This window comes from Apium graveolens, chromosome 9 (assembly GCF_009905375.1).
Source record: "Apium graveolens cultivar Ventura chromosome 9, ASM990537v1, whole genome shotgun sequence".
NCBI classification, from domain to species: Eukaryota; Viridiplantae; Streptophyta; class Magnoliopsida; order Apiales; family Apiaceae; genus Apium; species Apium graveolens.
The window spans coordinates 44,471,524-44,543,612 of NC_133655.1; the positions used below are offsets into that span (position 1 = coordinate 44,471,524).

The 72,089-nt window shown below is 38.1% G+C and overlaps 1 protein-coding gene and 2 non-coding genes across 3 annotated transcripts; 1 reads left to right on the forward strand and 2 right to left on the reverse strand.

The window, feature by feature from the left end:
- Positions 1-7,815: 7,815 nt before the first annotated feature.
- Positions 7,816-7,922, reverse strand: LOC141688363 (small nucleolar RNA R71). The gene has a single exon (XR_012561809.1). It is a non-coding gene; the product is annotated as a small nucleolar RNA R71 (small nucleolar RNA).
- Positions 7,923-13,816: 5,894 nt separating this feature from the next.
- LOC141687678 (small nucleolar RNA R71) lies at positions 13,817-13,923 on the forward strand. Its single transcript, XR_012561166.1, has one exon. It is a non-coding gene; the product is annotated as a small nucleolar RNA R71 (small nucleolar RNA).
- An 8,001-nt stretch (positions 13,924-21,924) lies between these two features.
- LOC141685234 (uncharacterized) lies at positions 21,925-23,404 on the reverse strand. The gene is made up of 3 exons (XM_074490347.1): positions 23,002-23,404; positions 22,851-22,926; positions 21,925-22,195 (listed from the first exon to the last, which is right to left on the reverse strand). The coding sequence occupies exons 1-3, from the start codon at positions 23,402-23,404 to the stop codon at positions 21,925-21,927; spliced, it is 750 nt and encodes a 249-aa protein (XP_074346448.1).
- Between the last annotated feature and the right edge of the window lie 48,685 nt (positions 23,405-72,089).

Here is a 72,089-nt window from a genome sequence, read left to right on the forward strand (position 1 = left end):
TCTAGTAAAGACTGATCATATAACCCATTTGAGGGAAGCTTTTGAGGTCCTGAGGTACCACAAGATGATGTTGAATCCTACAAAGGGTGCTTTCGGAGTAGGATATGGAAAATTTTTAGGATTGATGGTCTCCAAGAGAGGGATAGAGGCTAACCCTGATAAAATAAAGGCAATCCTGGACATGGAACCACCAAAAACTGTCAAGGATGTTCAGAAGCTCACAGGAAGGGTTGCTGCGCTGGGACAATTCATCTCTAAGTCAGGAGACAAGTGCTTATCATTTTTCATGTCACTAAAGAATATTAAGGACTTTGTATGGAATGAGGAAAACCATAAGGCATTCGAAGAGTTAAAGAAGTATATGGCCCAGGCCCCATTGTTGGCCAAGCCAGCTTTGAATGAAGTTTTATTCTTGTACTTAGCCGTTTCAGAAAGTGCTTTGAGCGCTGTGTTGGTTAAGGAGGAATTGAAAATCTAGAAACCCTATACTATGTCAGCAAAATTCTGCATGGTGCTGAGTTGAACTATTCAACTATTGAGAAATTTGCTCTAGCCTTGATGATGGCTTCGAGAAAGTTACGTCCCTACTTTCAGGCTCATCAAATTGAGGTGCTAACAAATCAGCCCCTGAGAAATATCATTCACAGTCCCAAGGCTAGTGGGAGGTTGATGAAGTGGGCAATAGAGCTGGGAGAATTCGACATTAAGTACAAGCCACAGACAGCAATAAAAGCCCATGCATTAGTTGTCTTCGTGGTGGAATGTACCATAGCCAACCAAGAAGTCGGGGGGCAGGAAGATACCATACCTCAAGACAAAGAAGTCAATAATAGGGACAAAGAGAAGGATGATAAGGAGAAAGAATATTAGGTTCTCTATTTTGATGGAGCATCAAAAACAAACTCCAGTGGAGAAGGATTGGTTTTACAAAGCCCTAATGGGTTCTTGATTGAGTATGCCATGAAATTAGACTTCCCAACCACAAACAACGAGGCAGAATATGAAGCCCTGATAGTTGGCCTTGGCCTAGTTGGGACACTTAGAGTCAAAAACTTAAAGGTCTGTGGAGACTCGAAGCTGATCATATCCCAGAGAATTTGAGGCAAGGGATGATACAATGGCTAAGTATGTCCCCCTAGTAAGGGCTGTGATGACCCAATTTAATGAATGCCATGTTGAGCACATTCCGAGGAAGAAAAATGCTTAGGCAGATGCGTTATCAAAGTTTGCTTCATCCGAGATAGAAGAAAGTTCAGGAAGTGTGTACTTCCGTGTTTTGAAGACACGAAGCATAGATGTTAAGCTTGTAGCTCCTATAGGCCTGGGGACGTCATGGAAAGATCCCATTAAGGCCCACATTCAAACCGGTTGGTTGCCAAACGATGCAACTGAAGCACGGAAGTTAGCTGTTTGGGCACTAAGGTACTCTTTGATAGATGGGATTCTATACAAAAGATCTTTCGTGGTTCCTTACTTAAGGTGTCTCAGGCCCGATGAGGCACACATGGCTCTTGAAGAAGTGCATGAAGGTATTTGTGGGCAACACTTGGGGGGAAGGGCCTTGGCTCATAAGATAACCCGTTTAAGCTTCTATTGGCCAGAAATGATGGCTGATGCCAAAGAATATGTGAAGAAGTGTGATCGCTGTCAAAAGCATGCACCTGTTGTTAGCAACCCCCCGAGATGCTAACCTCTATCAACTTGCCCATTCCCTTTTCTATGTGGGGAATGGATATTCTGGGGCCTTTCCCCATGGCCACGGCACAAAGGAAGTTTCTGATTGTAGCCATTGATTATTTCACCAAGTGGATTGAAGCCAAACCCTTCGCCAAGATCACAACTAAGCAGGTTGCACAATTCTTGTGGGAAAATATTATGTACCGGTATGGAATTCCCCGTATCCTGGTCAACGACAATGGAACACAATTCAACAACGAGGAATTCAAGAAGTACTGTGAAGAAAATGAAATTGAGTTACGGTTCACCTCTGTGGCTCACCCGCAAGCCAATGGGCAAGCGGAGGTAGCAAATCGAATAATCCTGAATGGACTAAAGAAGAGGATCGAGAAATCAAGAAATAATTGGGTGGATGAGATACTTCCAATATTATGGGCCTATAGGACTACCTGTAGAGTCACGACTGGAGCAACTCCCTTCATGTTGGCATATGGGGCAGAAGTGGTTGTTCCCGTGGAGATATCACATTCCTCTCCCAGGATTCAAGCTTTTAGTGCTGAGGAAAATGAGGAAGGACAAAGGTTGGCTCTGGACTTAATTGATGAAGTGCGAGATGAGGCACATGCAAAGATAGTAGAATATCAGAAAAATGCTTCATTCTACTAGAATCTAAGGGTTAAAGAAAGGTTTTTCAAATAAGGTGACCTAGTCTTGAGGAAGATAGAAGCTTCTGGTGTAGGAAAGAAAGGGAAGCTTGCCCGGAATTGGGAAGGGCCATACAAAGTCATGAGTGTTCAAGGTAGAGGAACCTACAAGCTGGAGACTATAGATGGTTTTGAAGTCCCAAGAACTTGGTATGCACAAAACCTGAAGGTTTACTATATGTAGGGCAACTGAATACGATTCTCACTTGTCAAGATGACGAGTAGGTTGAAAAGCACCTTGAAGCTTTGCTTCCTTAGGATTTATATGTTCTAGTTTTATTTTGAAGTTTATTAAGACTTGTGTAAGGGACGAATCCCAAACAATTTATGAAAATTCATAAAGTTTTCGAAATTTGTTTAAATGTCTATGGCCAGGCAAGTTAAACCAAATACATGAAATGCAAGCATAAAATCCGATAAATAAAGTAGATCAAATAAATATTACAAGAGTTTGATAAATAAAGTCTCGAAAATAAGATGAAGAAAAAAAGCCACGCGGGGATGGAAAAGCTCTAAGGAGCTGAGGTGCCCTCAGCATCCATATCATCATCCCCTCCGCTCTCGCTAGATGTCTCTGTGTTCTCGGAGGAGGAGGAAGAGCTGTCGTCCTCAGCAGGCCTGGAAGAAGACTCGGGAGGAGGAAGGAGAGGGTCCTGAGGAACGTGATCCGAGACAACTACTCGGGTATGAAACCTCTGTAGCAAAGCCTCGTCATCAGGGCAGACATAGTCCGTCGGGTTAATATCAGGACAAGCCTCGTTCACGGTCCCAAGGGCCGTGTCCCAACCAGTCCTAAAAAACCCAGGAAAGACTGAGTCATCCCTAATCCTCATGGACTGGGAAAACTCCTCCGAGTCCAGATAGTTGTCTATATCTTTATCCTTCTGAGCCCGAAGTACCACCAGCTCGGCGTTAGATTCTCCGAGTTCTTCCTCCTTGCGCTTGAACTTCTTCTCTAGAGCAGCATACTTCTTCTGCTGCTTCCTGAGGGCATTGTCAGCCTTGTCAGGAGCCCGCTTCCATGACTCGGCTTGCCTCACAGCGCCTTGAAAATAGGCGTTGCACTGAAAAGAAACAATAAATAAAAAGTAAGGCAAGTGAATGCTAAAAGTAAGAAAGATAAGTCCAAAAAAAAGGGAGAGGGAGGCATACCGAAGCCAGAGATTGAGCTCCCATGAGCTTTATCCTCTCTAGGTCAGGGGTGGCAACCATGTCAGTGAAATCTTTGGGAGTCACGCCATGATAGGACCAATCCCAGGCATGTTTGGTGGATCCCACCACGGAGTCCCCTCGACGGAATCCCCAGAGAGGTTGGAAGGCGCCGGTAGCAGCAGCAGCAGGAGCAGCAGCAGTAATAGGAGCACTGTGGCCCTCAGCTCCCTTAGTTGAAGCCTCCCCCATGGGCTCCTTGTGTTTCCTCAAAAAGATAGGCTCCGTGGCCTTTCCTCGAGTGTCCAGGCCTGCAATGAGAGCTCTTTTCATCCTAGCAGTCTCTTCAACGAGAGGTACAGTGTCCTCGTCGATCCCTTTAGCAGCTGCAAAACAAGACAAAAAGACAAAATAAGTGGAGTTAATAATGCATGAAATGAAATAAAATTGAGAAGGAAAGAAAAATACCCTGCTGAGAAACAGAGGATAATCCCACATGAATGAGGGAGAACTCCTCTAAGAGAGTCCAGCTGGTAGTAGTGCCGTCATCCCGAGTAAGCTCATTATAAATAGTAGTTTCCTCGGAAGTTAAGTGAATGGATTTGAGGCTACCATCACTAACCTTCCCAAAGGAAGATCTGAAGAGTGTTCCCCAGTCGCCATTCTCCCAACATAACCCGATGAAACTATTCCTCCAATTTTTGTTGTTATCGGGAATGGAGGCGCTGTTAAAGATGTGCTTACATTTGGGCCTTTGCTTAACATAGACCCAACCACAAATACTGGAAGAGCTATTATAGCACTGAAAGACCTTCCTAAAAATAGCTACAGAAAGGGGAAAACCTTCCCTAAGGCAGCAGACCATAAAACATAAAATGTTCCTCCAAGCGTTTGGAGGAAGCTGACATGGGTTGATTTGTAAATCAGCTAGAAGATGAGGAATGAAGGGATGGAAAGGAAATCTAAGCCCAGCATTAAGGGCATCTGTATAATTAAAGAGAGTGTCCGGTTTCCAGGGGCAAGTACGGTCACCACCAAAAACTGGAACTAATCTAAGAGGAGGAAGAACGTTGTAACGTGCATTTAATTTATCGAAATCAATGTTGTGCCAAGTGTTATAATGATTAAAAGAATCGAGATGAGCAGTAGAGGGATATTCATCACCCTTAGTATTAATCATATCGATTAAAGACATGTATGAAGAATGGATCTCGATATCCTTACCTTGTTTTGAAGCCGAGGCTATCTTGGCCGCCCTCTAGGAATTCTTGTCAGCCATTAGTAAAGCTGGAAAAAGTCTGAAACCTCGAAAGGAGAGGCTGGAAAACTAAGGAGGGAAGTTGAGAAAGGAGAAGGTTAGAAAGCTTGAGAAATGATGGGGAGAAGTTTGTAGAATGAGTGGAGAAGAGAAATGAGAGGAGTGAGGGAATCACACTCTCATCCCACCTTTATATAGCCAAGGATGAGGGATAATGGGCCTTAAAAAGCCCATTTGGGCCCAAAATTAAGAAGGTTCTGGAATTGTCCAGAGAATTCCAGGAAAAATCAAAAGAAAAACTTAAGTTTTTAAAGATTCTGGAAGAATCTGGAAAAATCTTAGAGGACCCTTGGATTTGGGCTCAGAAAAAGGGCCCAATTCTAGAAAAACTCAAGCCCAGTTAAGGGCCCAAGTGTTTAAAAAGCCCAGCTTGATTCAATAATAAAGGAGAAAGCCCATTGAGAGAAGCCCAGAACCAAGGCATAAGCCCAGAAAAGGGCCCGACTGATTAAAGTTAAGGGCCCAAATACAAAAGCCCAGGTAAAGAGGCCCATGGCTAAGGCCCAGTATGTTGGAATAAAGTTAAAATAGGCCCTTGAACCAAAGCCCAGTTGAAAAGTTGGCCCAAGAGAATCCAGTTCATGGGCCCAAATCCAAGTATATGCAAAAAATATATTTATATTTCTGACCCAATTCGATCAGGACTTGCAATAGAATCCTAGTCGAATGGATTGAGGTCGAATTTCCTTCGACCAGGGCTGAAAAAAGGAGCTATTTCGGTCAAGAAAAGAATCCTGGCCAAAAATTCCTAGTCGAAAATGATTGTTTTATTCGACCAGAATGCCAGAATAGTTTCAGATATTTTTCTTGACCCTGTCGACCAGGAAGCAGGGTAAAATCCTGGTCGACTGGACCTTACCCGAATTTTTGTCGACCTGGGCAACCAAAAGGAGGTTAATTCGGTCAAAAATGGAAATCCTGAAAGAAACAGAAATTTCCTGCTCGAAAACATTCTGCTCGAAAATTCAAAAAATAATATAGGGAAAATCCTAGCCGAAATTCGACCAGGATTCTTGCTCGAACCCATCCTCCTCGAAACGCCTTCGACTAGGGCTGAATGAAGGATAATTCGACCAGGATCCTGGTCAAATGGGATTCCTGGTCGAAATCTGTAAAAAAAAAAGAGGAAAAAAGGTGGATAAATAAAAGAGGAAAATTTCTGGAAAATTACAGAAAATAAAGGAAATTCCTTAAAAAAAATTCTGAAAAATGTTAATATTTGTAGAAATTAAAGGAAAAATCCCAGAATTAAGGGAAAAATCCAGAAAATTAAGGCAAAATCCCAGAATTAAGGGGAAAGATCCAGAAAATTAAGGAAAAATCCCAGAATTAAGGGAAAAATCCAGAAAAATTAAGGAAAAATCCCAGAATTAAGGGAAAAGTTCATGGAAATTAATGAAAAATTCCTGAAAATTAAGATAATTCATGAATAAAAGGAATAAAAGTAAATCGTTGTAAATGTGTAGGTCGCTCCACACTTTACGCAAAAATGATACCCTGTATGGGAACAAATGAACTTAACTTCTGTGAAACCTAGTCTTTGTTTCCAAAAAGTTGGGGGGCAAATGATAAGGATAAATAAATCCTGGTTATGTAATTAAATATTACATTGATTATACAAGGTATGGGCTGCTAGGCCCAATAAGAAGATGTATGATATTCAGACCAGAAAGGTTAACATGTAAATCATGCCTGATGGAAAAAAGAAGGCCCAAAACCCTGATTATTTATTAATTTCGTAATTAATTAATAAGGGAGAAAAACTGTTATTAAGATAAGTCCTAATGGGGATATAAATCCTTGTAGATTGGCCTCCAAGGAACCTTATAGGATAGGGAATCAGTTTCCTACTTCCTAGGACTCCTAAGTCTATTCTAATTCAGAGACTTTACCACTAAGTCTCCTATACCAAGTCCAATTCAAGGACTCCCACATCTATATAAGGAACCTCACTCTACAGATCAGAACTACGTTTTTTGACTTGATCCTTGGCAATCAGCAAGGTAAGCAGGCATCTTGTTAAGGCAGATTGAGTCACGAAACACAAGAGCAGTCAAATCGAGCCTCGAAGCTCACGTTCCTTAGTAATAAGTACAACAATTATATATATTAGTTTTTAATCCATAACACTATTGTATGCTAAGGTTAGGAACAATGACTTTGAATAAAGTAGTAATAAAGTTAGAATCCCATGTTTGTCTCAAGTAAGTAAGTCAACCTCAATTCTCTTAGTTAATGTTATTTAGTATAATATCTTAGTTAATTAAAACCCAATTTGTTATTTGTCTTAGGATTGAAGAATAGCCATATCATTGTTGTATAAGTGCATAGATTGAAGTTAACCTAAACTAGTCTCTGTGGGAATGAACTAGAAACAATTCTAAATTACTTGCGAACGCGTATACTTGCGTGTAAATTTAGCGCGTGTTTTCGTTCTAACTAGTTTTTGGCGTCGCTGTCGGGGACTCGGTGTTAATTTTTAGTTTATGTGCTTAACATCAATGGTAGTTAAAGTTCATTGACTTGGATTACTTTACTTTTACGGTTTACTTGTTTGTGTTTCAGGCACTCATTACAATTGGAGATCCAGCAGCACTAACAAAAGCGTTGATGGATTTTTCTCAACCCAAGATCAATGACATTCAATCTAGCATTGTCAGGCCAGCTATCACAGCTAATACTTTTGAAATCAAGCCAGACATAATTCAGATGGTACAGAATTTAGCCCAATTTGGGGGTTCTCCAACAAAAGATCCCAATACGCATATTAGGGATTTCATAGAGATCTGCGACACCTTCAGGTTCAATGGTGTGTTTGAGGATGCGGTGAAACTGAGATTGTTCCCATTCTCTCTAAGGGATAAAGCTAAGTGCTGGTTACACTCTCTACCAGCTGGTTCTATCACTACTTGGGAGGATCTTGCTCAGAAGTTTCTTACTAAATTCTTCCCTATTGCGAAGACAGCTGCACTCAGGAATGCTCTTACTCAATTTTTGCAACAATCGAGAGAAACTATATGTGAAGCTTGGGAGCGTTACAAGGAGATTCCTAGGAAGTGTCCTCATCATGGCATGCCTGATTGGATGATCATCAGCTCCAAGGCCTCTAAATGCAGTCCCAAGTGCTTGGGTGAGCTCCTGCGCAAACCGACTCTGTGACTCATACATCGCATCCATCCTCCTAGAAAGCCTCATGTACTGGACATAAGCCAATCCCGAACTATCTCCTCCCTGGGCTCTCGAAGGACCTGCCTCTCCCCGAGCCTGACTGGGCCTAGCATGGTAGCACCAGCTGCTGGAACTCCTCCTGGAAGGTGATATCCCAAACCATGTGACCCGGGCTTTCCACCCATCCACTCCTGCATCACATTCAACGTCGATGAATCAATAGGAGCGGCCGGTCTCTGCAGCTGCTCATAAGATGGCCACTGGACTCCACATGCCCTGCAAAGTTTTGTGACAATAGAGGCATACGGGATAGAGTACTGCGATTTCCCCCTCAAAAACTTCAAAATCCCTTGGTAGATGTACTCTCCAAGGTCCACATAATATTCCTCATTCGTAATTCCCCATAACAACCTCGCCCTCTCCACTATAACCTCATGTGCATGCACAGAAGGAAGAATATTAGCACACATAAATGCATTTCAAGCACGAGCATACCTATTCATCGCGACAGCAGAGAAATTACGATACTCGTTGGTTCCCCTTTTGAACTTCCACACTATGCTCGGCTGACAGAGAGTAGCAATAAAAAAGTCCATATCAAAGTCCTCGGGGGACTTTTCATTCCAATTCTCCTCCTGTGGTTTCCTTTGTCGCTACCCAATTATCCGGTGAATCGCCTCGGGCTGATAATGAACAGTAAGCCCATGAACAACAGAAAACCCCTTCTTGTCGGCCTTGACGTTCGCATAGAACTCGCGAACGATACTCATCGGAACCGCCTCAGGTGACTCACAGAATATAATCCATCCATTCTCAACAATTATCGGTAACAAATCACCATCCCTCCCTGATGGCAAGAACCCCCTCTCCCTCATAATAGGATTAGTCAGAAGCTTGGTGTACTCTTCTTCAGCAGTCCCATCCAACAATCGAGGCCTCATAGCAGTGTTCCTCGAAGAATCAGCAGTCGGAATGGTGCTGCTGCTCCCTACAGTTCGTGATCTCTTTGGGGCCATTAGAACTGAAAATAGGGTTAGAGAGTTGTGTTTGGTGTGTAGGAGAGATTTCGTAAAGTTGAAAGTGTGTGGGATGTGTATGTAGAGGCTGTATGTATTTATAGGGCAAAATTAGGGTTAGAATTTGATTAGGAGTGGGGATTGTGGCTAAGTATGGGGGTAAAATCGTGGGTTAGTGGTGATATGCTGTTGTGGTTTTTGTTTTGTGTTTTTTTGTTTTTTTTTATATAGGCTGAAAATGAATTTTTTAAAATGCAGGGCCGCAGGAGGTCGCCTGGCACCAGCAGACGGGAGTCTGCTAGTGTGTGGTCGCCTGATCCTAGCAGATGGGCGCCTGCGAGTTCTCTGGAAAAAAAATTTCTTGCCAACATTTTTCTGATTTTTTTTGGGTTTTTGGATAAGGTACTAAATTTTAAGGTGTCCTATGGTCTCATATCTTGGGTTGCCTCCCAAGAAGCGCTTCTTTTATGTCATTAGCTTGAGGTAGAGTAATGCGATCCAGTTGACAATAAAATGACACTAACCACTTCATGGTTTGTCGTATCCCATTATAGTGCTTCAATATCTGACTAATTACTTTAAATGCTTGGCCCGGACTGTTCTCAAAAATCTCCACCGCTCCATGTGGAAACACAGTTTTGACGATAAATGGTCTAGACCACTTTGATCTCAACTTTCCAGGAAAAAGTCGGAGACGAGAGTTGAATAGAAGAACTTGTTGCCCCGGCACGAATGACTTAGGTGATAGCTTCCTGTCATGTCATCTTTTTACCTTTTCCTTGTACATTTTGTTGTTTTCGTACGCTTAAAGTCGAAATTCATCAAGTTCATTTAACTGAAGCATTCGCTTCTTCCCAGCTGCATCTAGATCAAGGTTTAACTTCTTCAATACCCAATAAGCCTTATGCTCAAGCTCCGCAGGTAAATGACATACCTTACCATAGACAAGTTGAAACGGGGACATCCCAAGTGGAGTCTTGTATGCTATTTTATAAGCCCAAACAGCTTCATCGAGCTTCAAAGACCAATCTTTCCTTGATGGACAAATGACTTTCTCTAGAATGCGCTTGATCTCTGTATTAGACACTTCAGCTTGACCATTAGTTTGCGGATGATAGGTAGTAGCAATACGATGATTTACATTATAGCGTTGCATCATAGAAGTGAACTTACGATTGCAGAAATGTGACCCTTATCACTTATGATAACTCGTGGCATTCCGAACCTTGTGAATATCTGCTTATGAAGAAAACTCAACACTACCTTTGCATCATTAGTCATTAGAGCTTTGACTTCTACCCATTTCGAGACATAATCGACTACCAGCAAGATGTACTGATTATTACGGGATGAGATAAATGGTCCCATAAAATTGATTCCCCAAACATCGAAGACCTCAACTTCAAGCATCACATTTAATGGCATCTCATCCTTTCTGGTAAGATTCCCAACTCTTTGGCAATGATTATACCTTAAAATGAACTGATGTACATCCTTAAACAATGTAGGCCATAAAAAACCTGCTTGAAGAATACGAGCTGCTGTCTTTTCACCACCATAATGTCCACCATAAACTGTGAAATGACAGTCTCGCAATATCCCCTCCGTCTCACAGAATGGGATACATCTCCTGATGATCTGGTCAGCTCCTTGTCTAAACAAATATGGTTCATCCCATATGTACCACTTCACCTCATGCAAAAACTTCTTCTTTTGAGCCGCATTCATATTAGGAAGCATTATATTTCTAACATGATAGTTCACAATGTCTGCGAACCACGGTTCTTCCTCTTAAATTACGAACAACTGCTCATCCGAAAAAGATTCGTTGATCAATGTCTTATCATGTGAAGTATAATCGGGATTCTCCAATCTAGAGAGATGGTCAGCTACTTGATTTTTAGTACCTTTTCAATCCTTGATCTCTAACTCGAATTCCTGTAGCAAGAGAACCCAACGAATAAGTCTAGGCTTCGAATCCTTCTTTGAGACCAGATAGCGGATGGTAGTGTGATCAGTGAACACTGTCACCTTTGTCCCAAGTAGATTAGGTAAAAAAATTTTGAAACCAAAAACTATAGCCAAGAGCTCCTTCTCAGTAGTGGTGTAGTTCAGTTGGGCTCCATTTAGCATTTTACTAGCATAATATACTACATGAAAGATATTATTCTTTCCCTGCCCAAGAACTGCTCCCACTGCATAATCACTTGCATCACACATTATCTCAAAAGGTTCTCTCCAATCAGGTGCCGTAATAACTAGTGCGGTGATTAAACTCTTCTTGAGAGTCTCAAATGCTGCCAACCATTCATCATCAAATTTGAAAGGCACATCTTTCTTGAACAAGTTGCACAACGGCTTAGATATCTTAGAGAAGTCCTTGATGAAACGCCGATAAAAACCCACATGACCAAGAAAGCTACGGATTCCCTTCACAAAAATAGGTGGCGGAAGATTTTCAATGATGCCCACCTTGGCTTTATCCACCTCTATACCTTTACTAGAGATATTGTGCCCAAGAATGATGCCTTGCTGCACCATGAAGTGACATTTTTCCCAATTGAGCAATAAATTGGTTTTTACACACCTTTTGAGCACCAAACGGAGATTATTCAAGCATTCGTCATACGAATGTCCAAAAACGGAGAAGTCATCCATGAACACTTCGACATTATTTCCAATCATATCAGAGAAAATCGCCATCATGCATCTCTGAAAAGTGGCAGGTGCACCACATAAGCCAAAAGAAACTATGCGAAAAGTAAATGTGCTAAATGGACAAGTGAAAGTATTCTTCTCTTGATCTTCAGGTGCAATGCAAATATGATTGTATCCCGAATAGCTGTCCAAAAGATAATAATACTCATGACCAGCCAACCTGTCAAACAGGCAAAGTAGATGCATCACCTAAAAAAACATACCTCAAGTGTTCAGGCAATGGTTTAAGCTCCAAAGTAGGTGCTTCCTCAATAGATGGTTTGAGCTTTCCCTCAGCATTTTTGAGATTAGTATTTCCCAGAGATTCAAATGGCATGTCTGGCTTTCGTTTCCAAGGAGAAGCATTTAGATATTATAGCTACTCATTGCCTTCATCATCTTCACTGTCAAAATCTCCCAATAAAGCTTTTTCTAAGACATCAGACCTTAGCATATGATCAAGTTCTGAAGTAACTGCAAAATCGACCAAAACCACCTTGAAGCACTCCTCATCTTCCGTAGGTAATTTCATCGCATTGAACATATTGAATGTCACATCTTGATCTTGCACCCTCATAGTGAGTTCACCTTTTTGCACATCTATCAAGGTGCGGCCTGTAGCCAAGAAAGGTCTTCCCAAGATTATGGGAATCTTCTTATCTTCCTCGAAATCCAGAATGACAAAATCTGCAGGAAAGATGAGCTTGTCCACCTTTACTAGCACGTCCTCCACGATGCCTCCTGGGTATGTAATCGAACGATCAGCCAATTGTAGAGACATGTAGGTGGGTTTTGGATCAGGCAAATTCAGCTTTTTGAAGATAGACAACGGCATCAGATTGATGCTTGCTCCCAAATCGCAAAGGCACTTGTCAAATGACAACTTGCAAATGGTGCAGGAATGGTGAAGCTACCTGGATCCTTCAGCTTTGGAGGTAACTTTTGCTGCAGCACGGCAATGCACTCTTCTGTCAGAATAACGATATCAAGATCATCCAGTTTCACCTTCTTTGAAAGACTACCTTTCATGAATTTCGCATACCTAGGCATTTGCTCCAGAGCCTCAGCGAAAGGTATATTGATGTGAAGTTTCTTGAACACCTCCAGAAACTTACCAAATTGCTTGTCAAGCTTTTGTTTTTGCAATTGTTTAGGAAAAGGTGGTGGAGGATAGAGCTGTTTCTCCCCTATTTTACCCTCAGGTAGAGTGTATTCAACAGTAGTCTTCCTTGGTTCCCCTTCTTTCTCCTTTTGCATTCCTTCTTTATCTACAACTTCAACTTCTACCTCTTTTGCTTTTTTAACATCAACAACTTTTCCAGACCTTAAGGTGACAGCTTTGACTTGCTCTTTAGCTTCTTTCCTGCCTGGCACTTCAGTATCACTGGGAAGTGTGCCAGGTTGACGATTGAGCAAGGTATTGGCTATTTGTCCAATTTGATTTTCTAAGGTCTTGATATAAACAACCTGGCTTTTGCACAACAACTTTAATGCTCAAAATCAGCACTAGAAGGTGGAGCAGCACCTCCTTGTTGAGGATATGATTGCCTTTGAGCAAATTGCTGAGGTTGCTGGAATCTAGGTGGATTAAACTATTTACTTGCAGCTTGCTGATATGGTTGCTGAACAGCATTCTGATTATTGCTCCAGCTGAAATTGGGATGATTTCTGTTTTAGGATGATAAGTAGCGGGCACAAGCTGTTGCGGTCTCTGAAAATTGTTCACATACTGAACAGATTCATTAACAAGAGAACACTGATCCGTAGCATGAGAGCCAGCACAAAGCTCACAGACACTAGCTATTTGATTTACTCCATAGTTGGCTAAAGATTTGACCTTCATAGACAGCGCCTGTAGCTGCGCTGCAATAGCTGTAGCTGCATCAACTTCCAGAATACCTGCTACCTTCCTAGGCATCATCCTTTGAGTTGGGTTTTGATACTCGTTTGAAGCCATAGTTTCAATGAGATTATAGGTCTGATTATAGCTTTTGGCCCACAAGGCGCCTCCAGAAGCTGCATCGAGCATGGGCCGAGATTGGGCCCCCAAACCATTATAGAAACCAGTGATCACCATCCAGTCAGGCATACCATGATGTGGACACTTTCTCAACATCTCCTTGTAGCGCTCCCAAGCTTCAGACATAGATTCTCCTTATTGCTGCACAAACTGAGTAAGAGCACTCCTCATAGCTGCAGTCTTGGCCATTGGATAGAAATTCACCAGAAACTTTTGCGCAAGATCTTCCCAAGTAGTGATGGACCAGCTGGTAAAGAATATAACCAGTCCTTAGCCTTGTCCCTCGGGGAGAATGGGAAAAACATCAGCTTGATAGCCTTATCAGTAACACCATTATATTTGAAAGTACTACAGATCTCGACAAAATTCCTGATATGCATGTTGGGATCTTCAGTCGCAGCACCTCTGAAAGAAATAGAATTCTGCACCATCTGAATAGTGCTCGGCTTGATTTCAAAAGTATTGGCCTGAATAGCCGGATGAATGATGCTTGACTGAATGTCATCAATTTTAGGCCGAGAAAAGTCCATAACAGCTGGATCAGCATGAACTATACGATCACCCATTATTTCAGGTTCTTTCTTTTCACTCTCTTTATCCGAATCTTCAAAAACTATCTTCCCCGGAATGTCAAGAGCTATATATGTCTCCTCACCTTTATCCAGATTCCTCTTGCGAGTGCGAGAACGTGTTTGCATAAATGCTCGCTAGAGTACCTGAAACACAACCGGAAGCAGTAATTAATAAGTCTTAATCAATGAATCCCAATGACCACTGATGGCAAGTACATAAACTAAACAAATTAACATCGAGTCCCCGGCAGCGGCGCCAAAAACTTGTTAGGCACAAAATATGCGCTAATTAAATCACGAAAGTATACGTGTTCGGAAGTAATATAGAATGATTTCTAGTTCGTTCCCACAGAGACTCTAATTAATTATATCTAATTAACACTTACTCACCAATGTATGATTATTCTTCAATGTCAAGACAATAACAATTAAGGTTGATTAACTAATAATAATTATAAGAATTAAACACTTGAATTAACAATCTTAAATACAAATGAGATCATACCTTCATTACTTCTTCATTCAATAGTCATTGTTATTACCCTTAGCATGTAATGGTGATGATATTAATCGAACAACACGAAACTGATAAATGCCAACTTTCATTGTACGAATACCATTCTACCAAGCATTCAAAATTAAGAGAGAAGTTGAATATGCATCAATTATATTGAGACCCTATATGTCTACAGAATTTGACAATATATCGATTTACGCGCAAGTTATTTATTATGATTACACAGGGCGAGTAAAACGGTTAGAGTTACCCACTAATCATGCATACAATACATGAACCTATGCTAGCATGGCAAGTTCTAAATCTCAAGATAAATTGTCGCTTCGCAAGAGATTAACAGGCTATATTACATGTTCGCGACGCACATAAGACGAATAAGCACAACCTATGCTAGATATCATACAATCACCACATACCAAGGTATTAAACAATTAACTAAAGACATCCATAGTAAATCTGCTATGATCCCACGATCATAATTAGCCCATAATAGAACTCATCGACACCATGGGTTTATATGAAAGCATGATAATAACACAACGATATAAACTAATAAAAATACTTAATAAATAATGAAGTACGTCACAAGAGTATTAAGGTTCAAAGCATAAAGAAAACTAGTATCCAGAGTTACAATGAATTAAAAGAATCACAAGATAAACGTATGCTTCCTCTTCTTCGTTGTTGCGTGCTAAAACGGTCTTCTCAATCTTCTTGCCTTCGCTCTCGATTACCTTCTCTTCAGAAAACGTCTTCCCAAAAGGTTTATATAATAACTCAAGAGAACCAGCGCTAACAGAAGCCCAATCATAATAAAATTATAAAACCCAGATTCTGAAAATCCGCACCCAGGAGGCCGCCTCCTTCTTCCAGGCGGGCGCCTGCTACCAGGCGGTCGCCTGCTCCCATCAGGCGGGCGCCTGCATCACTTCTGGAAAATTCCTATTTTTGCTTCTATTTTTGCTGAATTCTTCGCACATCAACCGAGACTGATTCCAAGCACCTCCTTAGGCTTTATTCGATGAAAACACCCTATCTAAGCAAGTTATACCCTGAAATGCAAATACACAAGAAAACGCGTCAAATACACAAAATACTCGAGTTCAAGACACCAATTCAAGCCGTTATGAGACGCTCTAAGTGGTATAAAATGCCACTTATCAGTGTTCAGGTAACTTCATATCAAAATACCTTTCGCTGAAGCTCTTGAATAGATGCCTAGCTATGCGAAGTTTATGAAAGGAATTCTCTCTCGAAAAGTGAAGCTCGATGACTTAGAGATCGTTGCTCTTACGAAGGAATGCAGTGCTGTGCTTCAACAGAATTTGCCTCCGAAGCTTAAAGATCATGAAAGCTTCACTATTCCTTGCACCATCAGAAACTTTTCTTTCAACAAGTGTTTATGTGACTTGGGAGCTAGCATCAATCTAATGCCCTCTTCTATTTTCAAGAAGCTTGGTCTGCCTGATCCGAAACCAGCATACATGTCATTGCAACTAGCTGACCGTTCCATCACTTATCCATGAGGTATAGTGGAGGATGTCTTGGTCAAGATGGATAAACTCATCTTCCCTGCTGATTTTGTAATTCTGGACTTCGAGGAAGATAAGAAGTTTCCCATCATCTTGGGAAGACCATTCTTGGCTATAGGCCAAACTATGATTGATGTGCAAAAAAGAGAGCTTATAATGAATGTTCAAGATTAGAAGTTCATTTTTAATATGTTAAAGGTAATAAAGTTATCCACAGATAAAGAGCAATGCTTTAAATTAAAGGGGTCGACTATGACGTGAATTCAGAGCTTGAGCCATTGCCAAAGTCAGATACTTTAGAGAGATCCTTAAGAGGGGTATCAGTTATTGAAGATGAAGAAGGAGCAAAGAAACTGCAAGTTTTGAATGCAGCTCTGTAGAAAAGGAAGTTGGATATACCATTCGATTCTTTTGGGTTAGCAGAGCTGAAAATTTCTCAAGGGCATCTCGAGCCGTCTATTGAAGAAGCTCCCACACTTGAGCTTAACCAACTATCAGATTACTTGAGTTATGCATTCTTAGGTGCACCCCCTGACAAGGGGTTGGAATATATTTATGATAATCTAAAGGGTGACCGTCCGGTTCCTCCCATGCTTATAGAGGGTTCCTCTCATGCACCACAGACAGTTGATAGGTTTGGTCTTGGTGATGCACAGTATAGAAGGTTGATTTGGCGTATTGAGGCTGTTAGTGTTAGTGCCCTAGAGACAACACTATGATGTTTTAGTTTAAGACATTAGGATTATTAATGTTTATGTTCTATCAATTACTCCCTTTATAATTTATTAATTCTAAATTTACTCCGATATAAATGTTAGATTAATAAATGTCCTTAGAATATGATATGTAATTCTATTTCTTTAAGTACGTGACTTAGAAATGAGATTATGAGAATAATATCAATATTCCTAAAGGTCCCTAGTCAAGTATTATTATTAAAGAATAATAATAATGCATTAAGACTGGTGTGTTTGTTGACTGATGATCACATCTCATTGATCATAGATATGATGATACTAAAATAAAAAACAAAGGTAGATGCATATGTACATGGTGCTAGACAGACCCAATGTGAGATTCTACATGTCTGTTGTGTCATAAGTAGTTCTAACAGTGATAATGACGTAATGGTCCTTCGACCTGAAGTCATTATATTTCTATACGATAATTAATATACATTGATTCCATTAAAAGTTATCCTTGACCGAGTAATGATAAAAGTGGGCATTGGGTATATTATAAATCATATGAGAAATATGAATGATCTATATGGGATTTAACCCTCCTATTTTAGGAGTGATATTATTGGCCTCTTGTTTGAGCTAGACTATAAAATGCGTGGCCACGCTCAAATGTTGATTTGATATGATAGTCTACTCATTGATCAAGGAAACTTGGATTAAACTATGATGAGGATGACACATTACATGCCTCTAGTTTAATCTATAATATTTTGTGACGGACTCAACCCCGGGGTCAGGAGTTAACATCACTAACAACAATAATAACAATCCTAATTATTGGTAATACATAACTACGACCCCTTTTACCAAGACCTTTTCCAAGTATAAGTATGATTTAGGTTACAACTATTACAAAATCGACTAACCGCAAACTATCATGACGCAACTAACTTAATACAGCAACACAATAGACCATCCTTGGTCCAACACAACTACCTCAAAGGAGCCTAACGTGGAAGGAACTGTAACTCTGCCCGACTACCACAGAAGAATCTCATAGGCATCTGCAACACATATATAAAACATTCTGCAAGGGTGAGCAATCAATTGCTCAGCAGTACCACTATATGAATAACAAGATAAGAACGATTTAAAGTAAAGCAGTTATAGGAACATAATTCATAATTTGCTAGAAAACAAGTAAAACATATATAAACATTCACAAACTGGATATTCAAAACTAGCATGCTCTGTAAAACAATAACATCAGTAGTGTGCTGTGTATAAATACCAGAGTTTGATTCTAGCATGCCATTTTCATTTCCAAATCAACTGTATAAATCACTGATTCCGTTACGGGAACCGAAAAGCCAAATCAGATACGTAGTGGATATGTAAAGATAGTGGATCAAGCTATCAACACCAGACGGCTCCCTCTGACATCCCATAAACCTGTTCCGGAACTCAGAGACTAGCTAGGTCTCTAACCTGCTAGACTAATCAATTATAAATTTGCGCGCAACTGAATTAACCTCTTACGCAACCTCAATAGGCCAACTCTAGCCCCTATGTATCCCATATCTGCTCGTTTTATCCAGTTTCAAAATCACTTGTACCTATCTCATTTCAAAACCATTCATTTTAATAGCACACATATAAAATCTAGTTCACAAATCATTTCATTCGAGATAGGTACCTTTCGAAGTTACTTTTCCCCAAAACAGGTTAAAACAGTGATTTCTAACTACAGGGAATACGTAACTTAAAACGTTTCTGTTCCTTTACAAGAATAAAACATTAGTCTATTCATATGTACTGAACCATAAAAGAATGGTCAGGGTACTTGCCTTGCAGAGCTTACAACTATCACTGACTGATTTTGGATCAACCTGGAAGCTCGTCTTTATCGCCTTACTATCATGCTATCTTCGATCCGACTTTGACACTCAGGTCCTTCGCTTGGAACCTCACTGTGCTTGTCGACTGATTACTAGACTATCTTTAGTCTGACGCCACTCTCGGGCCTTCCAACTATAACCTCTAAAGTCGAAACACCCTACGTTAGACGACCAGGTATGCTTGACATATCCTCGATATCAATCCTACCCAAACGATAACAATCCCGACTCGTAATTATTCGTATCACTATAATACACATAGCAGATCAGGTTCGCATTCACAACTTGGTTCAATAACCTTTTTCGATAATTATATACAACTATCGATTCAGAAGATAAGGTTGACGAACCTTTATAATACATTTATCACAACACGCAAGTACTATTATAAAATAGTTATATTTATAATTATATAGTTATGTACATTTGACTGACATTTCACCGATTATTATTATAATTTCCGGCACACAAATTAATTCATCTCACGAATACTACTCAGATATTTTCTGCGGAAAATAAATAAATAAAATTGCAATCAAGGTCACATAACCAATCGAACAAAGCAAAAGGGACAAATATATACACGCGCTGCACACCCTCGGTTGCCTTGCCGAAAAACACCGACGGCAAGCAAAAAGAAACAGGCGGCAAAAGAAATCAACCCGGACCAGGCAACCATCAACTACCGCAAACACATATATACTATACGTATATACGTATATATATATGTTAATCAACAAAACAGAACTGAGATCAGGAACCGTGGCCGGAAAGAAAAAAAAGAGACAGCCGGAACCTTACCCGAAGGAAACAGGAAGAATAAAGAGAGGGAAGAGAGGACAGTCGGGAAGGTAGAACACAGAGAGAGAGGAGTCACCGAGATCGAGCTCCCCCCTTTTCCTTTATGTTCTTCTCTCCACCTCTGCACTGTCTGTGTTTGTTTTTGTTTTTGTTTGCTTTTTTTAAAAAATCATAGCATGACACGTGGGGGAAATAAATGGAGTAACTGCCACGTACACAAACACAGCCAAACATAATCCTGAGAAGTAAACACGTGTCCTGCACGCCTGATTTTTCGATCCGCATTCGTAATTTTAACGAACTAAGTTGCACAAAAATAAACTCGGAAAATTATCAAAATAGTTTTAAAATTTTCTAAAAATCTCGAAACTAATAAAATAAAATTTTCATAATTTTTAAAGCATTTTTTAAACGCAACTCGTACCCGCATTTCATAATTAACGAACCGAGCTACACTTAAAACAAATTCAGAAAATCACGAAAATAGTCTTGAAATATTACAAATATCCCGAAGTTGATAAAAACATAAAATTCGTAATTTTAAAATATTTTCTGAAACACAATTTATACCGGCTTTTATCAATTAAACGAATCAACGAGCGGGTGAAATTTATCCCAAAAATTCCCAAAAAAATTTTAAAATTCACGGAAGATTCCAAACTTTAATAAATATAAGTTTCATAATTTTTAAAGGATTCTGGAATTAGACACGGATTCTACAAATAAATGCAATCAAAAAATCATACATGACTAAATAATTGATGAAATACTGATTTCTAAATTTTATAAAATCCCAAAAATAATTATTGTAATTACAAAACCATAGAAACAATTTTAGAGAAATTCCAAATATTTATGCAAATAAATTTGCACTAAATCCGCTTTTAAAAGCGGAACTGAACAATACCGCTCAATATTTAATTACACAAATAATCCTTATGCATCCATAGCCACACACAAAATAATAATACACAACACACTGCTGAAAATACCCACACATATATTTTATTTAATTATTATTTAATAACTATACATTTAAATAATACGAAAATACAAGAGTCGTTATATCCTCCCCCCTAAAAAGATTTTGTCCTCGGAATCTGAACTAATGAAACAAGTGAGGATATTTGTCAAGCATATCTGACTCTAACTCTCAAGTAGACTCTTCTACTGGAGGACTTATTCAAGCATATGTACTATAGATATAACTCATTCCTAAGGACTCGCTCTTAATGATCTAGGATTTCGATCGATCATTCCACGCAGAATAAATTCGAATGAAAGCCCATTGGCTCCCAATCAACGACTTGGTTTGAATCAAGAACATATCAGTTTAACATAGACACGTAGAACATACTATAAAATTTTCTGCAACTACGGCGACAATACTATGAGCAACTTTATCGATCTTCCTCGATACCTCGAACGAGTACATATATTTCGGACTCAACTTGTCCCTTCTAATCAAACCTAACCAATCTCTTTCCAGGTGAAACTTTTGTCAATACCCATGATCCTATTTCTATATCCATCCTCATTCGATGCAAATCTGCCTTCTTTCTTTATCTATCCCGAGCTGCTTCACTCTTTTTTTCCAAATCATCCTCACTACGTCTTTGGTGTGCTGAATTAATTCAGGACCTAACAATATTTCTACTCCCACTTTCTCTCAATAGCGTGGAAAACCACACTTATGTCCATACAAGGCTTTGCAAGGTATCATTCTCCTACTAGCATGATAACTATTAGCATAGGAAAACTTATTCAATGGTAGGTGATTACCTCAGTTTCCTTTTAAATTCACAATATATACTCTAAATGTATCTTATATTGTCTGGACCATCTTTTCACTTTGACCCTCTGTCTAAGGATGACGGGCGGTACTCATTTTCAATTTGGTTTCCAACATTTGAATGCCTCTTACTCATTTCCATCAGTTAAGGATGGAAAGTAAGCTCATATATTCACTTTTCAGGTATTCGAACTCGGACTTTCACTCTTTCTAATCCCTTTATTAATTCCTCAGTAATCTTAATCACATTCAATCCTTCTTTTCTACTCAAGACATCTGTCCCTAAATGGACTTTGCTTGGTTGGTAGTTACTCAAACAACCATGACTCATAATCAACTTTGACCAGAATTTCATATTTTTGAAGCTTAGTATACAATTGCTACTTTTCAACCCTTCGCAGACATCTCTTCAGGTGTTCAACTTGGCCTTCCTTAATCCCTGAATGGGAGAGGATGTTATCAATAAATAAAATTACACTATCAAAGTACTTCTTATACATTATGTTCATTAAACCTTTAAACGCGACTGGTGCATTTGCTAATCCAAATAACATTACCCGAAACTCGCAATGTTCCCATCCCGTTCTAAACAGGGTCTTTAGTATGACCTTGGACTTAACCTTCAACTGACGTAGCCTGCTCTGGGTCAACCTTTAAGAACCAACACATTCCTTTCATTGAGTTATATAAATAATCAATTCTATGCAGGGGTTACTTATTCCTATTTGTCAACTTTTCCAACTTCTGATATTCAGCACATAACTTCATACATCCATTCTTCTTTTCTATAAACCACATCAATCCACAACACATAATACACCTTGCTTCATTATTCTTTCATCTCACAATCTGAAGTTTCCTTAATTGATTACTTGATTCCTATTGGGTCATACGATACGGGCATTTGATACCAGCCCGACTCTGTATAGTAACCAATGAGAGATCCTACCTCATACTCCAAGGTAATCCTGGTAAGTCATCCGGTAAAACCTTTAGGACTTCACTCACTATCTGCATCTCTTCTAACTTAGGTGCTTCCTTCTTAACCACGACATGTGTTAGCTATGCATTACATTCTTGCTTATGCCCTCAGATACTTATCCTAATATCAGCTTCCGAAAATATTACTATTTGCTTCTTCTGGTAATCAATCAGTGCCCTGGTTCCTTGTCAGGGTCTTGAGCAGTTGACCCTTTACACATATTATAAGTCTTAAGCTTGGGTGTACTGGATGTCAGACCTTTTGATGCACTACCTCCCATGTTATCTCGGGAAACACTTTACAGTTCTTAGCAATATGCCCCACCTTACCACAGTTATAACAGGTGACTCTTGGGTTTTCCACCTTACATTCTGACGCATCGTGTCCTTTTTGTCCATACCTGAAACATTCAATATTTGCCTTACACACTCAACCATGCCTTTTACCCCATTGTTTACACTCCGTTATTGATAACCTGTTCGACTTAACTTGGTTAGAACTGATTGAGGTGTTACTAGGCCTATTTGAAGAAAAACTTTGCCCTTTAAGTCCTTTACTCTTATTCCTTCCATATCATCTATCTTTCGCTTCTTATCTTCTTTTTCTCTAACGACTAGCTTCTGATCAATCTCAATTACTAAGGCGTCCTGAACTATGGAAGGATACGTCTTGAGTTGCAATACCACAATTCCACTATGGATTTCAGGCTTTAATCCTTGTTGAAACCTTCTTGCTTTCTGAGCTTCAGAACGTACATAATCTGGTACAAGCCTAGCCAACTCTGTGAACTTAGCCTCATATTTAGCTACACTTCTATCGCCTTGCTTCAATTCTAGAAACCGAATCTCCATTTGACACCCACCAGTAATTCGTTTCATTTTTTTTAGGAAATAGGTTGCACAATCGGTCTTAAGATTGTCACTTACTTAAACGAGGTTGAAAGTTGTCTCCATTTCTTTTAACCATGCTCCAACAGCTACTGGATTAGGTTCTCCCTTAAATTCAGGAGGTTTAATATTCTAAAAGGATTTGAAATTAACACGTTGGTTCACTCCTCGCTATTGCTGCTGTAACAGTAGTTGTTGCTGCTGAACCTGTTGGATTAGCTACAACTGTTGTTGCTACTGCTGGCGCAACAAATCTAGAATTTCATTTATAGTTGGACCCTCCATAAAACTACTACTATTTTCTTTAGACTGGGTAGCTTTCTTGGGTGGCATCTTCCCGAAATATATATATGAGTTTATTCAAAACATAACAAAAATGTTTGACAGAAGCTATCACCGTTTAAACGGTGCACCTGTATCAGGAAAATGCTGCCCAATCATAATACCCATGGCTTTAATATCGGGGTCCATTTATAAAAGAGATCTAGATTAACAGCACGAGCAACAATAGCAATGATGACAGTAGCATAATCAATAACAGTACATGAAAACTGGATTATAAAAAAAACTAATCACCTTAGCATGGCTCCTTAATACAAGAACAAATGACTAACTTCCCGTCACTACTCAATTACCACATCAACACTAATCTGGTATACTACGAGAGTTTGCTGGCTATATCAACCACCAATTACATAGAATAAACGGGTAAATCAGGTCAACTTAAGGAATGCTGGACTCTTCTAGGCACCATAGTCCAAATTTCAACCAACAATTCTTTTAAGAATAATTTCTTATCACCCACAAGTGATTCATCAACCACTGAATTACTTTTCCCGAGGCTATGACTCCACCATTAGGTCCTGAACTCTCACTACTACCATTATTCTTAACTAATATCCTGATATAGGGCTTTCATTCTTCCTAACAGTGAACTTTCATTTACTCCCAATAATCAAGACTGTCTACTACAAAGATTACTGACGAAGTCATTGTCATGGAATTTCGAAATCAAGGAAACCGAATAAGAAGGAACAGTGAAGAAAATGTAGGTATGACTAAGACTAACCATACAAGTACATAAGATGGCCAGTCTTAGTACCGCATATCTCCCAACATATACTTCGATGGTGTCCCATCAGACCCTTTGTCATACAGACAAATAGTCAATCATATGCATTGTTTGCCCCAATCCACTGATAGGATCACCGAGGAAAAAACAATGTTTAGGTAGAAAATTCGCAGACAAGGAGGGAGAAAATCTGATTTATAATGGAATCAACAGAATCCTAAGTTGCTTACTCCGAGTTCTCAACTTTCTCACAAGAAAAGTAAATGACTTATGGGATAGGAAACAATTACTCTGGAAACAAAATACGTCTCAAGAAAGAAGTATAGGGGTTCGAGATATAAACCATAGTACTGATCTCCATTCACTATGAGACTTGGCTGTCATAGCAGCCATCAACTATTATCACTCCATCTAAACTCATCGAGGTCGCACACTTGGTCCAACAACATTCCTTAACATAAAAAATATGATATCTGGAAATAACGCTGGTGTCTCTTCAGCTGACACATCAAGGGTCTGCTCATACGCTGAATTCTCGCAATGAAACTTGTTCTCTTGAGAGAAAACTAGAAATCTCTATCGGAAGTTACTAATAATACCTATATGAAGGAAATATACTCTAGGCTAGGGCAGTTCCAGCCAATCCTTAACAGGCGTCATAGTTTTGCCTCAAAATCCCTTGACTGAACTCATAGACTCGCTCCTCTGATTGAGTTGCTGACTCACATCTATATGTACATAAACCTTCCTCCACTCTTTTGACTCTACTCCTAACCTAAATCAGGGACTCAAACTTGTAGCTCTGATACCAACTGTGACGGCCTCAACCCCGGGGTCAGGATTTGGCATCACTAACAACAGTAATAACAATCCTAATTATTGGTAATACATAACTAAGACCCCTTTTACCAAGACCTTTTCCAGGTTTAAGTATGATTTAGGTTACAACTATGACAAAACCGACTTACCGCAAACTATCCTGACGCAACTAACTTAATACAACAACTCAACAGATCAGGTTCGCATTCACAACTTGGTTCAATAACCTTTTCCGATAATTATATACAACTATCGATTCAGAAGATAGGGTTGACGAATCTTTACAATATATTTATCACAACATGCAAGTACTATTATAAAATAGTTATATTTAAAATTATATAGTTATGTACATTTGACTGACACTTCCGATATTTTACAAGATACATTCCTGAATTTTTGGAATTATTTTCCCGAAAATCGGGCAACGTTTGCTTTGTTTATCGGACTACCCGTCGAAACATAAATCGACGTCAATTCACAACAACAATCGGCAATTTTATATTCCCAACCACCGATACAACTCAACAATCATAATCGATTCAATTAACGATAGGACTTAAGAAGAAATAAATTAATTATTTTAAAATATTCCATGACTGTTATGTATGCAATTTTGTATGTTTTACATGTTATTAAGTTAATATATGCGTATGTATGTATATTTTTTGAATATATGATATTCATGAGAGTTGTATAATCATATGATGATTATATAATCTGTATATATACTGATATATACATGTTTTATGCTTGTTCTTATTATATAAATCTTATTTGATACGATTCTGAATCGGATGCAGCGGATTTACTGAAATCTGGGTCTGGTGTCCGATTTTGGTAAACGAATATGCCATTTCATATGGAATTGAGCATCTGAATGAAACTGATAGTTATAGCTATTATCGACTGATCTGTAAGGCATTTGACGTCATTAAGACCCTGTAATCAGCAAATTAATGTTTTCAGAATTTGATTCTGATTTTTCTAATTTTTCCATATTTTATTTTTATGATTAGATCATGATGGGTATGATATGTTAAGATCATATAATATATTTTAACATGTTATTATGTATTAATTGAGCATGGTGGATGGTTATGGATTATGACCTTAGGTTAATGGTTTTGTTTTTTTAAATACGGCTTGCATGTCGTTTACTCGAATGTAACTCGAGTTCTTCTTGTAAGTTCATTATATTAGTTTTTGTATTTCATTCTTGTAATGTACATGAAGACATGAAGATATGAAGATCAAGGGTAATCCCACATGGAGGCCATCCAAGGAAGCAATACAAGAAATAAGACATGTTATAGTTAGCTTGTATTTATTTTTCACCTTAGATTGACCTAGATCTTTGTCATTAGCTTGATGAAGATCACATAGGATAAAGCCATAATGAACCACATTTATTTATTGCACTTCACATATATATGCGCATATGATGAATGTATGTGTAGAGTAGTTTATTAAGATGCATGCTTAATTATATTAGGATGTATGTATTAGATACGACACTCATGTCATTCTTTCTAAACAAGTAAAATCTGTAACGACTCAAGATTTTAAAATATTAGGTCACAGAACACTATAGAAGGGGGTTGAACATAGTATTTATATAATCAAATCGATTATGAACACAAATATGTAACAATAATCAAGTTTATTCAATATAATAAACTCTGTTATAAAGTAGGTTAAACTACTCTCTCAATGATGTATGAATATCACTAAGAGCTTCTAGGGTTACAATGAATAATCTTTCTCGTGAATGATAACACTTATAGTGTAAACCCTAAGCTGTGTTTATATAGTACACAGATAAGAAATATATCTCTTCCTAAAATATATCAATCATATATTATCTTCTACAAGTCTTCTAGTCGTCCAACTTCTAAAGTATATCTTCCTTTGTTTTAGTCCAGATCCTCTCCTAGAAATCAACCGCACTTTACTTCTGAAGCATATCCTTCCTTATGTTCTGATATCACAAGTTCTGATAACTTAAGTTCTGATATCTTCATGTCTTCAGTAAATCCTGATTTCCAGTAAGTCCTGATAAGTCCTGATATTAAGTTCTGAAACAAAACAAATCAGATTAGACATGACATCACAAATATATCTAACAATCTCCCCCAACTTGTAAATTATGAAAAATATACAAGTTAATAGATTTGATGATGTCAAAAACATTTAAGTACAAATGCAATGAGAGTTTATTTAGACAACTAACTATAACTTACAGTCCTTGCAGCTTTTACCAATCTTACTGAATCAATCTGAATCCAAAATGATTCTTGATAAAGTTTGATATCAGCTTCTCTTCTGTATTTCTCAGGACTTGAGCTAATGTAGCCTTGACTTGCTTCAGTTCTTCTTCTTAACTTCCAATCTGGTAGATGGCAGTCCTAAGTGCTGAAATGTGATTTCTTTCCAATCCATCACCAAGTCTGATTACTCTTGGATGAGAGGAGTCTTCATTGTAGCATAGACAATTTTCTTTCAGAATAACTTCCATCATCTTCAACTATTTTTGGAATAAATTCTGTAACCCTTGATACAGAGATTCTGGCTTTATCCCTTATGGTCTTCATGATGAAATTTGACCATCTTCTAGTAACCTCAAACTTTATCTCCAAAAGATAATGAAAGAATTGAAGTTCTTTAAGAGATTTATTCAGCATATCTGATTCTGACATTCTGTATGTTCTTCCATCTTTAAGAAATAGAATCAGCTTTTCCTTGATTTTACTCTTATCATGAGTATCCAGTACCACTTGAACAGATTTAACCTTGTCAAGGTGTTTCTGTGTAACTTCCTCAAGTGGTTTATCAGTTAATAAAAATGTATCTTTGATAGTTACTTCAACTCCTATTTTGATCTTGGCTTCACTTGATCCTAACCCAGATCCGTCTCTTGCTTCTCTGACATTCAATCCAACAGTCAAGAAATCAGATAGTAGTTGACTTTTCTTAGGATCTGATGGTGTAACATTTTTCCATAGGAGTTTCTTCTTATCAGCAACTATCAGCTTGTTCAAATCAACTTGAGCTCTGTCAGATGTTGATGTCTTGATGACTTGTTCAGGATTTGCAGATTCTTCTGTAGCTCGCTGTTATGAAATATCTTCACTCTGAACAACTTGAGCTATGCCAGAGGTTGCCTTAGATTCTTCTATCATCTTTCTTCTTTTCAGAGTTTCAACAGTTTCATCTTTGTAACAACCCAAATCCGGGGTCAAGATTTGGTGTCACTAAATAATCATTACATAAAATAAAGAAATAAATAAATAACCCCTTGAATCCAGGTCGTTTACAGGTTTTGGTAAGAAACAAGAATCTAACCTTCTACAACTCACCACAACTAGAATACAAGTGTAAATACCTTTGAACTAATGCTCTTGTCACATTCTTCTAACACCTTCAACCTCTTGCAGCGGAAATTTCTCTAACTTCTGCTGTCTATCAAAGCTATTCACTTTTATCCTTATCTGTTTCTGGCAGAAATAAGAATTTACAAAGCAAGAGTGAGCCAAAAATGCCCAGCAAGTATATAATTTGAGTTTCAAGCATTAATATCAAAAGAAAACTTCCGGATAAAATCTTAAAACAATTTTAAACCATTCTATTCATTTGAGTGAGTTGAGCGAATAAATGTTGGCTGTCACCAGCCTTTAACTAAAATCCAAAAATGACAAGCGATTCCCCGATTCATCTCCTGAATGAGGGTTTTGTCCGGTTTTGGAATCATAAAACCATTCGAGAGAGAATGTCGTTTATGGCGATCAACAACAAATTAGAATGGACACTAGTTAACACTTATACTCTGCTGATCAGTCAAGATACAGTGCAGATCTATACCTACCTGTATAGATCCAGTCGGGTCCCCAGGCACTATGGCCCATCTCAAGGCACCAGTCATCCCGGTCCTCGGGATTAATACACACTTAATCCCCAAAACATCATCATTATCCAGCCCATGGAGTATTTTGATGTCAAATCATTTTGAATTCAAAACATCCCAATTCGAGGTTCGCAAATTACCTGAAAGAATGGGTATTTGCTCAAGAGAGCAATCGAATTACAAGAACAAGAATAAAAGAATCATCCATAGTCAGAGTAATTGCAGCGAAATGTAAAACATTTAACTATTCTGAACTTAGAATAGGAACGAATAAATATTTGCAGTAATTTAAAAGAAAATCTGGAATGCTTGCAGTATTTAAAAGAAAACCAAGAATACTTGCATCGATAAGCTTTAACCACTATTATCGGTTGACTTTTGAATTGCCTTGAACGTTTGGCTTTATCGTCCAACCACTATCCTATTCTGGCTACAATCCTATCATTCATGTCCTTCAATTGGAACTTCATTGATCTCAACGTCTAACTAGATCGTTCCTAGTCCGATGTCACGTCTCGGGTCTTCCGTTTAAAACCTACAGGGTTGAAATACCCTAATTTAGATATCTGCTTGAGCTTAACATCAACTCGCTATCCTATTCTAACCATACGATTTCATAACCGAATTCATATTTATATGTATTATCGAAATACACATAGCAATTATGGTTCACATCTTCGAAACTCGGTTCGGTATTTAATTTCGGAAAATACGTATATTTGTCATTTTGAAAAATAGGGTAATCGATTATCCACAAAATATCTTGTCATGTCACGTAAATAGGTTTCATAAAGTTCAATTATATCCTCGTTTGACATTTCCGACAATTACAGGTTACGTTCCCGTATTTTCGGAATTAATTTTTCCCGAAAATCGGGCAGCGTCTCCTTTGTTTATCGGCCTACCCGTCGAATCAGTTCGACATCAAATCACAACAACAATCCAATCACCGATACAACCCAATTATTATTACTATTATCCGTATCTTTATATTTTTATTTATATCTTCATTTCGCAATTCATTTTTATCAACAAATTTTATGTAATTATAATTTATATCAATTTAGGACTCGGAACATTTCATCACGGTCCACCGTCGACTCGCCGATGCTCATTGCCGACGGCGGTAAAATTCGCGGGTTCCCGATAATTCGGGTCTCCTACACAAATTCCACCGATTACTCATATTAATTTTCTGCATAAAAATGTTATTATTATTATTATTATTATTTTCATTATTCATTTATAATCAATTTATTACAGCATAAAATTAATGAAAAATTAATAAAACAAAATCCCACAAAACAGCCGAACCAAAGTAACCAAATACGGAACAGCACGCGTGTATGCGCAACACTAAACCACCGGCTGCCTCACTGGAGAAGTCCGGCGGCAACCGGAACAAAGAAAGAAAATGCAGGCAGCATAAACAGGGAACGAAACAGGGCACACACGCCGCGCGTGTACACCAACAAAGCCACCACCACCTCGCCGGAACCCGACGAAGGGCGGCGGCACCGAACACAAAATCATACACACACAAGCACACACTGAAACATGCACACACACACATATAGCACACACACACTCACACGTATATAATATATATACATATGTGATCAATCAGCAAAAATCAAGCCAGCGTTGCCGGAAATGAACCGGAAAAAGGGGCGGAACCGCAGCGGCGGTAATAGAAAACAGAAAAAGGAATAGAGACATGGAGGGGAGGAGGAAACGAGAGAGAGAGAGAGAGAGAGAGAGAGAGAGAGAGAGAGAGTGCAGAGAGAGAAGGGTGAGATCGAGAAGAGAGAGATGAGAGGCGGTCAAAAACGAGAGACGAGGGTGAGAGATAAAGATTTGGGGGAGATAAATGTTTATCTGATTTAATTATTTCCCGACAACCTGAATTCGCACCGAAATTTTAACGTTTTAACAAATAATTCACGGGGAAAGGAAATTCGAAAATTTACAAAAGTAATTTCAAGAATCTCGGAATTATTTAAAACTAATAATATAAAATTTTCAAAATTTTTAAATTGTTTTGGAACGCGCCACCGGTCCGTGTTTTGCAAATTTAAAGAGCAGATGTGCGGGTAAATAAAAGCCAAAAATTACCGGAATAATTTTAAAATTCTTGAAATATCCCAAACTTAATAAAATAAAATTTTCATGATTTTTGAAACATTCCGGAGTTAAATATTGATTTTACGATTAAATACAATCAGAAAATTATTTAGAGATAAATAATCAATAAAATATTAATTTCTAAATTTTATAAACTCCTAAAAATAATAAATACAATTATAAAACAACAAAAATAATTTTAGGAGCAATTTTAGCATTTATGGGAATAAATATTCAATAAATAATTTTAAAAAATGAATTAAGTTCATACAGCTCGATAATTAATCATAAGATTAACCTTTGCATCCAACAAATCACAAACAATTAATAATAAAACAACACATAGCTGACATAACTATCACATATTTTATTTTCTAAATAATTCGATAATTACAATTACATCCTGGATCCGAAAATAGGTTACTTAGCCACCAAGTAACAAAAAACGATACCATTTTAATACCAGAATTGGATAATTATCAAAACATAGCTTCCTATAAAATACTTTATATGAAATTAAGGTGATAATGTCTCGCCTTTTGAGAATATGAATTCTTATCGATATATAAAATGATTTGCGTATCGAAAATTTTATACCAAGACTCGTACAGGTCAAACCGTACCCCAGATCGAAAAAGTCAAAACACGGAAAGTCTTCAGAATTATCAGATTGGGTTAGGAAGGAGTTTTTGGAGGAGTTTCGGGTTGTAAAAACACAAAAATGATTGACGTGGGATGATTTCTGATTCTAAAAAAAGTAATTTTATAATCACGTAAAAATAATCGCTATTAATCCTATAAATTCTCATAAAATCATATAATAATCCAAAAATTACCAGAAAAATACCAAAATTATCTATATTTAATTCTGGATAATTAAAAATTAAAATATCCACATTTTCATCAGAAATAAACATCCAAATATTAATATCAATTAACAAATAATTCACCAAAATTCACATAATAATTATTTATTGATAAAAATAATTACACAAATTTCCCAGATGTTACAATCTTCAGCAGCAGTATCATCAAAGACTTGAACCATCTTGCACACAAGATTCATCAGAATTTGAGGAATCTTGATTTTTTGCTTCTTGACTGTCTCCCCAACTTTTCCTTTTCCCTTGTCTTTGGGATCAGTAGTAGTTTGAGATCTAGTCTTTGATGTAGGAATCTTTGTGGCAGATCTTTCTTTTATAACTAAACCTTTATCCTTAGGTCTAGGAGGCTTCTTTGCATTAGAAGCTTTAGATTTAGTATTTGTCTTCTCAGCAAATACTATTTGTCTAGGAGGCTTCTTTGCATTAGAGGCTTCTTTGCATTAAAAGATTTGTATAATCTTTTATCTTTAATATTTATACTATTTCCACTCAACGGCTCTTTTTGGAAGTAAAACCAACATTTTACACCTGGCAGCATGTAAACAGTCAAAACATTATTAGTGGGCACGGTAAACGTGCAGTAATTATTGCTCACATGCGGTTACCAAAACAAACACGCAACCCATTAACCAAATCATTATCACTATTTTTATCTCACTTAATTATTTTCTAGTGAAATATAATTGTTACAGTAAATACTTAAAATAAGTCAAGCAATTAAAATGTGACACGTAAGCATCAGAGTTTGCATCAGAACTTGACTATTATCAGAATTTAACGGTCATCAGAATATTGCTTCTCTACTCAGAAAAATGAATAACATTTTCTGTGATTCTTCACACAAATACTGACTGGTTTCGTCAGAGTTTAATCATCAGAACATAATCAGAACTTGTCCTCAGAATTTATGCAAATAATACTTAACTGTTTTTCCGAAACAACTTAATCACCACAGTAATTTTCATCATTCATATGAAGTGAGAGTGTGTGTATGTGCAAATGATCAGATAAAGATTAAAGTATGATAAACTTCAGTATATCTTAGAAATAAGGCATAACTAAGAAAAATGCTTAAAATCAGTCTTTAATTTTGAAGTCTACTATAGAATAAATTTATGCAAGAATCCAGCTCAACAATTTGTGCTCATTTTATGCATTTTTTGAAATTCTTTTGATAATGGCTTCTCAGTGTAAGTGAGTTACAACTGCCATCAGAATTTATGTTGTTATCAGAATATTTCTTAGTAATCAGAGAATGTGAAAAGTCACCAAGAAAAATTTATTTGCTTTTCTAATGCATATAACTTAATACCAGCAATGCACTTGGATCTTCCCTTTCACATATTTACTCTAGATCTCAAAGGAGTACCTGATTTCAATTTTCCTTTTCTTTTATTTTCTTTAGATAATTGAGGCTTATCAAGCATGTAGTTCATCTTTAAGATTTACTGACATCATAATTTGACAGATAAGAAGCAATAATCTAGTTGGTGACTTAGTAATAAGATACACAAAGTAAATTTGACTAAGATCAAAATCAGAATTTGCTTGTGCTATTGATTTCCACATAAATAAATAATTCAAACATGGGATACATAGTTTGTTAAAGACTACTAAGTCAGCATCTAACAAGATAATCCTCATTGGATTGAATAGTCACAGAACATTCAAAACACTTTCAGAGTTTATAGAATCACATCAGATAATAAGCACTGTGTATTATGTTACAATTTAAGCACATATTACATGGAGATAATAAAATCTATAAATACTGATCATAAAGTCTGATGCATGTGAACAAAAACTAAACAGATTTTGAGAAAGAATCTGAAACTATTCCAAGTTCATTTACCAGTCTTGTAAATGTAGCTTCACATAGTGGTTTTGTGAAGATAGCTGCTAGTTGTTGATCTGTTAGAACAAAATGCAATTCCACTATACCTTTTATTACATGTTCCCTTATGAAATGGTACCTAATGCTGATGTGCTTTGTCATTAAGTGTTGAACTGGATTTCCTGTCATAGCAATAACATTTTGATTATCACATTAAATAGGTATTTTAGAAAATTTTAACTCAGAGTCCAGTAACTGATTCTTCATCCCAAAAATCTATGCACAACTGTAACACCCCCAAATCCGGGGTCGGGGATCCGGGTTGTCACGAGTTCCATTTCCCTTAATAACACCCACTCTTAATAAATAATCAACTACTCTGTATTGTGACCCCACAATAAACACACACACCACAAGTTATAGTCTCAGAGATGAATATCCAAAAATAATCACAAGTCATTTTATTCCACAATTATATGCCAATACACCTTAAACAGGTTTCTGAATAAATTTACATTTCTTTGCCATTATTACAATTCATAAATATACATAATCTGATACATCAAAAGTTGAAAGCCTAGCCTATTGGTAGTTCCTACCTCAGCTACAGCGATATCAATGCCTATAGGAAGCTGCGGAACGTTTCCTATCCGCTTGCGAATTGGGAGCTTGGTCCTGTTCATCTTGTCTATCTGATGTTGTGTGATGAAAGAAGAAAGCAAAGGTGAGCAGCAAGCCCACCAAAATAATATGTATAATGATTAACAATATATGAGCCTTCTCATAGTACTCATGAAGGTCTTGGTCAAAAGAAATGAACCAAGATGATATCTTAATGCGATGAAGTCGCAAAATATTCAGTATATATATACATATATACTTTTCAAAATATTGGAAGTCCTCTTCCATGCGTAATACACACAGAGTTCCAGTGTATAACTGTATAAAAATATCGTTGCAAGGTGATCTCATATATCTAACCTTGTCTCAACATTTTTCTGAAAATCTTTGTCATGCATAAGATAATCATTTACTAGATATAAGTTTAAAAGATGAAGTTACAAGATACTCCAATATACTTATATCTTTTCCAAATACTACTTGAACTACCACCATTCAAGTTATAATTAGTTTCCAAAGTTCATCACATAGATGAGACTACAAGACCAGATTTGAATAGATTAAATCTTTAAAATATCATCAAAATAAAATGAAGTTACGAGATGCTTCATTTGATGCAAACATCATTTTGAAAACTTGACCCTGCCAACACTTAACAATCGCCCAACCGTAGCCTTTCTATCGAAGTGCTCTGGGTAGTGTTGCAGAAATATCCAATTGGATGATGAACTCATTACGGGAGTTTGCCGCGCCAGGAAGACCACTTACGATGATCAGTCGTAGTAGTGCAACCCCACCATTTTCTACATGTAGAGGAGAACCTGTCGGATTTACTTGTCAACCGAACACTGAACTCCTAAGGAATGGACCGCCTTAGCGGAACTTCCAGGCCATTTGGGCCAATATAATAAGGCTGGGCCGGCGCCACTCGACCACTTACGCCACTCCTAGTTCAGATGAAATCCATGACTCTGAAACGTAAAGCTCGTTCCCCCTTTCCCCAAGTAAAAACTTGTTGATACGGCTCCACCAAGAAGTCGTATCTAGTTGGAAAGGAGAACTCACCGATATTTCCCAGGCGATGCCTGTTAATGGATTAACTTGTTCCAAGAATTTTACTTCCCGAGTGTTGGGTAAGTAATCGATTCATTTAACAAAACAGCAACCTTGTTGCGAATATAAAACACACCACAGAGCCGGATCCCTCAGGTTTTGAGCGAGTATTTAAATCCCCTTCGAAAGGAGGATCTTAAATATAAAAATGAGTTTTGGGATCCGCTCTAACTTTTAAAAATCATTTTGAAGACTCGCAAAACATTTTTAAGAATGTTTGGAGTGATGCTGATTTAACAAAATAAATCAGTCCCAATATATTAGAAAATATCTGAATATTATTATTTAAATAATATTTCCATAAAGAATAATCTTTATAAAAATAATTGAAGTAGAAGTTTTGAAACTTATACTTGAAATGAATATTAAATATCCAAATATATACCTATACGAAAGTACTATCTTTATTTGAATAATCAAAAGTGAGTTTGATTATCGACACCTTATTCTTTAATAAAATAAAGAATATATCTCAGCAAATAATCGGAGTCATAGATCCTCAAATGAATATTCAAATAATATTCAATAAATAAATTAAGCTGAGTCATAAGCCCTCGAATGAATATTCGAAATAATCAATAAATAAATAAGCTTAGTCATAAGCCCTCGAATGAATATTCGAAATAATATTCATTAAATAATAAGCTGAGTCATAATACCTCGAATGAATATTATAAATAATATTCATTAAATAAAATAAAGGAGTCATACATCCTCAAATGAATATCCAAGTAATATTCAATAAATAATATAAAGGAGTCAAAAGTCCTGGAATGAATATTCGAAATAATATTCATTAAATAATAAGTTGAGTCATAATACCTCGAATGAATATTATAAATAATATTCATTAAATAAAATAAAGGAGTCATACATCCTCAAATGAATATCCAAGTAATATTCAATAAATAATATAAAGGAGTCAAAAGTCCTCGAATGAATATTCAAGATAATATTCATTAATAAAATAAAGTTATCGAATAAACCTTATTCGATTAATAGTTTTGAAAACTATAACCATATATATATATAAATATATATATATATAAAATCTACTCGGGATCCTCGACTCCCGGTTTTAGAAAATGTTTTCACGGGTATATGCAAATTACCGCTATTCTCTAGCATATGTATTATCAACTGAACCAACAGATATATATGGCAAGAATACGAAACAGGCATGCATATATATACCATATCAGCATGCTTCAATATATCGTAAAATTTGTTAATTAACCAACATGCATCTATCACAAGATAATGCATATACATATATACATCACAACAACAGTATAACGGATAGAAAACTTGCCTGAGCGACTTGGGGTGAAAAAAAAACTCGGAACGAGTCTGGTAACCTATAAACAACAAGTAAGTTGGAATTAAACCAAAGTCACTTGTAAATCTATACTTTAACTAACTTAGACTCTAACGCTTGTTTTGCGCTTACTGATTTGCTTAAGTCACTCGGGTACCCTCGGCTCCACCATTTTTAATGATTTAACCTTTACGAGTTTTAAGGCGATTCCTTCGCGAGTGTCTTACCAACTGCCTAACACACTTACCATAAATGTTTCATACATTAATTAACCCTTTTTTGTCTTTAACCTATGTTTCAAAGTAAAGCGAGGGGAAAAGTTTCGTTCGCGAAACGCCATTACTTGAAACGATCGTTTCTCCTAAACCGTACATCGGAATCAAACGAACTACATATCAAAACGAAGCTCGTAACATGAACTATCTAAACATGGCAATGGTCAAAACCTAGAAGGGTGTTCTCGGGTCCAAATGTTATGAACAAAAGCAGTCTAAAGTAAATCGGACATTACGACGGCTATGTTTACGCGATTACCAATGTTTAAACTACTCCAATTAACCACCAACCAACTCATAACCATCAATACAACAAAACTTTACCTAAACCATACCACATCAGTCCATAATCTCCAAGGTTTTCAACTCAAACAACCACAATCAAGACCTATGAACTATAATCAAGCTTCAATTACCAAAACACTTCCAAATCAAACCAAACTACTAATAATCACAATCCATGCTTCTCATTTCACAAAACCAACCATTAAGCTTACTAAAAAATAAAGTAAAGGCTAGGATTTGAAGTTTATACCTTCCTTGGGACGTGTTAAGTTGCTAGGAAGCCTTAGGGAGCCTCCTACAAGCTTGATCTTTCCAAAGAAATCAAGAACACAAAGTTAGGCTTTGAAGTTTCTAAAAGTCCGATTTAAAGAACTGTAAAAATGAGGGTCTTACCATGATTATTTGGACGAGACTTGTGAACAAGAGTTGTAGGCCATCTCAATACCTTTCCAATGAGCTATAGAACACAATATTTGAGTGAGAAATGAAGGAGATACAGCAGTTTTAGTGTGCTGGTTCTGTTTTGGCCGAGAGCAATGGAAATGGGGGAGGAAATGCTTTTGCTTTCTTGTGTTGGTGGAATAATGTGGTGGATAATGATGGGTTGTCTTGATATTTTGCTAGGTTAATAATAAACAAAGGAGTTAGTGGAATATGATCTCACCATTTGCCATGTGTTGGTGATTTGTGGTGAGATGAGATCATCCCTAGTTAACTATATAATTAACTAGCCATTCCTTCCTAACTATCACTTGGTTTCTTGTTTGATCAACCATCCACTTGCCTTGCCACTTGCAAAGGTATTTACAAGAGTCGTTATTCATTTCTTTGTCCGGTTATCACTCAATCTCGTTGATCGTTTGGTTAAATACCTTAATGGTTTTATTGATAAAATCTTCTTGGTATTTTTAATACCTAAATTAATTCTCCTTTATAATCCTTGAATTTAAAATCCTTCATCTTAATATTAATTCCTTAAATCCCTTAATGTCTGGTGGAAATCTCGGGGAAAAATAAAAGTGCTCGTTTTCAAAATCCGACAGCTTTTACATACACTTATTTTCTTTATGGAATACTAATACGATCTTAGAATTTCCATAACAGTACTCCTATATATCGTGGTCTGATAATTTTTCTCAATCAACATTGTCAGCAAAAGTTACTATTCATCCGGGTTTCAAAAATCTCCAAAAATTGGGGTTATTACAGTCTTCCCTCCTTAAAAGGATTCTGTCCCGGAATCAGATAGAAAACAGTTGGGGATGCTTTTCTAGCATTGCCTTCTAACTCTCTAGTCAATTTCCCACATTATGGTTCTACCACCAAACTCTGACTAGTTTGATAACCCTTCTCCTAAGCACTTGTCCCTTTTCGATCTATAACCCTTTCTGGTTGCTCCCTATAGGTTATGTCTGGTCGCATGCCTATGCGCTCATATGCCCCTATTTATCTGGCATCCGAATTACATTTTCTTAACATTGATACGTGAAACACATTATGAACTTGCTACATATTCGGGGGTAGGGCTAGCTCATATGCTATCTTCCCAATATGTCTTAATATATCCAAGGGTCCAACAATTCGTGGACTTAGCTTCCCTTTCTTTCCGAACCTCATCCTTCCTTTCCAAGGGAATACCTATAACAATACTAGGTCCCCCACTTCCTATTCCTTGTCCTTTCGTGTCAAATCAACATACTTCATGTTCCCATCTTGGGCTACTACCAGCCGTCCTCTGATTAAAATCTATTATATCCTTGATCCTTTGGACTACTGCGGGTTCGAACATCTTGCGCTCTACAACTTCATCCTAACATAAGGGAGATCGACATTGTCTTCCCTCAAGGATCTCATAAGGCGATATCTCAATACTGACATGTGATCTATTATCGTAAGAAAACTCAATCCGTGTTAAGTGATCATTCCAAATTCTTTCAAGTCTATTGCACAGACTCTCATTATAGCTTTTAACATTAGAGCTTTTGCTTCTCAATACCCATTCTTTTCCAGTTCGTAATCACTACTACCTTCCGTTCCTAATATTATACTGGTTATACTTTTGCTCGTTAGCGTTCTATAACGTTTTAATAACCATGCCAACCTTAGTATCACGAATGTGTTTCCATTCCGAATACTACCACAACTTTATTACTCCTTTTTCAGCTGTTTCTATTTTCGAAAGCTTAATCCTTCATATAGAAGTAAAAGAATTTATTGAGAGATCACTATGATCATGAATACTTGTAATATCGCATAGTTAGTACAGAAGGTGGCCAGCCTTTAGTACTTGACAAGCAATTAAATAATAGATGGTATCCTACTAGGCTTCTATCACACAGATAGATAGTCATTCGGCAATACCTCCCCTTTCTGGAAGGGTTGTTCTTCTCAGCTTACATGAAATGAAAAGAAGAGAAAAGAACGAATTGAAGAGAATTATATATATGAAAAATATACTGCCACAAAATATCTGGCTTGGAACCTACCTCTGAACTATAGAGGTTTGTCATAGGAGAACAAAACATATATGTATTTATATCAGCATCAAGTATTATAGCATCGTATTTCCCATGCCTAAATATTTCTATTCCGTCCATCATTCTATGGACCCATGCTCTTCCTCGAGCTTATACACAATCACCTTTGAAACTCCCTCGATATCGAAAATCGAATCTGGGATCTCATTCTAGACATCATCGTTACTAGAATTCTATGCTTGCACCGTAACCTTCCTCGTATAATAATATGACTCTCTATTGATAAGAAAGAATAAATATTCAATAGGTAGATACTCTACTTAATTAGTCTATCAATGTTCTATCAATGATAACTTATACACTACCATGACCCGATTAGTGGTACTCAATCTCAACACCCATTCCAATACAACTCTCACGGTTGTAATCAACTCATTACTCGCGGAATCATTACTGCATTACTATGGTCCACCACTGACCTACTGTCGTCATTCACCTTTCCATAAAATCTTAATATCTAACCATACGGAGTCCATACATGTCGTATCAAATCCTTCTAAGGAGGTAACATAATCACCATTCATGATTCATGAAGAACACTCCTGATCCTGACATACATACATGACATGAAGCAGATAAAAGTGCAGAAGAGTTTCAATCAAAGCAACGATAGCAGGTTAATACCATTCTTAATCATACGCCCTAAATAGAAGACTTAACTCAAAGGTTTGTTTAGTCCTTTTTTTTTTGAAACATGGTCCAGGCTCATTCTCAAGATAGTATCTCCTGAGATAGATAGCCCGCTCATGGCGATTACACGAATTAAACCTTTACCAACTACTATTACGGTTGGGTATTGCACAGTCATCAGAAGGAATGTCAATCTTCCAAACCATAATACAACCGTCATAGCTTTAACCATCATCACTGTATTCCTTTGGCACAAGCGCCTATAACTATCCTCTTACCTTTAAAGTGTCGGCCACCTCTTTGGCCTTTCCTGATAGTAAAATTTCCTTACAGTCAATGTCATTTTAACCACCTCCAAATAAATTTTCTACCTTATTTCAATCACAGCTTATGTGAAAATGCTTTTCTTTAATATCTGATGAGTAAATAAAAAAAAATATCACCATTTTTCCATAAGTTATTGCCTCAATCTTTAGAGGTTAATCACTGTCACGACTGACTCTCAATCATACTTAGAACATCTTTTATCTTAGGTCCTAATTGCCCTGAACAATTTCGACCTTTACTGGTTCGATCCATTCTTTCTCGTGGTTTAACACGTGCCCCACTTGGCAACATTATAATTATGTCATATTTCCTTTATCAACATTTTTATTCTTGAGAATTTCGAATATTTCCTTTCTCCTTGTAAAACCTCTAAGGTTATCCTTTAATCGTTCCTCCTGTATTCCCTATATACAGGGCATATCAAAATACCACTTACTAATACTAGAACCATTGTCTATATACTTCTGAAGAATTTCTCCACTGATCCTTAAAGGTTATTATTACCTTAATCCTTTCCAATTCATACTGTCAAAACTCATACTATCCCTATTAAGGGTGAAATTCCAACCTTTATGCATTCCCCGAGGATTCATTTTAAGTTACCGATGTTCAATCCTTAATTCCACCTTTAAAAGGTACATGCATCCTTCCATGGATAAATCAAGTCATATATCCCTGATAAGGGTATCTTATTCAATCATTCCCACCTCGATAGTATATGCTTAATTTCACAATAACATCTGTATTCAAAATGAGGTCAATCAATATGGCCTCCAAAAGATAAGAACGGTTATCCGCTTTTCTTGCCTGATTCAGTAATGATAATAGGGATGTTCTAGAAGATGTTTGTCGTGTTCAACGTGAACCTTTTAGTTCTAACTACTCATTTACCTCTTTTATTTATCTCAACAGTCATCTCAATGTTGGGATATCTTTCATACCCGGCGTCTCCCTTTCTGGGTATCAAGCCACCGGTCTTACACTTCACATTCTTGAAGGTCACTTCCTTCATCCAATTTTCCTAATTTCTTACTTCCTTGTCTCCTCAGTCTATCCGCGTCTCATTGTTTATCCTTCAAACTATCTCAATGTTTCCTCGAATCCTCCCAACTTAAAGGGGATAAAATATATGCATCTCTTATGCCTTCAACCGTCAACTTTAACTCATGGTGAATCACCCTCATCCTGACGATCATATACTTTTCTATTTCTATTAATATGAGTCTTTAGGGTTTCCTCATACCCAACTCCCTTATCATTCCTCAAACTCTGTTGCCTTTATATTCCTTTCCACTTCAATTCCTTTTTATTTTCCTTTCTCTTATCATTATTTCATGAACCAACACAACATAAGCATTGATTTCAAATATCCCGTCATTCTGGATTCGCGTCTTCAGAACGAATCTTAACAACTTTTACAGCTTAGATTCATAATTCATCATACTCGTCTGCCTTTGTTCTGGCTCTAAGGCTTTTACACTATCTCCATAACCTTGGGAAGTACTTTCCCGAAAATAATTGTCTGAACTTAAATCAGTTTATTATAATCTCTTGCGTCGTGCCTTCCTTGGCCTTTCACCAGCGGGTGGCCTCTCTCTTAGGAGGGTAAGTGACAAAAATAGTCTTTTGTGATTCGTCAATCATTTAGAATCTCAAATGATTCCTGTATTTCGTTTAGCCAGGCTCTTGCCTCGACTGGGTCAGCTTGTTCCTTGGAACTCTGAGAGCTTAGCGACTTAAAGGTCCTGAAAGAATTTCTCACCGTATTGTTTCCTCAGGGTGGTGGTTGGGGATAATAGTCTAAGTTCTGTCTAGACTGGTCCATAAATTGTCGTATAGGAGTACCATCTCGGGTCTCCTTTCATTACTCGACTTTCTGTTTCCTTAGTATGAAATGTTTCAACCTTCTCCCATAATTGGGGTTATCTTATACATTAAAAACCTTGTTTTCCACTCTATTATGTTATGGGTTCTTTCTTTCTTGATGGCAACCTCCCTGACTATCACATTCAGGGTTTGCCCTAAATCTTATTTCTCAAACTATGGCTCTCATCTAAGTTCTCATCCTTAAGCTCTTGAACTTTTGGAACCCAATTTCTGTAGGAACACCTCACTATCCCCTTATCATCTTTCTCGGTGTGGATCTCTTCTCCAGTCATTGACTCTCTGCCTTCATTCATCACTTTTTCTGGCACAATATGTTCTTTTCCAAAAATTTGGTCTGTATTGCAATCTCAAACAGCTTTTCGGTACCGGCTCCGGTTACCTTCACTTCTATTTCCATTTTCTCAAAATCTCTTATAAACTATCCCAAAGACATTATCATCTTGGGTCTCTCCTTTTTACTAAGGGCATCAGCCACCACATTGGCTTTCCCCGAATGATAAAGAATCTCCCAATCATTATTCTTGATTAGCTCTAACTGCCTCCTCTGGCATATATTGAGCTCTTTCTACGTGAAAATGTACTAGAGCACTTATGGCTTAGGTAATTCTCGCACTTCTCTCCATACAAGTAGTGCCTCCAATCTTTAGGGTAAAACTATTGCCACGAGCCTAAGCTCATGGGCGGGGATATCGAATTTCATATTACCTTAATTGTCTTGACGCGTACGCGATTACCTTGCTGTGTTGTATGAGAAGCACCCTAATTCCTTATGCGAAGCGTCACTACACTTCACAAAATCTCATTTTCCATCCGGCAACGCCAACATAGGGAACGTCACCAACCTTTGCTTCGGTTCTTAAAAGTTGTTCTCGCATTTCTCTGTCCATTCGAACTTCTCAGTCTTACGAGTAAGCCGCGTTAAAGGGGCTACTATCTTTACAAACTTGAACGAACCTCCGGTAGTGACCGGCCAATCCTACCTCTGGGAGTTGCCCTAACCATGGTCATCAATTCATCAGTGGTCCTTTATTCATTCTTGTCAGGATCCTCCACGAGATCCTCCTCAGCAACAATCCCATCTAGGACAACATCCTCAACCGCTACATCCTCAATATCAACATCATCTGGTCCTGCATTAGGACACTCTATCGGATCCAAAATCCGATCTCCAATTAGTAATAAAACATCATCGCGCTGTTGCTCCTCAACCTCAGGGTTCGGAGTCCCGCTACTCTATACGATAACGAACTACGCTTCTATCGCTACATTTATAAGGTTCCCATAAGGGTTTTAACTGTCAGTACTACGTTAGGTAGTCCGACTATGAACTTGGCAAGAGTTCTTATTATCTTAGTGAACTTATTATCTTAACGTCCCATCATCTCTGAGGTTTATAACGCTTAGCTCTGATACCATTTTTGTAACACCCCCAAATCCGGGGTCGGGGATCCGGGTTGTCACGAGTTCCATTTCCCTTAATAACACCCACTCTTAATAAATAATCAACTACTCTGTACTGTGACCCCACAATAAACACACACACCACAAGTTATAGTCTCAGAGATGAATATCCAAAAATAATCACAAGTCGTTTTATTCCACAATTATATGCCAATACACCTTAAACAGGTTTCTGAATAAATTTACATTTCTTTGCCATTATTACAATTCATAAATATACATAATCTGATACATCAAAAGTTGAAAGCCTAGCCTATTGGTAGTTCCTACCTCAGCTACAGCGACATCAATGCCTATAGGAAGCTGCGGAACGTTTCCTATCCGCTTGCGAATTGGGAGCTTGGTCCTGTTCATCTTGTCTATCTGATGTTGTGTGATGAAAGAAGAAAGCAAGGGTGAGCAGCAAGCCCACCAAAATAATATGTATAATGATTAACAATATATGAGCCTTCTCATAGTACTCATGAAGGTCTTGGTCAAAAGAAATGAACCAAGATGATATCTTAATGCGATGAAGTCGCAAAATATTCAGTATATATATACATATATACTTTTCAAAATATTGGAAGACCTCTTCCATGCGTAATACACACAGAGTTCCAGTGTATAACTGTATAAAAATATCGTTGCAAGGTGATCTCATATATCTAACCTTGTCTCAATATTTTTCTGAAAATCTTTGTCATGCATAAGATAATCATTTACTAGATATAAGTTTAAAAGATGAAGTTACAAGATACTCCAATATACTTATATCTTTTCCAAATACTACTTGAACTACCACCATTCAAGTTATAATCAGTTTCCAAAGTTCATCACATAGATGAGACTACAAGACCAGATTTGAATAGATTAAATCTTTAAAATATCATCAAAATAAAATGAAGTTACGAGATGCTTCATTTGATGCAAACATCATTTTGAAAACTTGACCCTGCCAACACTTAACAATCGCCCAACCGTAGCCTTTCTATCGAAGTGCTCTGGGTAGTGTTGCAGAAATATCCAATTGGATGATGAACTCATTACGGGAGTTTGCCGCGCCAGGAAGACCACTTACGATGATCAGTCGTAGTAGTGCAACCCCACCATTTTCTACATGTAGAGGAGAACCTGTCGGATTTACTTGTCAACCGAACACTGAACTCCTAAGGAATGGACCGCCTTAGCGGAACTTCCAGGCCATTTGGGCCAATATAATAAGGCTGGGCCGGCGCCACTCGACCACTTACGCCACTCCTAGTTCAGATGAAATCCATGACTCTGAAACGTAAAGCTCGTTCCCCCTTTCCCCAAGTAGAAACTTGTTGATACGGCTCCACCAAGAAGTCGTATCTAGTTGGAAAGGAGAACTCACCGATATTTCCCAGGCGATGCCTGTTAATGGATTAACTTGTTCCAAGAATTTTACTTCCCGAGTGTTGGGTAAGTAATCGATTCATTTAACAAAACAGCAACCTTGTTGCGAATATAAAACACACCACAGAGCCGGATCCCTCAGGTTTTGAGCGAGTATTTAAATCCCCTTCGAAAGGAGGATCTTAAATATAAAAATGAGTTTTGGGATCCGCTCTAACTTTTAAAAATCATTTTGAAGACTCGCAAAACATTTTTAAGAATGTTTGGAGTGATGCTGATTTAACAAAATAAATCAGTCCCAATATATTAGAAAATATCTGAATATTATTATTTAAATAATATTTCCATAAAGAATAATCTTTATAAAAATAATTGAAGTAGAAGTTTTGAAACTTATACTTGAAATGAATATTAAATATCCAAATATATACCTATACGAAAGTACTATCTTTATTTGAATAATCAAAAGTGAGTTTGATTATCGACACCTTATTCTTTAATAAAATAAAGAATATATCTCAGCAAATAATCGGAGTCATAGATCCTCAAATGAATATTCAAATAATATTCAATAAATAAATTAAGCTGAGTCATAAGCCCTCGAATGAATATTCGAAATAATCAATAAATAAATAAGCTTAGTCATAAGCCCTCGAATGAATATTCGAAATAATATTCATTAAATAATAAGCTGAGTCATAATACCTCGAATGAATATTATAAATAATATTCATTAAATAAAATAAAGGAGTCATACATCCTCAAATGAATATCCAAGTAATATTCAATAAATAATATAAAGGAGTCAAAAGTCCTCGAATGAATATTCGAAATAATATTCATTAAATAATAAGTTGAGTCATAATACCTCGAATGAATATTATAAATAATATTCATTAAATAAAATAAAGGAGTCATACATCCTCAAATGAATATCCAAGTAATATTCAATAAATAATATAAAGGAGTCAAAAGTCCTCGAATGAATATTCAAGATAATATTCATTAATAAAATAAAGTTATCGAATAAACCTTATTCGATTAATAGTTTTGAAAACTATAACCATATATATATATAAATATATATATATAAAATCTACTCGGGATCCTCGACTCCCGGTTTTAGAAAATGTTTTCACCTTTGGGTCCCTATACTAAGGGTATATGCAAATTACCGCTATTCTCTAGCATAGGTATTATCAACTGAATCAACAGATATATATGGCAAGAATACGAAACAGGCATGCATATATATACCATATCAGCATGCTTCAATATATCGTAAAATTTGCTAATTAACCAACATGCATCTATCACAAGATAATGCATATACATATATACATCACAACAACAGTATAACGGATAGAAAACTTGCCTGAGCGACTTGGGGTGAAAAAAAAACTCGGAACGAGTCTCGTAACCTATAAACAACAAGTAAGTTGGAATTAAACCAAAGTCACTTGTAAATCTATACTTTAACTAACTTAGACTCTAACGCTTGTTTTGCGCTTACTGATTTGCTTAAGTCACTCGGGTACCCTCGGCTCCACCATTTTTAATAATTTAACCTTTACGAGTTTTAAGGCGATTCCTTCGCGAGTGTCTTACCAACTGCCTAACACACTTACCATAAATGTTTCATACATTAATTAACCCTTTTTTGTCTTTAACCTATGTTTCAAAGTAAAGCGAGGGGAAAAGTTTCGTTCGCGAAACGCCGTTACTTGAAACGGTCGTTTCTCCTAAACCGTACATCGGAATCAAACGAACTACATATCAAAACGAAGCTCGTAACATGAACTATCTAAACATGGCAATGGTCAAAACCTAGCAGGGTGTTCTCGGGTCCAAATGTTATGAACAAAAGCAGTCTAAAGTAAATCGGACATTACGACGACTATGTTTACGCGATTACCAATGTTTAAACTACTCCAATTAACCACCAACCAACTCATAACCATCAATACAACAAAACTTTACCTAAACCATACCACATCAGTCCATAATCTCCAAGGTTTTCAACTCAAACAACCACAATCAAGACCTATGAACTATAATCAAGCTTCAATTACCAAAACACTTCCAAATCAAACCAAACTACTAATAATCACAATCCATGCTTCTCATTTCACAAAACCAACCATTAAGCTTACTAAAAAATAAAGTAAAGGCTAGGATTTGAAGTTTATACCTTCCTTGGGAGGTGTTAAGTTGCTAGGAAGCCTTAGGGAGCCTCCTACAAGCTTGATCTTTCCAAAGAAATCAAGAACACAAAGTTAGGCTTTGAAGTTTCTAAAAGTCCGATTTAAAGAACTGTAAAAATGTGGGTCTTACCATGATTATTTGGACGAGACTTGTGAACAAGAGTTGTAGGCCATCTCAATACCTTTCCAATGAGCTATAGAACACAATATTTGAGTGAGAAATGAAGGAGATACAGCAGTTTTAGTGTGCTGGTTCTGTTTTGGCCGAGAGCAATGGAAATGGGGGAGGAAATGCTTTTGCTTTCTTGTGTTGGTGGAATAATGTGGTGGATAATGATGGGTTGTCTTGATATTTTGCTAGGTTAATAATAAACAAAGGAGTTAGTGAAATATGATCTCACCATTTGCCATGTGTTGGTGATTTGTGGTGAGATGAGATCATCCCTAGTTAACTATATAATTAACTAGCCATTCCTTCCTAACTATCACTTGGTTTCTTGTTTGATCAACCATCCACTTGCCTTGCCACTTGCAAAGGTATTTACAAGAGTCGTTATTCATTTCTTTATCCGGTTATCACTCAATCTCGTTGATCGTTTGGTTAAATATCTTAATGGTTTTATTGATAAAATCTTCTTGGTATTTTTAATACCTAAATTAATTCTCCTTTATAATCCTTGAATTTAAAATCCTTCATCTTAATATTAATTCCTTAAATCCCTTAATGTCTGGTGGAAATCTCGGGGAAAAATAAAAGTGCTCGTTTTCAAAATCCGACAGCTTTTACATACACTTATTTTCTTTATGGAATACTAATACGATCTTAGAATTTCCATAACAGTACTCCTATATATCGTGGTCTGATAATTTTTCTCAATCAACATTGTCAGCAAAAGTTACTATTCATCCGGGTTTCAAAAATCTCCAAAAATTGGGGTTATTACAACAACAGCTTCCTATAGCAATATATTCTACTTCTGTAATTGATGTGGAAATTGATTTATGTTTCTTGCTAAACCAAGAAACCAATCTACCTCTAAGAAATTGGCAGCTTCCACTGGTGTTTTTCCTGTTAATTTTGCATCCTGCAAAATCTGCATCTGAGTAACCTATTAGCTTAAAATCTGATTCCCTAGGATACCACAATCCTAGATGAGTTGTACCCTTGTGGTACTTGAAAATTCTTTTCACAACTATTAGATGGGGTTCTCTTGGATCAGCCTGAAATCTTGCACAAATACAGGTAGCATACATGATATCTGGTCTACTTGCAGTTAAATAGAGTAAAGAGCCAATCATACCTCTGTAGTTAGTAATATCTACTGATGCTCCAGTATTTTAATCTAACTTGGTGGCAGTGGCCATGGGAGTGGATGCAGTTGAACTGTCTTACATTCCAAATTTCTTGAGTAAATTTCTGGTGTACTTGGATTGATTTATGAAAGTACCTTCTTCAGTTTGCTTGACTTGAAGTCCCAGAAAATAGCTCAACTCTCCCATCATACTTATTTGATATCTTGATTGCATTAACTTGGAAAATCGTTCACAAAGTTTTGTATTTATAGAGCCAAAGATGATATCATCAACATATATCTGTACCAAAAGTAAGTCCTTTATCAATTGTACCTCTGGTGAATCCACTTTCAAGAAGGAATTGAGCCAGAGTCTTATACCATGCTCTAGGAGCTTGCATAAGTCCATAAAGTGTTTTGTCAAGCCTGTAGACATGATTTGGAAATTTTGGATCTACAAAGCCTGGAGGTTGTTGAACATATACCTCTTCTTCCAATTCTCCATTGAGAAAAGCATTTTTCACATCCATTTGAAAGACTTAAACTTCTTGTGAGAAGCATAAGCCAAAAAGATTCTTATGGCTTCCAATCTAGCAATTGGAGCAAATGTTTCATCATAGTCAATACCCTCATGTTGAGAGTAACCTTTAGCAACCAGTCTTGCTTTGTTTCTTGTAATTATGTCATCAATGTCAGTATTGTTTCTGAACACCCATTTTGTGCCAACAATGGATCTATTCTTTGGTCTTGACAATAGGGTCCAGACTTTATTTCTTTCAAATTCATTTAACTTTTCCTGCATGCTTGCACCCAATTAGCATCTTAAAGAGCTTCTTCCACTTTCTTTGGTTCAGTCTGAGATAGAAAAGAATGATAGAGACATTCATTTGTTGTTGATGTTCTATTTCTGACACCTGCTTCAGGATCTCCAATTATTAAGTCAGGTGTGTATGATTTAGTCCACTTCCTTGCAGATGGAAGTTGATCTGTAGAACTGGATCCTCCCCCATGATCCATGTTATCTTCATCAGCATTTTCTGATGCTCCCCCTGAAGTTATGCTCTCTGAGATTCCAGAATTTGAGTTGGATCCTTCAGGAATTGAAGAATCAGAGTTTCCAGAATTATCAGAATTTGGCTCATCAGCACTTGATGAATCAGAACTTGAAGAGCCAGTGACTGGTTCTGATGCTTCTTGAGAGTCTTGAGATGTGGTATGATCATCATCTTGCTCCCCCTGAACAGGTGTATTTTCCTTTGAAGCAATTACCACAGTTTCAATGACATCAGAATTTAACCCGTTAGAACTTACATGATTAGGATTTAGGTCATCAGAATTTACAGAATCAGAATTTACATCTTCATTTTCAAATCTCAGCTGATCATGATCATTGAAATCTTCAAGTCCAGTAATATTTTTATCATCAAAAGATACATTGATAGATTCCATGACAACCCTTGTTCTTAAATTGTACACTCTGAAGGCTTTTGTGGAAAGTGGATATCCAACAAAAATTCCTTCATCAGCTTTCAGATCAAATTTTGACAGCTGTTCAGGATGAGTCTTAAGAACAAAACACTTGCATCCAAATATATGAAAATATTTCAGATTTGGCTTCTTTTTCTTCACCATCTCATATGGTGTTTTTCCATGAATGTTTATTAGTGTAGCATTCTGTATAAAACAAGCAGTCTGCACATTTTCAGCCCAGAAATAGGTTGGTAGCTTTGCTTCATCAAGCATAGTTCGTGCAACTACAATAAGAGTCCTATTCTTTATTTCTACAACTCCATTCTGCTGTCGAGTTCCAAGTGCAGAAAATTCTTGCTTTATTCCATGCTCTTTGCAGAACTCTTCCATGATTGAATTCTTGAACTCAGTGCCATTATCACTTCTTATTATTTTAACAGAATCTTTGACTAATTTATCCAGCTGTCTGACATAATCAGTTAGAGTAGATGCAGTTTCATTCTTCTTGTGCAAGAAATACATCCAAGTGTATCTTGTGAACTCATCCACTATAACCATAACATATATGTTCTTTGCAATAGACATGACATTGACCGGACCAAATAGATCAACATGCAGTAAGTGATAAGGCTCAAGAATTGAGGATTCAGTTTTTCTCTTGAATGAAGATTTTCTTTGTTTTGCCTTTCGACATGAGTCACAAAGGCCATCAGGAGAAAATATTGATTTGGAAGTCCTCTCACAAGATCTTTCTTTACTAGCTCATTTATGTTGTTGAAATTTAAATGAGAGAGTCTTTTGTGTCAATTCCATCTTTCTTCAATTGATGCTCTACTTAACAGACAGATTGCAGAACCATCAAAATTTGTTGAAAGTCTGGCTTCATAAATGTTACCATGTCTGTAACCTTTCAGAACCACTTTTCCTGTAGAATTACTTACAACATCACAGTGTTCTTTAAAGAAATCCACATGATAACCTCTATCATAGATTTGACTCACATCTAGCAGATTATGTTTAAGTCCTGAGACAAGAGCTACTGTTTCAATTATGACATTCCTAAGATTGATATTGCCATATCCCAGAGTCTTTTCCATGTTGCCATCTCCATAAGAAACTCTTGGGCCAGCTTTCTCCACAAAGTCTGATAGCAGGGCTTTATTTCCAGTCATATGTCCTGAACATCCACTGTCCAGAACCAGGATGTTTTTCATGTTGCCGTGCAATCAAAAAGACCACTATTGATTAATTTTAAGGACTCAGACTTGCTTGGATCCTTTGGCGTTATTAAGTTTGTTAGCATTTGCAGCGGATTTAGTTTCATAGTTTATGCTAACATGCTTTTTATCAGATTTTATATCAGACTTTGCATCAGAATTTACACTCGAAGGAATTACGCTAACTTTCTTTAAAGAAGGTTTTATTTCATAATAATCATAGTAGAAACTATGATATTCCTTACAAGTATAAATAGAATGCCATAAACAACCACAATGAAAACAAGTATTTTGTGGTTTAAACCTAACAGACTGACTCTTAACTCCTGATTTAGGAGGTAAAGAGTTTATATCTTTATTTTTCCTGCACAAGGAAGCAAGAATGTTAGAGTTTCTACAATTATAGCATTTCTTTCTAGGAGCATTAGGAATAGACATATAATTACTACTTTTATTCACATCTTCCTTTCCATTCCTATTTTTCCTAGCTTCATTTACCTTGTTCACATTTTTAATCTTTTTTCAGCTTATACTTAAGCTACTTCTTTGTCATTAAGCCTATGTTTACAACAGCTGGTTTATCATGTTTTAATTTGTTAGAAGTTGACTTTTCTTTGACTTCTGTTTTAGAGTCTTTCATCTTTTCAGAATCAGACACAACAATTTTTGCAACAAATTTAACAGGATTTACCTTTGGCTTAATTGGCAAAGTCCATTTTTCACTTTTGCCATCTTTATAACCTAACCCCTCTTTCCAGTTTCCACTACATAGAATATTCTGAGTTGTTTTGCTTGAGTTAGTCCAAGTCCTGATGATTTCTCTTTCTTTTTTGATAGGGATAAATAAATTATGCTTGTATAATTAAATACTGCATTAATTGTACAAGCTGTGGGCTGCTAGGCCCAATAAAAAGATATATGATACTCAGACCAGAAAGGTTAAGCCTGATGGACCAGATCAGGCCTGATGGAATAAAAAAGGCCCAAAAGCCCTGATTATTAATTAATTTCGTAATTAATTAATAAGGGACAAATCAGATGGTTAAAAGAGTCCCGATAAGGATATAAATCCTTGGAGATTAGCCTCAAGGGGACCTAAAAGGATAAGGAATCAGTTTCTTACTATCTAGGACTCCAAAGTCCATTCTAATTATGAGACTTGCCCACCAAGTCTCCTATACCAAGTCCAATTCAAGGACTCCCAACATCTATATAAGGGGTCTCACCCCCACCAATCAGAACTACGTTTTTTGGCTTGATTCTCTAATTCACAGAGATACGTAGGCATCTCGTAAAGGCAGATTGAGTCACGAAACACGAGAGCAGCCATTAAAGGCCTTGAGCTCCCGAATCTTAGTATTAAATACAGCAAGTAATAACCTAAGTTTTTTATCCATAACATTTGGCGCCGTCTGTGGGAAAACGCAGCAACAACCATGGCGAGAACACGAAGAACAATTGGAGCTCTAGAGGAAGGAACACCATCAGAGACAACCCAGGTGATTTCATCAACCATGGAGGTTCCTCCCCATTCAACTTATGCATCTACTCAGGGGGAAGCCCAGACAGGGGCAACTCAACCTCAGCCACAAGGGACAACTCCCCCGACTATTCAAGGTACGAATCCTCAAGTTCAAATAGTACATATACCTATGAATTCTCGACCCGTCGGGTATGAATATTCAACTGTTGTTACTACTAACCCCCCTTATAGGATGCCCCTTCGCCCTGAGGTTGGAGGAAGCGGATATGCTGGGCGAGGCGAAGCACGAGGGCAGTCACCCCCCTATTTACGAGGTTTGGGTCCTATTCCTGAGGATCGGGAATTTTCTGGTCCTTATACTGAGAGAGACTCTGAATCTTTGGATGATGAAGTGGCCCCGAGAAGGAGGCGTCCTGGAAAAGAGCCAATGGCCGATGGAAGGCAACGCCCCCAAAGCACCCCAGGGGCGAATCCCCAAGAAGTGCAGGAAAGGATCAGGGCTCATGAGGCTGAAATCCAAAGGCTGAGGCGTGATTTGGAGGCTCACCAGGCCACCAGACCCCAGATATCTCCTAGGAGGAGAAATCCTCCTCCTGTCATAGACCTGGATGGTCCGGTAAGAAGAAGGGCTGTTGTCCCAAGAACTGATCCAAGCAATCTCCTTCCCCTTGGAGATCCTGATGATCCAACTCCACCCTTCACAGAAGAGATAATGAATGCCCATATCTCAAGGAAATTCAAGATGCCCACTATCAAAGCCTATGATGGCACGGGAGACCCCGCTAATCATGTTAAGACATTCTCTAATGCACTGTTGCTACAACCCGTGAATGATGCTATAAAGTGTCGGGCCTTCCCTCAAACCCTGTCGGGTATGGCTCAAAGATGGTACAGTCGCCTGCCCCCAAATTCTATTGGATCGTTCAGAGAATTAAGTCAGGCTTTTATTAAGCAATTCATCAGTGGAAGAGTCCATGAGAAAAGTTCAGCATCCCTTATGAGTCTTGTGCAGGGAGCTAAGGAATCCTTGAGAGATTACCTGAATCGTTTTACAAAGGAGGCTTTAAAAGTCCCAGACCTTGATGATAAGGTAGCCATGATAGCACTACAACAAGGAACCAGGGATGAGTTTTTCAAGATGTCCTTGGCCAAACGTCCCCCTGAAAACATGTTGCAACTCCAAGAGAGAGCAGGGAAGTATATCAAGGTTGAAGAAAGCATGAGGAAGACCATAGTAAGTAATGAGCCCACTGGAGGCAAGAAGCGAAAAACTGATTTGGAATATATTGCAAAGGACAAATATCCTAGAACTGAGCAAAACCCTGATTCAACCCCCAAGAAGGGAGGACCTGGGCAAAAGTTCACTGAATACGCTAAGCTTAATGCTCCTAGAAGTCAGATTTTGATGGAGATTGAGAAAGACAGAGATGTTCGCTGGCCTAAGCCCTTGAAGGCTGATCCCGCCAAGCTAGATAAGAGCAAGTATTACAGGTTTCACAAAGATGTTGGCCATGACACCGATGAGTGTAGGCAATTGAAAGATGAAATTGAGTTCCTCATTCGAAAAGGAAGATTGAACAAATACACTGGAGAAGGAGGGGATAGGAATAATAATGGAAGGAAGAACTTTGAGGATCGTAGGAGGGACCAAGACGATCAGGGGCGAAACCTCCAGCCTAGAGGACCAGTTATAAACACCATTTATGGAGGGCCGAGACCTCGAGGGCCTGTGATAAACACAATCTTTGGAGGTCCAACTGCTGCTGGATTGTCCAAAAATTCCAGAAAGGCATATACTAGAGAGGTTATGCATATTGTTGGAGAAGCCCCGAAGAGGGCCAGGACAGAAGTAACATTGGCTTTTGATGATTCCGACCTAGAGGGTGTGAAGTTTCCCCATGACGACCCGCTGGTCATAACACCAATAATAGGAAATAGCCCGGTTAAGAGGGTCCTTGTGGATAATGGTGCTTCTGTGGATATCTTGCTCCACGACACCTTTCTAAGGATGGGGTATAACGACTCCCAGTTAACACCAACCGACATGCCGATATATGGATTTGCTGGAGTAGAATGTCCTGTGGAAGGGATAATCAAATTGCCAACCACCATAGGTACGGAGCCAAGGCAAGCAACGCAGATGCTGGATTTCGTGGTGGTAAAGGCTAGTTCAACTTATAATGCTATCATGGGGAGAACAGGGATACATGCCTTCAAGGTTGTCCCCTCTTCCTACCATTCAGTCATGAAGTTTCCCACCCGAAACGGGATTAGAGAAGAGAGAGGAGATCAAAAAATGGCTAGAAGTTGTTATGTGGCCTCTTTGAGGGCAGATGGAGTCGGGGGGCAGGTTCTTCCTATTGAAGATATGGATGTTCGAGAAAATGATGAGAATAGAGGAAGGCCAGCAGGAGAATTGGTTTCGGTTCCTTTAGACCCCGAGAATCCTGAGAGGACGACTTTCATTGGAGCCACATTAGAGGAGCCCCTTAGAGGGAAGTTAGTGAAATTTTTGCAAGAAAATAGTGATGTGTTTGCATGGTCAGCAGCTGATATGCCAGGCATAGACCCGGAGTTAATTACTCACAAGCTAAACGTAGATCCAAGTCGGAAGACAGTGAAACAAAAGAAAAGAAATTTTACCCCGGAAAGACAAGAGGCTATAAAGCAGGAAGTGGAAAAGCTCTTAGAGGCTGGTTTCATTGAGGAGATTCAATTTCCGGAGTGGTTAGCAAACCCTGTAATGGTGAAGAAGGCTAATGGAAAGTGGAGGATGTGTATAGACTTCACCGATCTGAATGATGCATGCCCCAAAGACTGTTTTCCGCTGCCTAGAATTGATACTTTGATTGATGCCACCGCTGGACATGAGATGCTGAGTTTCATGGATGGGTTTAGCGGATACAACCAGATCAAAATGCATAAGGATGACAGTCTAAAGGTATCATTTATCACTGACTTTGGTGTTTATTGTTATCTTGTTATGGCGTTTGGTCTCAAGAATGCAGGAGCCACCTATCAAAGGTTGGTGAATAGAATTTTTAAGGATCTTATTGGTAAGACTATGGAAGTCTATGTTGATGACATGTTAGTCAAGAGTCTAGTAAAGACTGATCATATAGCCCATTTAAGGGAAGCTTTTGAGGTCCTGAGGTACCACAAGATGATGTTGAATCCGACGAAGTGTGCTTTCGGAGTTGGATCTGGAAAATTCTTGGGACTGATGGTCTCAAAGAGGGGAATTGAGGCTAACCCGGATAAGATAAAGGCGATTCTGGACATGGAACCACCAAAAACTGTTAAGGATGTTCAGAAGCTTACAGGAAGGGTTGCTGCGCTAGGACGATTCATCTCCAAGTCGGGGGAAAAGTGTTTGTCATTCTTCAAATCGCTAAAGAGCATCAAAGACTTTGTATGGAATGAGGAAAACCAGAAGGCATTTGAAGAGTTAAAGAAGTATATGGCCCAGGCCCCGTTGTTGGCCAAGCCAGTTCTGAGTGAAATTTTATTCTTGTACTTGGCTGTTTCAGAGAGCGCCTTGAGCGCGGTGTTGGTTAAGGAAGAACTGAAAGTCCAGAAACCCGTATACTATGTCAGCAAAATTTTGCATGGTGCTGAGTTGAATTATTCAACTATAGAAAAATTCACTTTAGCCTTGGTAATGGCTTCAAGAAAGCTGCGTTCTTATTTTCAAGCTCACCAGATTGAAGTGCTAACAAATCAGCCACTGAGAAATATCATTCACAGTCCCAAGGCAAGTGGGAGACTGATTAAGTGGGTAATAGAGTTGGGAGAGTTTGATCTCAAGTATAAGCCACGTACGGCTATAAAAGCCCAGGCACTAGCTGACTTCGTGGTGGAATGTACCATACCCAACCAAGAAGTCGGGGGGCATGAAGATACCATACCTTAAGACAAGGGAGTCGACAATGGGGACAGGGAGAAGAATGACAAGGAGAAAGAATATTGGGTTCTCTATTTTGATGGAGCATCAAAAACAAATTCCAGTGGAGCAGGGTTGGTTTTGCAAAGCCCTGATGGGTTCTTAATTGAGTATGAGATGAAGCTAGATTTTCCAACCACAAATAATGAGGCAGAGTATGAAGCCCTGATAGCTGGCCTTGGTCTAGCTGGGACACTTAGAGTCAAAAACTTAAAGGTCCGTGGAGACTCGAAGCTGATCATATCCCAGGTAAAGGGAGAATTTGAGGCAAGGGATGATACGATGGCTAAGTATGTCCGCCTAGTAAGGGCTGTGATGACCCAATTTAATGAGTGCCATGTTGAACACATTCCAAGGGAAGAAAATGTTAAGGCAGATGTGCTATCAAAGTTCGCTTCGTCTGAGATTGAAGAAAGTTCAGGAAGTGTGTACTTCCGTGTTTTGAAGACACGAAGCATAAATGTTAAGCTGCTGGCTCCCATAGGCTTGGGGACGTCATGGATTGATCCCATCAAGGCTCACATTCAGACCGGTTGGTTGCCAAGTGATGCAACTGAAGCACGGAAGTTAACTGTTCGGGCACTAAGGTACTCTTTGATAGATGGGATTCTTTACAAAAGATCTTTCGTGGTTCCCTACTTGAGGTGTCTCAGGCCCGATGAGGCACGCTTGGCTCTTGAAGAAGTGCATGAAGGTATTTGTGGACAACACTTGGGGGGCAGGGCCTTGGCTCATAAGATAACTCGTTTAGGCTTCTATTGGCCAGAAATGATGGCTGATGCCAAAGAATATGTGAAGAAGTGTGATCGCTGTCAGAAGCATGCACCAGTTGTTAGACAACCCCCCCAAATGCTGACCTCTATCAACTCGCCTATTCCCTTTGCCATGTGGGGGATGGATATTCTAGGGCCTTTTCCTATGGCCACAGCACAAAGGAAATTTCTGATTGTAGCCATTGATTATTTCACCAAGTGGATCGAAGCCAAACCCTTGGCCAAAATCACAACTAAGCAGGTTGCACAATTCCTGTGGGAAAACAATATGTGCCGATATGGAATTCCCCGTATCCTCGTCACTGACAATGGAACACAATTCAATAATGAGGAATTCAAGAAGTATTGTGAAGAAAATGAAATTGAGTTACGATTCACCTCTGTGGCTCACCCGCAAGCCAATGGGCAAGCAGAGGTAGCAAATCGGATAATCCTGGATGGACTAAAAAAGAGGATCGAGAAGTCAAGAAATAATTGGGTGGATGAGATACTTCCAATATTATGGGCCTATAGGACTACCTGTAGAGTCACGACAGGAGCAACTCCTTTCATGTTGGCATATGGGGCAGAAGCAGTAGTTCCCGTGGAGATATCGCATTCCTCTCCAAGGATTCAGACTTTCAATGCTGTAGAAAATGAGGAAGGGCAGAGGTTAGCCCTGGATCTAATTGATGAAGTGCGAGATGAGGCACATGCAAAGATAGTAGAATATCAGAAAAAGGCTTCATTCTATTACAACCTAAGGGTTAAAGAGAGATTTTTTAAACAAGAAGATCTAGTCTTGAGAAAAATAGAGGCTTCTGGTGTTGGACAGAAAGGAAAGCTTGCCCCGAATCGGGAAGGGCCGTACAGAGTCAAGAGCGTTCAGGGTAGAGGAACCTACAAGCTGGAAACTATGGAAGGTTTTGAAGTCCCGAGGACCTGGCATGCACAAAACCTGAAGGTTTACTACGTGTAAGATAGGTGAAGTACGATTCTCACTTGTCATTGACAAGTAGGTTTAAAAGCACCATGAAGCTTTGCTTGCGTAGGATTTTATATTCCAGTAGAATTTACATTGTCTAGTTATTGTTGATTAGGGTCGAACCCATGCTGTGTAAGGTTTTGGAAAACCAGACTTCATATTAAAGAGTTTGAAATTATTTCTATCTAAGGATGTTTAAAGTTCAAATGCGTATTAAGATTGTAAAGTTAAAACAGAAAGAAGAAAAGCAACATATGAAATATAACCCCGAAGGGTGACAAGTTTAGATATGAATGAAGTTCAAATAGAAGATATACAAAAAGTTAGGCCTTGGAAGGCTGAGATTCCTCAGAACCACTATCTGAAGTCTCCTCGGAAGTCTCGGTCGTTCCTTCGGACGTCTCGGTTGTCCCCTCCGAAGTCCCTGTAGAAGTTCCCTCTGCAGGAGATGCTGGCTGTTGAGGCGTTGCTTTTGGAGGCTCTTCCACCCTGGCCTTCTTAGCGACAGGCTCAAACTCCTCTTCGGAAGAATCTTCCTCCTCTCCGTCCTTGATCATAACAGCAAGCTTCTCAGTAACCCCTCCAAGCTCTGGAACCCGCACAGGGCAAGGAAAGGGAGACTGCTCAAGGACCTCGGGAAACTCATCCTAAATGGCCTCCACAACAGCATCCCAGCCCTCTTTATAGCTAACTGGGTGAAGAAGGGCATCATGCTCCACCATCAAGTCCTTGAATTCTTGGGTGTCCATCCAGCCATCAAAGGCTTTGTCCTTCTGCGCCTTCAGAATGACATTTTCGGCCCGGGCCGTCTCTAGGTCAGAAGTGGAAGAGGCCAGTTGAGCTTCAAGGGGCTCTATTTTTTGGTTGGCCTCTTCCAACTTCTTGTTGGCATCTTCCAGGCCAACCTTCCAAGCTTTAGCTTGGTGGATTGCCCCCTGGAAATGGGCGTTAGCCTGCAAGAGAAACAGCGAAAGTTCAGAAAAGAAACGTGGAAAAATAAGTAAGAAGAGCATAAGTAAAGGACGTACCGTCGCCAGAGCCTGGGCTCCAAATAGCTCATTCCCCTCTAAGTCCTGTTGAAGGACAAAATCTTGATAGTCCACCGGGGAGATGGAATGCTTAGACCATTCCTTGGACAGTGCCGTGCTGCCCACGATAGAGTCCTTGCCCCGGATCCCCCAGGCAGGTTGAAAATAGACCCCTGGCCTCTGCTTGGTGCGCAAAACTTGGCTGGGGCCTTCCTCGCTTGGCTCCATTGCCTGAAGGAGGAACTCAGGGAAGCGATCACCAAGTCGAGGGTCTTTAAAGACCTTCCCAGCCCTCTTCATCCTGGTTGTCTCCAGGTCCTTCAGCTTGGTAGCCTCCTCAATCTTCTCAGCCACTGCAACAAACAAAGTCAGTTGAAAATCAATGAAATAAAAGTGCAGGAAATAAAGGAGATAAGAAAGGGAACTTACTTTTCTTATTAACGGGCGAAAGGCCGCGTTCTACCAGGACGGTCTCCCGGATAAGGTCCCAACAATGGGAAGTGCCGTTGTCTTGCGTAAGGAGGTTGAAACCTCTAGCCTCCTCCTCAGACAAAGTTATGTCATTTGGGCTCCCGTCCACGGCCAGCCCAAAGGATGATCGAAACAGGGAGCCCCAATCTCCACCTTCCCAAATAAAAAACAAAAAATCTTTCTTCCACCCCAAGTTGTTGTCAGGGATGGACTTCCCATTCACGATATGAGGGATAGTGGGGCGCTGGTTGATAGAAACCCAACCCGGACTTTTATCAGGGCTGTTTTTGAACTGAAAAATCTTCCTGAAGACAGCAACAGATGTGGGGACGTTGTGCTTGGCGCATTGTGATAGATAGCACAGAATCAACCTCCAGGAATTAGGGGGAAGTCCTGAATGAATGGATGAAAAGGGAGTCTAATACCTGCCCTTAGAGTATCCCTATAGACGCATAGCGCGTCCCTCTTCCACTGACAGGCCCTGTCGGCCGGACCCACAAGAACCAGCTTAAAAGGCTCCTTGATTTTGAAGCAGCTGCTCAACTTTTCCAGCTCCTTGGGATCCCGTAAAGCACTGATATGATCGTGCGCGTCCAGATGCGCATCAGACGGATACTCATCCCCTCGAGTGTTGATCATGTCGATTAAGGAAGTATACCTCGATCGAATAGGAAAATCGTTGGACTTTCTAGCCACGTTCATCTTGGCCAAACGGGTCATTCTTTTGTCAGCCATTTGAAAAAAAGTAAGGGGCACGTAAATAGGCTATCTTAAAGTGGCACACAATGGAAAAATAGACACAAAAAGGAAAGGGAGGAATCTTACCTGAAGAAGCGCTCCTGAAAAAGGCTTTGAGCTCCGACTTGCTGTTATTCCTCTGAGAATCTTAGCAGGAAGATGAAAAAGAAAACTAAGAAATGAGAAAGTGAGGAGTAATAGCCTTTCCTCATTCCTTTATATAAGAGGAAAAGGAAGTTGAAGGGACGAAAAGCCCATTGAGGACAAAAGCCCATAGGAAAAAGCCCAGAAAAAAGAATATTCCAGAATATTCCTAGGAATTCTAGAGCATTCTAAACAGGGTGTATTAAGCCCAGATCAATAAAAGAGGCCCAATAAGATTTTGAAAAGGCCCAATAAAAGAGGCCCAATAAGATTTGGAAAAGCCCAATAATAGAGGCTCAGTAAAATTTAATAAGGCCCAACAAAAAAGGCCAGGCCCAAATCCAATTAGGATTTGGAAAATACAATACCCTAATTTAAAGCTAAATAAAGAAGGCTAGTGGAAGACCAGGAACCAGGTCGAAATCCAGGTCGTGAATCCTGCCCGAAATCTTTCGAGCAGACACCCGAAAATAACGGGTAAAAAAGACCAGAATCCAGGTCGAATTCCAGGTCGTGAATCCTGCCCGAAATCTTTCGAGCAGACACCCGAAAATAATGGGTAAAAAAGACCAGAATCCAGGTCGAATTCCAGGTCGTGAATCCTAGTCGAAATCCTTCGACCAGGAAGCAAGAAAATCAAAGAATTTTCGAACATGATTCAGGTCGAAATATCGACTAGAATCCTAGTCGAAATCCTAGTCGATAGGCTCCTGGCAAGAAGCTGGAATAACGGGACTGAATTGAGGTCGAAACTTCGACCAGGAATGAGGTCGAATAAACCAAGCATCTTTCAAAAAAAAGGGGGATTAAAAACTCAGGTCGAAGTTCGACTAGGATCCTGGTCGAATTCCAGGTCGTGAATCCTAGTCGAAATCCTTCGACCAGGAAGCAAGAATATCAAAGAATTTTCGAACAGGATTCAGGTCGAAATATCGACTAGAATCCTAGTCGAAATCCTAGTCGATAGGCTCATGGCAAGAAGCTAAAAAAAAAAAAAAAAGAGGTGGAATTTTCGACCTAGATCCAGGTCGAATTTTCGACTAGGATCCTGGTCGAATTCCAGGTCCTAGATCCTGGTCGAAATTTCGACTAGGATCCTGGTCGAGTTCCAGGTCGTGGATCCTAGTCGAATTCTTTCGACCAGGATGGCAAGGCTGACCCCTATTTTCGACTAGGATCCAGGTCGAAATTTCGACTAGGATCCTGGTCGAAAAAGGGCTGGAAATCCCAGAAAATTAGGGAAAAATCCCAGAAAATTAGGGAAAATCCCAGAAAATTAGAGAAAAATCCCAGAAAATTAAGGAAAAATCCCAAAAAATTAGGGAAAATCCCAGAAAATTAGGGAAAAATCCCAGAAAATTAGGGAAAAATCCCAGAAAATTAGGGAAAATCCCAGAAAATTAGGGAAAAATCCCAGAAAATTAGGGAAAAATCCCAGAAAATTAAGGAAAATCCTAGAAAATTAGGGAAAAATCCAGAAAATAAGGAAAAAATCCCGGAAATAAGGGAAAAATTCCTGGAAATTAAGATAATTCCTGAATAAAAGGAAAAATTCATTGTAAATGTGTAGGTCGCTCCACACTTTACGGAAAAACGAAACCCTGTAAGGGAACGAATAGACTTAACTTCTGCGAAACCTAATCAATGTTTCCCAAAAGTTGGGGGGCAAATGATAGGGATAAATAAATTATGCTTGTATAATTAAATACTGCATTAATTGTACAAGCTGTGGGCTGCTAGGCCCAATAAAAAGATATATGATACTCAGACCAGAAAGGTTAAGCCTGATGGACCAGATCAGGCCTGATGGAATAAAAAATGCCCAAAAGCCCTGATTATTAATTAATTTCATAATTAATTAATAAGGGACAAATCAGATGTTGAAAAGAGTCCCGATAAGGATATAAATCCTTGGAGATTAGCCTCAAGGGGACCTAAAAGGATAAGGAATCAGTTTCCTACTATCTAGGACTCCAAAGTACATTCTAATTATGAGACTTGCCCACCAAGTCTCCTATACCAAGTCCAATTCAAGGACTCCCAACATCTATATAAGGGGTCTCACCCCCACCAATCAGAACTACGTTTTTTGGCTTGATTCTCTAATTCACAGAGATACGTAGGCATCTCGTAAAGGCAGATTGAGTCATGAAACACGAGAGCAGCCATTAAAGGCCTTGAGCTCCCGAATCTTAGTATTAAATACAGCAAGTAATAACCTAAGTTTTTTATCCATAACATTTTTCTAGTTCAGGTTTTAGATAATCATTCTGTTTAAGCAATTCATTCTTAACATACACAACATTATCTCTCTCTGTCTGAACAGTGTTTTGGTGGACTAACTTTTTTTCAAGATATCTATTTCTGTTTTTGTACTTTAGATTTTCATATTTTAATCTTTCATTCTCTAACGTCTGATCTCTATAGCTAATATAGATTTTTTTCAAAAATAATCTCAACTTAATAATATCATCTGTATCAAAAGCAAGAGTAGATAGAGGTACCTCAAGTTTAGCAGCATCAGAACTGCTATCAGCATTTTCCATTAAGGTATAGTTCACCTCTTCTTCAGATTCTGAAGTGTCTGCCCAGTTTTTCTTCTTTGTAATAAGTGTCTGGCCTTTATCACCTTTTCCTTTCTTGTAATCAGGAGAGATGTGGCCTCTTTCACTAAATTGTAGCACTTGACCTTTGAGTTGTCTCCTCTGTCAGACTTTCCTCCTTTGCCTTCAGACTTTCTGAACCCTTTCTTTTCAGAACTTCCACTTTTCCAAGAAAACTTCTTACCCTTTCTGAATTTCTTGTAGGCTATCTTTGTGATACCCTTCACCATAAGTGTTAGGTCACACACACTGTAGAGGGGGGTGAATACAGTGTATAGCACAATCAAATCGAACTTTAATAACTCAAGTAACAGAAAACAAACTTTATTCAAAACAATAAACTTTGTTACAGTATGGAATTGTCCTCTCTCAGTGATGAAAAAATATCACGAGAGCTGCTAGGGTTAAAATGAATAATCTTCTCGATAATATTAACACTTATAGTGTAAACCCTATGTCTGTGTTTATATACTACACAGTTACAAGATAATCGCTAATTGATATGGAATATAATTCTGTTTCCTAAAATATATCAATCAGATATCTTTTCTGCCAAGTATTCTATTCTTCATAGAATTCCTTCTTCATGCATATCTCTTCTTACGTTTGTCTTGATCTTCTCTTCCTGTAAATAAGCTTCCTTTCTTATCTGAACATTTCCTTTAAGTCCTGATATTATCTTCTGATAAATATCTCCTGAACCTTAAGTATTGATGACTTAAGTTCTGACTTCAGTATAAGTGCTGATTTTAGTTAAGTACTGATTTGTCCTGTTTAAGTAAGATCTGAAAACTAAACATAAATCATATTAGACATGATATTATCAAATATATCTAACAATCTCCCCCAACTTGTAAATTAGCATAATATACAAGTTAACAGATATTTGATGATGTCAAAAACATCAAGTACAAATGCATGAGAATTTGACTAGATAACTACAACTTACAGTCCTTAAAGCTTTACCAACTTTAACTTCTGATAACAACTTTAGTCTGTATTCATATCAGAATTTGAGCAGTTGTAGATCTTGACTTGGCTTCATTTTCTGATCTCTCTGATGTCAGGAGTTGTTCTGAGATAGTTCTTTAATAAACATCTCTCAGCATATCTGAGTTCATCAATCATCCTCCTTTTATCATCTTTAAGTTCTGCAGAACCTTCACCAGTTTAAAAGATTGCAGCCCTGAGATCATTAATTTTAGATTTCTTTATGTCCTGATCCAGTCTGATCAAATACGCATTGTCAGACTCAAGATTGAATTCCACAACCTTGTAACCCAGAAAGGTAGTTATGATCTTAGCAGAGTTAGGCTTCATCTCAACAATATCACCCTTGTGAAATCTGTACTTTGGAAGATATGTGTGTTGTCATACTTAACAGAATAAAGCCTTTTCTGTCTTTGAATTTGACTCTTCAAATAGTTTGCAGTACTTTCTGTTATTTTGTCATTCACTTGAAGTAATAATAATACATGTTCCAATTCTTCAAAATACTTCAGTGGAATGGCATTTTCCCTTATATGATAAACCCTACCATCTGTCATGAAGTACAACAAGATGTGTTCTTTCAAGTAGATATGGTAAACTATCTGTACGGATTCTAGTTGATTCAATCTTTCAGGAGTTGCTCCAATACCTGGTTCACTTAAGGAAGTTGGATCACTGGTTGTGTTCTGTATTCCTCTTTCATCAACACTACCCAATCCAGTTTTATCTCTTGCTTCCTTTCCAGTAACCCCTCTTGCTTCAAAACCACTTACAGCAGTCTTCAAAGGTTGAGTCTGTTTCGCTTTGGTGAATCCTGGTAGGAGTATCTTTGAAGGTTTAACATGAGCAATGTCAGAGGTTTCCTTTGATTTATCTTCTGATATCAAGTTAACTTGAGCTATGTCAGAGGTTACTTGCTTCTTTGAGATATCAGAACTAACCATATCTTGACTCTGAACAACTTGAGCAATGTCAGAGGTTGTCTTAGAAGATTTTCTTAAGTCAGAGCAAGATCAACATCTTCAACAGTAATTTCTTCATCCACAGGAGGCACATAATCCTTTATAGGTTCACCAACTTTCTCTTTGCCCTTGGACCTTGGATCTATCTGCAATTGTGATTTAGCCTTGATTGCTTCAGGATTTGTTCTTTATTTTATCACAATGCCTTTGACCTTTGGAAGTTTCTTTTTACCCACAGAAGCTTCAGATTTAGAATTGACTTTTTCTGACTTAAGTCTAGCTTCTTCTTCCATCAGAATATCAAAGTCCATTCTTGGATTCTCCTTAAGAAATAACTGTCTTGATAATTCTTCATCAAGATCCAAAAGTTCATAAGAACTTATACTTTTACCAGTTGCAGAAGTAATTCTTTTTCCAGCATCAGAACTTGTTCTGTGACTTGTAATTTCAGTTCTTCTTGATGAGAAACTTCTACCTTGACCATGACCTCCACCCATTCCAGAGTTTCCCTAGTCATCTTTTTCATCATCCTTCCCCTTCAGTGTCTGATCAGTTTTGCATTTGGGCTTAATTACTTTCTCCCCCTTTTTGGCATCAGCAGGTAATAGAAGAGAGACAAGAAAGTCCACTGAGGCTTGGATTTCATCAAGTTGAGATTGCTTAGAAGCTTGATTTTTCAAAATATCATCAATCTGAGACTGTTGCTTCTCTTGGGTCTTTTCAATGTAAGCAACTCTGTCAAAGGTAGGTTGGAAGAATTTTTTCTTTTCAATTTTCTTAACTATTTCTTGCTTGAGCAATTCTTCCTGAATTTTATGTAACTCTGCATGAGTTGTTGAATGGAGACCTTGCAGATGTCTAGTACTCAATGCAGTGACTCGAAGCCGTGTCTTGAAATCATCATTAATTAACATTTCATCAGATTTTGCCAAGTGCTCAGCAAGAATCTTGTCAGATGGAACAAAGGTAACTGAGTTCCATTCCTTAGTCCACTTCTGTCCTCTAGGAGTTTCACTCCAAGGTACTGGTGCTGCTCTTGTAACAAACTTCTTAACTAGTTCAGATTTATGAACAGTTTGTGGAGGTGCATATCCTGAAGGACCAGCTTCATCAGCATCTGCATTAGGAGCAACATCACCAGTAGTATCTGCATGTGAAGCATCAGAACCTACAGAATCAGTATCTTTTGATAAAACAACAGTATGAGAAGCAATCGAGGCTTCAGCATCATCCTCTAAGTGCTGATCTATTTCCAAGTTATGATCAATAGCCATATCCTGATGCTCACCTATATTCTGATCATCAACATCTAGATGTAGAGAAGGTGTTGTAGACAATTCTGGAGTTTCAGTAGCATCAGTAACAGGTGTTGTGGATGAATTAATTGTTGTTGGAGCTTCTATGTAGAGAACCTCAGGCACAACAAGGTTGTGAATATCAATTTCAGCACTTGTGCCTGGGTCTACAGGAGGTACAGTTTCATGTACAAGAGACACATATGGTGTGTTTGCCTTGTCTGTAGCAGCTTCCTGAGTTTGGGACAATGGAGAGGGAGATGCAGTAGCTTCTGCAAAATCTGGATCTTTTGAGATCAGAGATTCCTGATCTCCTTCCTTAGCTGCTGCTTCCTCATCATCTGAAGTTGGCCTTTTAGCTCTCTGTTTCTTGTATCTCTTTGAAGGTGGGGATTCCTTGGGTGGTTCAGCAGAAGTCATTCTTTTAAGCCTTTTGAGAAGCTTAGATCCCCCAATTCCAGAATCCTTCTGAGAAGGAACCTTCTCATCTTCTTTTACAATAGGTTCTGATGCAGAAACCTGTTCCTCACTATCAGACTCATCTCTCAGAACAGTCCTCCTTCTCTTCTGTGGTGTTTGAGGAATAGTCTTTGTCCTCTTGGGCTTGGAAGATGAAGGCTTCATAGTAGGTACTGAGGATGAAGGTTGAGCTGTCTGTGAAGGTGTGAGATAAGTTTTGAGATATGTTCTGAGAGAGGGTTGAGGTATATGTGTGGTATGTTCTGATGGTTGGTGTGGTGTATGGGAGGTGGTGGTAGGTTGAACATCAGGATAAACAGATCTATAGGTTTGAGGATCAGCATTTACTAGGATCTGTTTTACAGACTGAGGAATCTGTAAAGGTCTAACCACCATTTTCTTAAGGTCAGCATTTACCAAGTCATTAAAAGCACGTTTTGCAATTTTAAAGGGTGGAAATAAGTCAGTGGTAGGTTGGGTTTCATCAGCACAGTAGAAATTATATATAAGCTGACAGAATCTAGCAAAGTAGACAACATTTCTATCCTCTGTCATCCTATCCCCTATAAAACCTAGCACCGCACTTGCAAAATCAAAATGAATTTGGTTAATAATAGCATACCCGATGTGCTGCCTCATTATTGGAATGGCATCAAAGTTGGAACACTTATTCCCGAAGGCTTTAGTAATGCAGTCGAAGAAAAAGCTCCATTCTTTTCTGATATGTGCTCGTTTCAACTGTCCAAGTTTAGCCAAACTCTGCTCATACCCCAAATTAGCCATGAGCTGCTGTAGAGCTGATTCCTCCGGTGTTGAGAAAATGCAGCCTTCAGGTAAATGTAAAGCCTTTCGAACTGTTCCAGGAGTTACCACATGTTCAGAATCATCCATTTCAAAAACAATGCTGGGAGTACCATTTGCACCACCATTATCAAAATGCCCAGTCCGCCAAAACGTCAGAACTTGTTGGCTTGAAAAGACTGAAGGTTGGGTCAATGCATACCCAATTTCACTGTATGCAAGAAGATCTTGCACAAAATGCAACTCAGACGGAGCTTCATCATGATTTAGAATTGCAGCATAGTTGTTGGGAATGAACTTGGCTCCATCGATGATCAAATCCTTAGGTGCCATGAGAAAAATTGAAAATTAAGATTGCCTGTAAGGTGTTTGATAAAATGTCTGTATGAAAAACCAACGTCAGGAGATGGGAGAGAGTAAAAGCAAAGAAAGAGAGATAAAGTGTAAAGTAAATAAAAGATTATATAATCTTCTCTCTCTCTTACTTATACTTGGTTAAAAAAATAACCGTTGGACACCTGTCAGACATGCAGCAATAATGAATAGTTAATGGGCACGGGAAAACAGGAATCATTACTTATCACATGTAGTTTTTCAAGGAAAAAATGTTCCACTTACCCAGTAATCCCATTAATTGAGGTAAGTCAGTTTTAATTCAAAATTTAAAATGTTCCCACTTATTTAATTATTTTCATTACAAAACCAATATTCTGAAAAAAAAATTAAGTGTAAGAATGACCAAAAAATAAATCAAGTAAACAAGTACTGATATTTTAAAATCAGAACTTAATTTAAATCAATAATTAAAATGGTCATCAGAATATGGATTTATCAGGATTTAAAAATGCAGCAGAATTTACAACATCTCAGAGACAAAATCTTGCAAAAATAAGAAATTCCATTAATATATAAAGAGAATACATCCATGAAATTGAAATTACATCAGAGCATTACAAGACTATCCTAAGCTTCTAAACCTAACATCAACAGCTTTTGTCCTTGGCTAAGAAGCCGGACAAAGCTGACGATGAAGAAAAACAGGGAGAAGGAAACAAATTATTTCTTCTTCCGACTCTCTACAAAAAGAATAGCGAGTTGAATGATTCGCTCTTGTTGGCGGAGAGCTTCCAGCCTTTCTTCTTCCAATCGCTCCAGATTGCGATGGTAATCCATGTAAAAGAACAGGAGGTGTGTGAGAACCTCCTGGGGAACTAAGTCCCAAATCTCATCAGGAATGACAGTTACGTGCCATTCCTGCTGCCAGTCCTCACAGCTCAACTCCATGTTGAAGGTCTCATAGTTTAAAAACATATTGTAGTTGACCATGTTTGTGTTGGTATGAAGGAAAGGAGAGTGAGTATGTGAGAAAAGAAATGATGCGTAGGCTGATTTGAGGTGTTGGTTTATATAGGCAAGAGAATGCCAGGAGACGCAAGTAAATTTAATGCTGACAGGTAGAAATAATTCTACCTCGTCTCCCTAGACTGGGAAGAAGAAAAACAGTCATTAGAAGTGTAAAACAGGGTTTAATGCGCACAAGAAACAAGTAAAAATTATTGTGCATGTATGTGTTCCACTAACCCTAATTGTATTGACTGTTAATATCTCACCCATACATATTCTGATTTAAAATATGACTGTTTCAGATTTTAACCACAAATAAGTCAAATAGAGGATCAAAATTTAATATCAGCACTTAGACTTATATCAGAACTTAACAGTCATCAGAACATGATTTCTTAACTCGAAAAATGAATGCCTATCTCTGTGATTCTTCACACAAATTCTGATTTCGGTTCTTCAGAACTTATTTATCAGAACTTCCATCAGAACTTGTCTTCAGAATTTATGCAATCTGACACATAAATTGTTTATCTAAGACAACATTGAACGCCACAATAATTTTTATCATTCATATGGAGTGTAAGTGTGTGCATTAAGCAAAATATTAGACAAAGAGTAAAGTCTGATTCACTTCAGTACATCTTAGAAATAAGGCATAACTAAGAAGTTTACTAAAAATCTGTCATTATTCTGAAGTTTACTTTTGAATGAGTTCATGCACGAGTCCACCTCAACTGTTTTCTGCTTATTTATGAATCTTTTGAAATTCCATTTTACAGTGGCTTCTCAGTGTAAGTGAGTCACGACTGCTTATCAAAATTTATGCTATTATCAGAGTATTTCTTCAGTAATCATAAAGTGTGAAAAGTCACCAAAAAATAATTATTTGCTTTTCTGATGCATATTACTTAACACCAGCAATGCATTTGGGTCGTCCCTTCCATATTTTTACTCTAGATCTCAAAGGAGTACCTGATTGTTTATTCTCTTTTCTTTTACCTTTTCTTTTGATGAGTGAGGTTTATCAGCACTTAGTACATCCATCAGATTTACTAACATCAGAACTTAACCGATGAGAAGCATTATTCTAGTTTTTGACTTAGTAATAAGATAGACAAAGTAAACGTGACTAAGCTCAATATCAGAATTTGCTTGTATCAATAGATTTCCACATAAATAATTACTTCTAACATGGGATCTCTAGTATGTTAAAGACTACTAGGTCAGCATCTAGCATATTTATTCTCATAGGATTGAATAGTCACATAAACAGTTAGTTCACTATCAGAGTTTAGAAATTCACATCAAACAACAGACAGTACTTAAGCAACGTTCAATTAAGCACATAATACACAAAAAGAGTAATTTCTGTAAATACTGATCATAAAGTCTGATGCATCAGAACAAAAACTAAGCAGATTTAGAGAAAGAACCTGAAACCATTCCAAGTTCATTTACCAATCTTGTAAAAGTAGCTTCACACAGTGGTTTTGTGAAGATATCTGCTAGTTGTTGATCTGTTGGAACAAAATGCAATTCCATTGTACCTTCATCCACATGTTCCCTTATGAAGTGGTACCTAATGCTGATGTGCTTTGTCATTGAGTGTTGAACTGGATTACCTGTCATAGCAATAGCACTTTGATTATCACAGTAAATAGGTATTTTAAAATATGTTAACCCAAAATCCAGTAACTGATTCTTCATCCAAAGAATCTGTGCACAAAAGCTTCCTGCATCAATGTATTCTGCTTCTGCAGTAGATGTGGAAATTGACTTTTGTTTCTTGCTAAACCAAGAAACCAATCTGCCTCCAAGAAATTGGCAGCTTCCACTTGTGCTTTTCCTGTCAATTTTGCAACCTGCAAAATCTGCATCTGAGTAACCTATTAGTTTAAAATCTGATTCTCTGGGATACCAAAATCCCAGATCAGCTGTTCCCTTAAGATACTTGAAAATTCTTTTTACAGCTGTTAAGTGAGGTTCTCTTAGATCTGCTTGAAATCTTGCACAAAGACAGGTAGCATATATGATATCAGGTCTAC

Bases quoted from the DNA above. Each gene is read 5' to 3' on its own strand.
- LOC141685234 (XM_074490347.1), bottom strand. From the start codon at position 23,404: ATGAAACGAATTACTGGTGGGTGTCAAATGGAGATTCGGTTTCTAGAA. The intron at 22,927-23,001 runs GTTATCAATAAC...TGAATGTTTCAG, and splicing joins AACCAAGTTAAGTCGAACAG to GTATGGACAAAAAGGACACG. The intron at 22,196-22,850 runs GTGGGGCATATT...TGGTTCTTAAAG, and splicing joins CCTGTTATAACTGTGGTAAG to GTTGACCCAGAGCAGGCTAC.